The sequence below is a fragment of the Asparagus officinalis genome, chromosome 3 (genome assembly GCF_001876935.1).
Source record: "Asparagus officinalis chromosome 3, Aspof.V1, whole genome shotgun sequence".
Taxonomy (NCBI): Eukaryota; Viridiplantae; Streptophyta; class Magnoliopsida; order Asparagales; family Asparagaceae; genus Asparagus; species Asparagus officinalis.
Window position 1 is genome coordinate 52138809 of NC_033796.1, and position 72089 is coordinate 52210897.

Consider the following 72089-nt stretch of genomic DNA (forward strand, 5'->3'; position numbering starts at 1 on the left):
TATCTCTTGACCCATATTATATGTTGCTTTCTGTGAAACTTTGTAGTCTGATCTCAGTTGTCTCTTCGAGTTGAAATATTGCATGTGCGTACTTTCCGCATTCCGCACAATTTCTGGAGGTTCTCTCTGATATGTTGGTTTAAATTTTAACTTAATTGCAGTTATATGACCTAAATTTTTTTGGTTTCAAAACTTACATTTAAACAACCTCAGGTTTGCATAATCAAGTGCAAGTTTTAAAAAACTTTAGGGTATAAAAACTTGAAAGAGTATACTTACGAGTGCTATAAAAAAAGCGCAAGCTTTATGGTATGCGAGTGCTGCCACGAACAAATGTGGGTAGACAAATGCACAGGGAAACTATAGGGTACTTAAGCATGTGGGTAGACAAATGCACAGGGAAACTATAGGGTACTTATGCGCAATTAAGCTGTACAATTTTGGTGTAGCTATTGATCCACAGCAGATCACTTGGATCTTTCTTCTATCATAGAAGACATCAGATCAGACTCTGTCAACGTCGTACGGTTCAAAATACGCATTGAAGTAACCGCGTGGAACTACGAGGGAAATGTACATAAACGGAAGTAATAGATGTACTTCTATCCTCCTTTTGAGGAGCAGAGAGAATCTGCCCAAGGACACTGAACACCATTTGATTAAACAAATATCATGGTTCCATAAACATTTTCCCCTCAAATATAAAATAAATAATAAAACCCCATAGTATTGGCTCTCACATTTCCTCACCACAAACACAATTAAAGATGACAAGCAAACTCCAGACTTGAAAGAGCAAAGAATATGCAACCATCCAAACCGGCAATCAATCTCAGTATAGCGAAAAAACCAACACAAACGTTTTCAACAAAATATTTAGTAGAGCATCTAATCCACGATATTCAAATGTTGCAAAAACAAATATTGTCAGAAATGGCATTTCGTCTCTGCTCAATCACAAACTTGATAAGAGCCAAAACTAGCAGACGATATCCGAGCAAAAATTTAACTCTCTGTCTGCTCCCTCAGCCTCCTGATGGTGCTTCTAACCGTGACTGCACTAGCAGTGCTGAGAAGTAAAACCCAATAAACGTTAAAGATGTACGCATCAAGTAAAAATATATGATAGTTGAAGTTCAAAAATATGGATCAAAATAAGGGATACCTTGAGTAAGCAGTGTTAGGATAACAAGTACATTAATGTGCTAAAGAAATGTAAAAATGAACATCAGTACTGAGAGATGCAGCACGCTGATGTAAGAAAGCAACAATTTATACCTATGTGGCAAATTTTCATGAAATCTAACTTTCAGAGGGTAGTGAAGTGAATGCCAAAGAAAATGATTGAGAAAATTTCTACTGGTGAAATAATCTTGAAATAAATTGACAATAAAAAACCATTAATCTATTCATGGTTAGAGAACGCAATCTTACTTCATTGTGTAGGCACCACCAGCTTTCACTTTGCCACAGTCCTTGCAGCCCCAAATACCAACAGCTTTCCTTTTTACTGCAAACTGCATTATGACGTGCCATCTTTAGCATGAACAATGAAAACACTTGACATGAGAACATGTTCTTTGATTTACCTTTCCGCAAAACTCACAGAAGTACCTTGCATGTTGGCTGACCTCCATTTTCTTGATCTGCTTCCTTAAACTTGCACCATATCGGGTTCCTGCATTCTCACTCTATTTAGAACTCAAAGAGGTTGCGAGAACCAAGAACAAAATGCTTCTTTTGACTGAATAAGAACAATGAAGTTAAATGATAACTTACCATACTTCCCGACAATTCCTGCCTTCTTCGTGCGCTTAGTCTGAGCTCACAATAAAATATATGAAATTAAGAGGCTGAATTTCTTAATAACTCAACAAAACATCACAAAAAAAGTACCTTTGCAGTACAGCTAATAGAAGAAATAGAAATCAAAGCAATGAAAGTGCACTTAGACATCCTAGTGGATCTAAACTCTAAGACATCTATTATGTAATTATTTGGCTCTTCAAAAGTGCAAAACACGGTAAGTGGAAAAATAAATGGAACTAAGTGGTGACAAAAAGTTTCAAGGAAAGCAATAGAAAAAACACTTCTTATGATGTAAACTAGGCTCAAGATGCTAACAGTTACTATTGCCACTCTCGGAGACAGAATAGTCGTCAGTTAGCAAGCCCCGTGCGAAGGAAAACAACTTCTGATGCAGCGATGGCTAAGTCGCAAAACTCATGGAAATAATAGTACATGGTGGACTTTAATAAATTACAAAACTTTGGAACCACTATCACTTTAACATGATGATGACCAGTAATCAAGAATATTTAAAAAAGAAGGTTCTTATGTAGCTAACGTAGGTAGAGGCATAGACTCCTGGTTTACAAGAACAATTGTAGTCCCAAAAAGTACATCATGATCAAGATATACTACATTTGTAGCTCGAGATAAGGATTCAGAAACGTCTTTCCCAGATAATTCGCTAACAAAAATAAAGAAAAAAAATCATCAAATAAAAGGTTAAAATTTGAAATACCTTGCATGTGAAGGAAGTATATTAGTAATGTTACTACAGGGACGAAAATGAGCACAAGAGGATCACCAACGAAAAAGAAAACAATATAATTAGGAATGCCGCAGTTCTGTTGAAAAAGAATGTCCCGTAGTACCACGAGGTCTGTTTTAATTCATTGGGTGCTGCTATAGACTACACTTATATTGCAGGTAATGCTTAACATGCATCGGTTACATGGATGGAGCGAGTGTAGCATAAGCACTAGATAGATCTCCAACATGACAAGTTCCGTACTGCATTGAACTTTGCAGCAGTTAAAACTGGGACCAACATACTTCAGATTAATAACAGTAGCAGACAATGTGAAGTTCACATGTTATTAAGGCACAAACTCCCGCCCAAACCCTGCTTCGAGTACTAAAAAACCCTCAAGATATCATCCCTCTATACCTAGGCACACAATGCATATTGATTGTAAATTTGAAATTGCTGCTGTTACCTCAGATGCAGGATAAGAAGATGATTTATCTACAGTCTCTTTGGGTTCACATAGCTTTTCTGAATCCTTATCTCAAGCCATTCCTCTATCCAACCGTTTCTTAAGAACTATCCTATGAAATCCTTAGAAGCCTGCATTTGCTTTTCTGCCAGCTTTCAAACGAAGAGGGTAAAATCTACTAAGCGACACTCAGATACCCGAGAGAGAGAGAGAGAGAGAGAGAGAGAGAGAGAGAGAGAGATCATCAATTCGTTAATAAAAGCATTAAACAAAAGCATCAAATGGGCCTATATAACCCCATCATGATCTCTAAATCCACATCTACGATTGCTCACAGAACCATACGATTTTTGCCACCCAGCTCTTAACTATCAAAGACTAGATGGAGAGATTTACAATTAAAAGTTAAGGCTTTCATCTCGTTTGTTACTGAATCTCTACACAGTAGAACAAAGAAGAGACGAGGGGATCAGATGAGTACCATTTTTCGCTGGGGTGAAGGGAGAGCGACTGAAACCCTAACCCTAGATGAAGCGAAGATCCACCCCTCCCCCTGCTGACGCCCTCAGAGGGCTACGAAAACCTTAACCCCAGCTTTTATACGGAGGCTTTTCAGCTGTTGCGTTATCTAGACCGTTTACATGCTTAGATAGAATTGGACGGTTTAGATTGTTTGCGTTGTTGGAATTTTTGAGGCTGGGACAAAGCCGGTTCCAGCCCAATTAGATCGAGCAGATCCTAATAGTAGCTAGTTGGCCGGCCCATATCAAATAGCTCAATATTTATTTGCCGAATAGATTCGATTTTGATGACTACTAGTTCTTGTGCACGTGCAGTGCAATGCACGTGGTTAAATATCAAAATTATTATTTTTTTCGTTTATTTTCTTACTATAAAATAAGTCAGATTCATTTTGAATTAAAATCTATAAACATGGTTTGTTACATTTTTTCATAAATTTTATTTAAATTTTTTATTAAATAGATGATTAATTTTGAAAATATCTTCGGGCCGGGAATAAATAACTAACAAGTTTGCAAGGGAAGATAGGGTAACATAGTACATTCTTAAGAATTATTAATCTTTATTTAGTTTATTTATAATGATAGGATCTCATTATTAACTAACTACAATGCTTAGTACATTATTTTTTTGTTGGATGCTTAAGGCAGGCGAAGAACCCATGTGAGTCCTTATCGCAATGAATGTTATATAATTTAAGTACAAAGGAGATGGAGAATGGTGTAGTTTGTGAGGGGAAACTCCAGCAGCTTAATTTGATATGTGGATATATAATAGATGGAGATGGAGAATGGTGGTTTTGAAAATAGTGGGTGTGTGTGGGTAATTAATATGGTTTTTTTTTGTGGTTTTCTTCGTTCATTTTTAAGATATCTGTAGTCTTGTGGATATATATATAGATATACTATATACTATAATAATAATATATATATATATATTTATATATATTATATATATATATATATTATATATGTGTGTGTGTGTGTGTGTGTGTGATGTGGATTGTGTGTGTGCTAAAAGCTTATGTCAAACTTAAGTGTGGATAGGAATGAGTCATCAGGTCCAACTTTTTATCATTGATATGCATAGGATCCGTGATAGATATAAGAATCTTTAAGATTGTGCATCTTTTGATAGCACAAATCTTGAGACAGATGAGGGCATAAAAAAGTTTGGTGGATAATGCCTCATATCCACTTAAGGATAGGAGTTATTACTTCCTCTCTCCTCTCTCTCTCTCTCTCTTCGCCTCTATATATAATATATATATATATATATATATATATACTATATATATATAATATATATATAATATATATATATATATATATATATATATTATAACTATTATATATATATATATATATATATATATATATAGCATTGCTACTCTCTTTTGGTTTTGTGGAAGTGTTTGGGTGTTAAAAAAATTAAATTATCTAATCCGGTTAAAGTAGGATTATATAAGTTAAGCCCATACATGAAATATATTTTAACTAACACCCATGTGTAAATATTACAATTAGTATCGAGATTTAATATATGTGTGAGATTCTCTTTGATTTTTATACAAACAGTATCTATTTAAATAATAATAGTATAATTAAACTTTGTGATCTAATAAAACATACAATATAATTAATTACTTTAAAATAATCTAATCTAATCTAATATAATAAGAAGAAAATAGATGAAAGTGTTGTAAAAATTTTTAATATTTCTTGATATGGAAAAAAATCAAATATACAATATAATTAATTGCTTTAAAATAATCTAATCTAATCTAATAAGAAGAAAATAACAAAGACAAATACATATAGAAGGAGATAAAAATGCTACGAAAATTGTTGCAGTTTCTTGGCATATAAACATTGGTATGTGATGTTGCATGTGAGAGAAAAACAATTGTAAATAGAGTTCTATTTAAATAATAATAGTATAATTAAACTTTAAAACTAATTATGTAGTGTCGTGAACTACTTGAATTTTAGTTGGTGAGAGATCGACACGTTGTGTCCTCATATCGCAACCGTTTATTTTAATTTTTCTTTTTTATAATTTTCAAAATGATTTTGTCTCTTTAATTTGTTTGGTAGATTTTGCAAATACTCCGTCCACATTATGTACATTTATAGGTCTGCGTTGTTTTAGGGTTCGACCTATGCAGCGGACATTATTTGACTCACTAATTTGTTTGGTTTTTGCATATACGCCATTCATCTTGTATATATTTATAAATTTGGCATTTAATAAATTCATTTAGGTTTACATTTCAATTTAAACTATATCATTATCTTCATACTATGTATATCCAATAAGAATTCATCAATTTATCAACTTACTCTTACTTAATGGATTAATTTGAATTTCAATGATCTTTTTGTCTACCAAAAGATTTTCCCGAACTCATGCTTTTAAAGAGAGTATGATATGATTGATTTGACCTAGTATTTGTTATGTGAAGAGTGAGAGAGGGGGGACCTGGGAAGGAGATTATACACGGAGTGAAATGAAAGAGATGGACGTTGGAGGGGTTTGTGATAATTTGTTGGATGTATCAAGAGGAGCCCACTTGTCAAAAGTGTTAATGCACGAAAAGAAGCTTTCCAAACTGCTGATTTTCTTCTTTATAAAATGTTTCCATTAGAAGAACATCAAAATTTCACTCCTTAGAATATCTAAGTTTTGTGGGGACCACTTAAGGTAGAATTAGAGAAGTGTGAACTATTTTCTATCTTGGTATGTGTATCTTTGACACTATAACCTATTAAAGTTCGAATAAAACGTTTTATGTATGCCTTTATATAAGTGCACATAAACACCAAGTTATTGTTAATAATTTGATTATATAATGATTAATTTATTAATTTAATTAGAGTTACATAATTAACTATTTCAATTTTTATTTAAAATCACTCTAGATGAGATATAAACGTTATATGTATCTAACAAGCACTAAAAAATGTTTAATTATAATCTTATACTATTAAAAATCTAATGTTTAATATAATTTTGGACTATTATAATCTAATTGGAGTTGCATTATTACATAAATATTAATTCCTATAGTATATTAAAACATCATACACTTGATAATCTAATACTATTATAATAATTGATTTATTTATTTAATAATCGTAAAAATAAATTATACGTCACCCCGCGCGCCTCTCCCGCCCTCCTGGCCCGCTCCCGGTGCCGAATGCAGGGAAACACGGCATTTTGGCCGGACGAGCTTCCTCGCGCCCTCCCCGACCCGTAACTTCCGATGCGGGAGGCGGGGGCCAGAACTCCGCGCAACGAGAAACCCGGCGTGCTTCTCATTCCCAGGCGTCCACGCTGACGGCGGGGATACAACAAAAAAGGAGCCGTCGATCGGAGCAAAACAATAATAAAAAAAAATTTTCACAAAGGAACTCGTTGCGCGCTGAGCAAAAAGGAGGGGTGCAACACGAGGACTTCCCAGGAGGTCACCCATCCTAGTACTCCTCTCGCCCAAGCACGCTTAACTGCGTAGTTCTGATGGGATCCGGTGCATTAGTGCTGGTATGATCGCCCCCGTCCACTCCCCTTCTCCTTCCCCCCTTATACGTCACCCCGCGCGCCTCTCCCGCCCTCCTGGCCCGCTCCCGGCGCCGAACGCAGGGAAACGCGGGCCCGGACCCCTCGCCGTCGCCCCGAACGCCGGGAAACACGGCATTTTGGCCGGACGAGCTTCCGCGCGCCCTCCCCGACCCGCAACTTCCGATGCGGGAGGCGGGGTCGCCCGACGATCACCCCCTCCCCGAAACCTTGTCCAGAACTCCGCGCAACGAGAAACCCGGCGTGCTTCTCATTCCCAGGCGTCCACGCTGACGGCGGGAATACAACAAAAAAGGAGCCGTCGATCGGAGCAAAACAATAAAAAAAAAATTCACAAAGGAACTCGTTGCGCGCTGAGCAAAAAGGAGGGGTGCAACACGAGGACTTCCCAGGAGGTCACCCATCCTAGTACTACTCTCGCCCAAGCACGCTTAACTGCGGAGTTCTGATGGGATCCGGTGCATTAGTGCTGGTATGATCGCACCCGTCCACTCCCCTTCTCCTTCCCCCCTTATACGTCACCCCGCGCGCCTCTCCCGCCCTCCTGGCCCGCTCCCGGCGCCGAACGCAGGGAAACGCGGGCCCGGACCCCTCGCCGTCGCCCCGAACGCCGGGAAACACGGCATTTTGGCCGGACGAGCTTCCGCGCGCCCTCCCCGACCCGCAACTTCCGATGCGGGAGGCGGGGTCGCCCGACGGTCACCCCCTCCCCGAAACCTTGTCCAGAACTCCGCGCAACGAGAAACCCGGCGTGCTTCTCATTCCCAGGCGTCCACGCTGACGGCGGGAATACAACAAAAAAGGAGCCGTCGATCGGAGCAAAACAATAAAAAAAAAAATTTTCACAAAGGAACTCGTTGCGCGCTGAGCAAAAAGGAGGGGTGCAACACGAGGACTTCCCAGGAGGTCACCCATCCTAGTACTACTCTCGCCCAAGCACGCTTAACTGCGGAGTTCTGATGGGATCCGGTGCATTAGTGCTGGTATGATCGCACCCGTCCACTCCCCTTCTCCTTCCCCCCTTATACGTCACCCCGCGCGCCTCTCCCGCCCTCCTGGCCCGCTCCCGGCGCCGAACGCAGGGAAACGCGGGCCCGGACCCCTCGCCGTCGCCCCGAACGCCGGGAAACACGGCATTTTGGCCGGACGAGCTTCCGCGCGCCCTCCCCGACCCGCAACTTCCGATGCGGGAGGCGGGGTCGCCCGACGGTCACCCCCTCCCCGAAACCTTGTCCAGAACTCCGCGCAACGAGAAACCCGGCGTGCTTCTCATTCCCAGGCGTCCACGCTGACGGCGGGAATACAACAAAAAAGGAGCCGTCGATCGGAGCAAAACAATAAAAAAAAAAATTTTCACAAAGGAACTCGTTGCGCGCTGAGCAAAAAGGAGGGGTGCAACACGAGGACTTCCCAGGAGGTCACCCATCCTAGTACTACTCTCGCCCAAGCACGCTTAACTGCGGAGTTCTGATGGGATCCGGTGCATTAGTGCTGGTATGATCGCACCCGTCCACTCCCCTTCTCCTTCCCCCCTTATACGTCACCCCGCGCGCCTCTCCCGCCCTCCTGGCCCGCTCCCGGCGCCGAACGCAGGGAAACGCGGGCCCGGACCCCTCGCCGTCGCCCCGAACGCCGGGAAACACGGCATTTTGGCCGGACGAGCTTCCGCGCGCCCTCCCCGACCCGCAACTTCCGATGCGGGAGGCGGGGTCGCCCGACGGTCACCCCCTCCCCGAAACCTTGTCCAGAACTCCGCGCAACGAGAAACCCGGCGTGCTTCTCATTCCCAGGCGTCCACGCTGACGGCGGGAATACAACAAAAAAGGAGCCGTCGATCGGAGCAAAACAATAAAAAAAAAAATTTTCACAAAGGAACTCGTTGCGCGCTGAGCAAAAAGGAGGGGTGCAACACGAGGACTTCCCAGGAGGTCACCCATCCTAGTACTACTCTCGCCCAAGCACGCTTAACTGCGGAGTTCTGATGGGATCCGGTGCATTAGTGCTGGTATGATCGCACCCGTCCACTCCCCTTCTCCTTCCCCCCTTATACGTCACCCCGCGCGCCTCTCCCGCCCTCCTGGCCCGCTCCCGGCGCCGAACGCAGGGAAACGCGGGCCCGGACCCCTCGCCGTCGCCCCGAACGCCGGGAAACACGGCATTTTGGCCGGACGAGCTTCCGCGCGCCCTCCCCGACCCGCAACTTCCGATGCGGGAGGCGGGGTCGCCCGACGGTCACCCCCTCCCCGAAACCTTGTCCAGAACTCCGCGCAACGAGAAACCCGGCGTGCTTCTCATTCCCAGGCGTCCACGCTGACGGCGGGAATACAACAAAAAAGGAGCCGTCGATCGGAGCAAAACAATAAAAAAAAAAATTTTCACAAAGGAACTCGTTGCGCGCTGAGCAAAAAGGAGGGGTGCAACACGAGGACTTCCCAGGAGGTCACCCATCCTAGTACTACTCTCGCCCAAGCACGCTTAACTGCGGAGTTCTGATGGGATCCGGTGCATTAGTGCTGGTATGATCGCACCCGTCCACTCCCCTTCTCCTTCCCCCCTTATACGTCACCCCGCGCGCCTCTCCCGCCCTCCTGGCCCGCTCCCGGCGCCGAACGCAGGGAAACGCGGGCCCGGACCCCTCGCCGTCGCCCCGAACGCCGGGAAACACGGCATTTTGGCCGGACGAGCTTCCGCGCGCCCTCCCCGACCCGCAACTTCCGATGCGGGAGGCGGGGTCGCCCGACGGTCACCCCCTCCCCGAAACCTTGTCCAGAACTCCGCGCAACGAGAAACCCGGCGTGCTTCTCATTCCCAGGCGTCCACGCTGACGGCGGGAATACAACAAAAAAGGAGCCGTCGATCGGAGCAAAACAATAAAAAAAAAAATTTTCACAAAGGAACTCGTTGCGCGCTGAGCAAAAAGGAGGGGTGCAACACGAGGACTTCCCAGGAGGTCACCCATCCTAGTACTACTCTCGCCCAAGCACGCTTAACTGCGGAGTTCTGATGGGATCCGGTGCATTAGTGCTGGTATGATCGCACCCGTCCACTCCCCTTCTCCTTCCCCCCTTATACGTCACCCCGCGCGCCTCTCCCGCCCTCCTGGCCCGCTCCCGGCGCCGAACGCAGGGAAACGCGGGCCCGGACCCCTCGCCGTCGCCCCGAACGCCGGGAAACACGGCATTTTGGCCGGACGAGCTTCCGCGCGCCCTCCCCGACCCGCAACTTCCGATGCGGGAGGCGGGGTCGCCCGACGGTCACCCCCTCCCCGAAACCTTGTCCAGAACTCCGCGCAACGAGAAACCCGGCGTGCTTCTCATTCCCAGGCGTCCACGCTGACGGCGGGAATACAACAAAAAAGGAGCCGTCGATCGGAGCAAAACAATAAAAAAAAAAATTTTCACAAAGGAACTCGTTGCGCGCTGAGCAAAAAGGAGGGGTGCAACACGAGGACTTCCCAGGAGGTCACCCATCCTAGTACTACTCTCGCCCAAGCACGCTTAACTGCGGAGTTCTGATGGGATCCGGTGCATTAGTGCTGGTATGATCGCACCCGTCCACTCCCCTTCTCCTTCCCCCCTTATACGTCACCCCGCGCGCCTCTCCCGCCCTCCTGGCCCGCTCCCGGCGCCGAACGCAGGGAAACGCGGGCCCGGACCCCTCGCCGTCGCCCCGAACGCCGGGAAACACGGCATTTTGGCCGGACGAGCTTCCGCGCGCCCTCCCCGACCCGCAACTTCCGATGCGGGAGGCGGGGTCGCCCGACGGTCACCCCCTCCCCGAAACCTTGTCCAGAACTCCGCGCAACGAGAAACCCGGCGTGCTTCTCATTCCCAGGCGTCCACGCTGACGGCGGGAATACAACAAAAAAGGAGCCGTCGATCGGAGCAAAACAATAAAAAAAAAAATTTTCACAAAGGAACTCGTTGCGCGCTGAGCAAAAAGGAGGGGTGCAACACGAGGACTTCCCAGGAGGTCACCCATCCTAGTACTACTCTCGCCCAAGCACGCTTAACTGCGGAGTTCTGATGGGATCCGGTGCATTAGTGCTGGTATGATCGCACCCGTCCACTCCCCTTCTCCTTCCCCCCTTATACGTCACCCCGCGCGCCTCTCCCGCCCTCCTGGCCCGCTCCCGGCGCCGAACGCAGGGAAACGCGGGCCCGGACCCCTCGCCGTCGCCCCGAACGCCGGGAAACACGGCATTTTGGCCGGACGAGCTTCCGCGCGCCCTCCCCGACCCGCAACTTCCGATGCGGGAGGCGGGGTCGCCCGACGGTCACCCCCTCCCCGAAACCTTGTCCAGAACTCCGCGCAACGAGAAACCCGGCGTGCTTCTCATTCCCAGGCGTCCACGCTGACGGCGGGAATACAACAAAAAAGGAGCCGTCGATCGGAGCAAAACAATAAAAAAAAAAATTTTCACAAAGGAACTCGTTGCGCGCTGAGCAAAAAGGAGGGGTGCAACACGAGGACTTCCCAGGAGGTCACCCATCCTAGTACTACTCTCGCCCAAGCACGCTTAACTGCGGAGTTCTGATGGGATCCGGTGCATTAGTGCTGGTATGATCGCACCCGTCCACTCCCCTTCTCCTTCCCCCCTTATACGTCACCCCGCGCGCCTCTCCCGCCCTCCTGGCCCGCTCCCGGCGCCGAACGCAGGGAAACGCGGGCCCGGACCCCTCGCCGTCGCCCCGAACGCCGGGAAACACGGCATTTTGGCCGGACGAGCTTCCGCGCGCCCTCCCCGACCCGCAACTTCCGATGCGGGAGGCGGGGTCGCCCGACGGTCACCCCCTCCCCGAAACCTTGTCCAGAACTCCGCGCAACGAGAAACCCGGCGTGCTTCTCATTCCCAGGCGTCCACGCTGACGGCGGGAATACAACAAAAAAGGAGCCGTCGATCGGAGCAAAACAATAAAAAAAAAAATTTTCACAAAGGAACTCGTTGCGCGCTGAGCAAAAAGGAGGGGTGCAACACGAGGACTTCCCAGGAGGTCACCCATCCTAGTACTACTCTCGCCCAAGCACGCTTAACTGCGGAGTTCTGATGGGATCCGGTGCATTAGTGCTGGTATGATCGCACCCGTCCACTCCCCTTCTCCTTCCCCCCTTATACGTCACCCCGCGCGCCTCTCCCGCCCTCCTGGCCCGCTCCCGGCGCCGAACGCAGGGAAACGCGGGCCCGGACCCCTCGCCGTCGCCCCGAACGCCGGGAAACACGGCATTTTGGCCGGACGAGCTTCCGCGCGCCCTCCCCGACCCGCAACTTCCGATGCGGGAGGCGGGGTCGCCCGACGGTCACCCCCTCCCCGAAACCTTGTCCAGAACTCCGCGCAACGAGAAACCCGGCGTGCTTCTCATTCCCAGGCGTCCACGCTGACGGCGGGAATACAACAAAAAAGGAGCCGTCGATCGGAGCAAAACAATAAAAAAAAAAATTTTCACAAAGGAACTCGTTGCGCGCTGAGCAAAAAGGAGGGGTGCAACACGAGGACTTCCCAGGAGGTCACCCATCCTAGTACTACTCTCGCCCAAGCACGCTTAACTGCGGAGTTCTGATGGGATCCGGTGCATTAGTGCTGGTATGATCGCACCCGTCCACTCCCCTTCTCCTTCCCCCCTTATACGTCACCCCGCGCGCCTCTCCCGCCCTCCTGGCCCGCTCCCGGCGCCGAACGCAGGGAAACGCGGGCCCGGACCCCTCGCCGTCGCCCCGAACGCCGGGAAACACGGCATTTTGGCCGGACGAGCTTCCGCGCGCCCTCCCCGACCCGCAACTTCCGATGCGGGAGGCGGGGTCGCCCGACGGTCACCCCCTCCCCGAAACCTTGTCCAGAACTCCGCGCAACGAGAAACCCGGCGTGCTTCTCATTCCCAGGCGTCCACGCTGACGGCGGGAATACAACAAAAAAGGAGCCGTCGATCGGAGCAAAACAATAAAAAAAAAAATTTTCACAAAGGAACTCGTTGCGCGCTGAGCAAAAAGGAGGGGTGCAACACGAGGACTTCCCAGGAGGGCCAAGTTCAAACCACCAAATGGTGGCTCGGCCGAAGTCAAACCACCAAATGGTGGCTCGGCCAAGTTCAAACCACCAAATGGTGGCTCGGCCAAGTTCAAACCACCAAATGGTGGCTCGGCCAAGTTCAAACCACCAAATGGTGGCTCGGCCAAGTTCAAACCACCAAATGGTGGCTCGGCCAAGTTCAAACCACCATTTGGTGGCTCGGCCAAGGCCGAGCCACTTCGGTGAATCGACCAGAATTAGTTTTTTCGGTTCTTTTATGGATTCTTTCGGGATTTAAGGTTCCAACTGCTCTGATATTGTTGTTAGACAGTTGCTAACTGAAGATAGAGGGAATCTCTCGTTTTGATCCAAGGAAACCACCAACCAAGCCTATAAATAGGGGCTCGGGTGTTCATTTTTAAAGGATCTGGAAATCAAGAGGATAGCAGATCTTAGCGGAGTTCTTCAACAAAGCAATAGTTCGAGAGATCTGAGACTCATTCTACCCTCCTCCGGATTTAAGCTTAGTCTTAAATCCCGAGAAGAGCCGTGATTTTGCTTAGTCAAAATCGCCGCTACTGCAATCACTTCCTTCGTGAAGCGAAAGCACTAATTATCCAAACTTCTGCTCACCGGATCTGATCCGTAGGCGATCCACGGATAAACCCCGGCACCGGCAACGATCCCGCACAAGCAATAGGCGATAAACTTCTATTGTGTGTAGTTTGAGAGAAAATTGTAACTTTTGATTTAAAGTCTTATAAAAAGGCTATATTTGTTGTTTGAGTTTATTGTAAGTGTTTGAAGCTGTAATGGACTCATCAATGAAATCAGTTTTCCATCCAAACACGCTGTCGACCACAGTGGGAGCCGACAGTCTTTCTGCAAAGGCTGATGTGTCGCAACCTCGGATTCTCATCCCGGTTGAAGAAGAGGTCGAGTTCGAGTTCGACCAGCAGAAGTATGAGGAGTACTTGTCCTCCCCCTCCAGATCTACCTCTCCTCGCAAGTCCAGGAAGGTTTGCTAGTCTTCGGATTTGAAGAACCAAGAAGATCTCCCCGCCACTGCTTTAATCGTGGCTTGCAACGCCTCGCCGACACCCGACGAGGCCGACGCCGCAGATCTGAACTCCTTGTGCGAGGAGTTGACTATTGATGATGTGCCCGTTCTATCAAAGAGGGCACGACAGAGACGGCGACAACGCCTTGCGCGCCAAATGGCCAAGGCCTTAGAACTGATTGATGGAATTCGCTATGAAGCGGATCTGAAGTTCAGGAGGCGCCAAACGTCGCAACAACGTGTGGCTAACTCCTCCAACTCAACCACGAATGAATGAATCCACGTCAAAAGGACGCGCTCAACTCTTAAAGAAAGGATCCAGAAACGCCGCGCGTTACTCGCGCATGCGCGAACTTTGATGCAAGAAGCGCAGAAGTTGGAACAAGAAGAAGTGATAAAGAAGCCACCAAGATCACGCCGAGTCTAGAGGCCAAAGTCCAAACCGACGTCAAGAACAACCCAAACGGTGCCCGAAGGCATCGAAAAATTCTTGAATATATCCATGTGGGTTTCCAAACGGTGCCCGAAGGCATAATACATCCATGTGGGTTTCCAAAAAAAAAAAGAAGAAGAAAAAGTGCTTGGTAATTTAAGCATGCTTTGACCAAGCGAAACACAGATATGAAGCGGCCACGCCCACGAAGGAGAATGACGGCTCTATACCGGTGAAGTCGCCCTAAATTAATTTTAAGTGTGTTTTGATAAGGCGAAACACAGATATGAAGCGGCCACGCCCACGAAGGAGAATGACGGCTCTATACCGGTAAAATCACCCTAAATTAATTTTAAGTGTGTTTTGATCAAGCGAAACACGGATATGAAGCGGCCACGCCCACGAAGGAGAATGACGGCTCTATACCGGTAAAATCACCGCAAATTAATTTTAAGTGTGTTTTGATCAAGCGAAACACGGATATGAGGCGGCCACGCCCACGAAGGAGAATGACGGCTCTATACCGGTGAAATCGCCCTAAATTAATTTTAAGTGTGTTTTGATCAAGCGAAACACAGATATGAAGCGGCCACGCCCACGAAGGAGGATGACGGCTCTTCCCAATAGCCTCACCAAGGAGAACAAAGCGGGGATGCAAGATGCAATGTTAATGTTAAAGTCGTAAATAAGAGAAATGATAACATTATACCAGTGCAACTGAAAGGTTCGGGCTCGGGTGACTGGGTAGCAGAACGACCCCTCACGGTACGTGACTTCCTTGTCGCCATAGCTAACCTGCAACGAGAACCAACAATTCAATCATTCAGAGGATTTGGGAAGTATAATGTTAAAAAGGGAAGTTGTGAATCTTCGATTGAAGTTCAACAACGTAGAATTTTCTAGTTGAAGGTCCGATTAAACCTATACGACATCCCCCATTCATGTTAAAACGAAAGGAAAATCAAACGTAAAAGTTTGGTTTTAAGGCCTACATGAGTTCAATCGTACACAAGAGTTCGACCACATACAAGTTTGGACTCAAGGCATACACGAGTTCAGTTACATATGAATTCGACGATACAAGAGCTTGGCTACATACAAGTTCGAGTTCAATCATATACAAGAATTCAGACTAACATCAACTTGGATTCGGCTATATACAGGTTCAAAGTTGTCAACCAAATTTCAGTCTCATATTTGCACAAAAGCACCCCCCAAAATTTCAGCCCATATTTGCACAAAAGCCCTCCAAATTTCAGTCCCATATTTGCATTATACACCCTCAAATTTTAGCCCTATTTTTACACATACACCTTCAAATTTTAGCTTCATATTTACACAAAACACCCTCAAATTTCAGCCCATTTTTATACAAAACCCCCTCAAAGTTCAGTTCATCTTTTTGCACATAAGTCCCATCAAAATTCAGTCCCAAATTTTCATATAAACCCCCAAAAATTTCAGCACATTCTTGCATAAATACCCCTCAAATTTCGGCCATATATGCATGAAAATAAAAAAATATTTTGCAATCAAAGATGAGAGAACCCATCTTTCAATTTTCGGCCAACTTTCAAGAACCAAAAATCAAGATTTGATTTTTTTCCCCAAATCAAAAAATTAGGGTTTTGAAATTTGGAGGATTCAAAAGAAGGAGAACAAATTTAAAGCCATGAAGGAGAAAGATTCTTACCCAAGCTGAAGAATCGTTGATGATGAAGCCCAAAATCCTCCAAACCCAACTTGCCTTGCTTGAGGACTAAGAGGGAAAGTTGAAGCTTTAAAGAGTTTAGAAGGTTTGAAGAAGAAGAGGATGGAGTTCTTGAAGAAGGAGAACTCAAAGCAACCAAGAGGGGGGACGGGTTGCTGGTAGAACCGAAAAAAAATATAAGGTGGGAGGCGGAATTTCTTGCTGGAACCGAAGAAAGGAAAGGAAAGAAGAAGAGAAGGGAAATTGACTTTAGGGAGGCGGAATTTCTTGCTGGAACCGAAGAAAGGAAAGGAAAGAAGAAGAGAAGGGAAATTGACTTTATATTGGAGATTTCTTGTTGTTTTTGTTGGACCGAACCCACATGAACCGAACCGGCTGAAATTGACTTTATATTGGAGATTTCTTGTTGTTTTTGTTGGACCGAACCCACATGAACCGAACCGGCTAGAACCGGACCGGTCTGAACCGAACCCAAACCTAATTTGTTGATTCATACGCGTGTGGGGCGCGAAATGTTGGCTCGCGCGTGTGGAGTGGTCCGGGGATAATTCATATGCATTTTGAACCTCTTTTCGGATCGGTAAAATGGGCCTTACTCTTGTCCCAATATTACGCGTTGATCGGTGTTGACCTATGGGCTACGCGTTGATCCGTGTTGACCTTAGGGTTTCGAATCGATCAGCGTTGACTCTCATCGCAACGCGTTGACCGGCGTTGACCTAGGACTACGCGTTGATCCGGCGTTGACCTTAGGGTTTTGAATTAACGTGAGGAGAACCAGTTTATACTCGTGTACTCCTGGGAGTTTCGGGAATTAGTTTAACCTCGTGTACCCGTTGGAGGTTGCTGGGTTATCCTTTAAGAATATTACGCGTAATATTTTCCAGGAACTTCCCGTCAACAGTGAGAAATAGCTTAGACTCGTATTTCTGTTGGAGTATGAATACAGGCGTCGAATATATCGAAAAATATCCGAAAAGAGGTTCAAAATGCATATGAATTATCCCCGGACCCCTCCACAAGCGCGAGCCCACATTTCGTGGCCCACACGCGTATGAATCAACAAATTAGGTTTGGGTTCGGTTCAGACCGGTCCGGTTCAAGCCGGTTCGGTTCATGTGGGTTCGGTCCAACAAAAACAACAAGAAATCTCCAATATAAAGTCAATTTCCCTTCTCTTCTTCTTTCCTTTCCTTTCTTCGGTTCCAGCAAGAAATTCCGCCTCCCCCCTTATATTTTTTTTTCGGTTCTACCAGCAACCCGTCCCCCCTCTTGGTTGCTTTGAGTTCTCCTTCTTCAAGAACTCCATCCTCTTCTTCTTCAAACCTTCTAAACTCTTTAAAGCTTCAACTTTCCCTCTTAGTCCTCAAGCAAGGCAAGTTGGGTTTGGAGGATTTTGGGCTTCATCATCAACGATTCTTCAAGCTTGGGTAAGAATCTTTCTCCTTCATGGCTTTAAATTGGTTCTCCTTCTTTTGAATCCTCCAAATTTCAAAACCCTAATTTTTTGATTTGGGGAAAAATCAAATCTTGATTTTTGGTTCTTGAAAGTTGGCCGAAAATTGAAAGATGGGTTCTCTCATCTTTGATTGCAAAATATTTTTTTATTTTTATGCATATATATGGCCGAAATTTGAGGAGTATTTATGCAAGAATGGGCCTTACTCTTGTCCCAATATGACCTGCACTTTAAAAACAACAGAAGTCGGTGAAAGGACAGGCCATTTGTGACCTCCTGGCAGCTAACCCAACTACAGATACTGCCGAGTTATATGACGATCTTCCAGATGAAACCCACGAAGTCAATGCAACTTCGCACCAACAAGTGTGGCGTTTGTACTTCGACGGTGCTTCTCGAGCAGCTAATGTAGCAAGTGCTCCTGGATGTTCTAAGATTTCTTCTGGAGTTGGGGTCGTCTTAGTTTCCCCAGGAAAACATGTAATGCCTCGAGCCTACTCGTTGACCGAGCCATGCTCAAATAATATTGCCGAATATAAGGCGCTACTCATAGGACTCAATTTCGCTAAAGAACTGGGGGTCGAGTATCTCGAAGCGTTCGGCGATTCTCAACTAATAGTTAAGCAGGTTCAAGGGGAGTATGAGGTCCGAAGTCAGGATTTAATACCATATCATAAGATGGCTGTAGAGATGACAAAATCGTTCGAAGGATTCTTCATCGAACACATTCCGCGATTACAGAACGCTTACGCAGATGCATTAGCAGCATTAGCCGTATCTCTGGCACAGCCTCCTGAAACAGAACAGTTTGTTACGGTAAGAACTCACCAACTCTTAGTGCCAATCTACGATGAAGATGACAATGAAGAGGATGTTCAAGAGGTATATTCAACCCAAGTCGAGTTTGAACCCCGAGATTGGCGTTTCCCTATCATCGATTACGTCTTGCATGGAATCTTACCAGAAGATGTGAAAGAGAGGGATTCAATCCGACGAAGAGAAGCGATATTCTACTATAACGCGGAGAGTCGAACGTTGTACCGCAGGGGGTACGATGGTTTACTATTACGCTGCTTATCGACTAAAGAAGCTGAGGAAGTCCTCAAGGAAGCACACGAAGGGGTTTGTGGCGCACACCAACCCGGCCCCAAACTTTATGACCGCATCAGAAGAATGAGATATTTCTGACCTTCTATAATGAGTGACGCAGTCGTGTATGCTCGAAAGTGTCATGCGTGTCTGATACACGCGAATTATATGCACCAACCTCCGGAGCATCTGCATCCTTCGGTTACATCATGGCCGTTTGAGACCTGGGGAATGGATATTGTTGGTCCTATAAATCCCCCGTCAGTCAAAGATGACCGATTCATCCTGGCAATTACTGACTACTTCTCCAAATGGGCTGAAGCTATTCCACTCAGAGAAGTTAAGACCAGTAACGTCATCGCATTCATCAAACACCATATTATCTACCGGCATGGTGTCCCAAGACGAATCATACATGACAACGGTTCTCAATTTGTCAGCAACGTCTTCACCAGGTTTTGCGAGAAGTTCAATATTCAAGACGTCTCGTCAACGGTTTATAATCCCACAGTAAATGGATTGGCTGAAGCCTTCAATAAGACAATCATAAAGCTTTTGTCAAATCTCGTGAAAACTAATAAACGAGATTGGGATGACAAGCTTGGCGCGGCTCTATGGGCCTATCGTACTACGGTACGTACACCGACGGGAGCGACCCCGTATTCGTTGGTATACGGATGTGAAGCCGTCCTTCCATTAGAAATACAAATTCTATCTCTTCGAATTGCTCTCGCAACCCAGATGACGACCAAAGAACAACATCAGAAACGTCTCGAAGAACTCAAGATGCTCGACGAAAAGCGCTTAGAAGCTCAACAGCATATTGAGTTTTACCAAGCCAAAATTTCCCGAGCTTTCGACAAGAAGGTTCGACAACGGAGTTTTAAAGAGGGAGATTTGGTCATAACTGAGAGACGACCTATGATCCTTGACTCCAAGAAGAAAGGAAAATTTGAACCCAAATGGGAAGGACCATTTGTAGTAGAGACAGTCTACTCGAGTGGTGCATATCGCCTGATTACTAAGGATGGCGATCGGCTTATGATGCCGATAAACGGCAAGTTCCTAAAAAAATACTACCCTTAGTATCTTCAGGATAACCAATGTATCGGGAAGTTCCCGGAAGAATACTACTTGTGGTATTCTTAGGGATAACCCAATCACTGTAAAGGTGATAAATAAGAGATCCACGTACGAATTCTGAGCGTCAGGATGTTTCCTTTTATTGTTGTCAAGTTTTCTAACTCTCATGAGTTATTTTTGTTGAGACGAGATTCAATCCTTTTAACAGATTAATCTTTCCTCGCAAAATCCTCCATTGATCAAATTAATTGACGGTGGGTCCACCAAAATTTCTATCCGCCAGTCATTGGCAGTTCTCAGACTCAACATGTTAGGTCCTAATCACTTAGTATTGAAGTCCTCCGTTGAGTGATAGTACGAGTTGGCATTCCCATTGCTACCTGTATTCCACTCTCTTTGCTTTCAGGTCAAACCTATAAAAGTTAGGGCCAAAGCCAAATTTCTCTCTCGATTCCTTCCATGAACGAGAGGTCCACTTTCAATTCGAACAATCAAACCTATAAAAGTTAGGATTGTTCCCAATCTCACTTAGTCAAACCTACAGATAGTTAGGACTAAGACCGAGTCATCCCTTTTCGATAAACGAAAGTTTGTTAGACCCTAGAGGGGGGGTGATTAGGGTCTTATGCTAATCTAATCCGATTATATGCCAATTAAAATTAATTAATGAGTTATTCTAGCAAGTATGAAATATAAAAAGATATGTAAACTAGGATAAGCAATATGAATAAAAGAATATATCCTATCAATGAGATATTACAAGTATATGAGCAAGGATATATAAACTAACACAAGGGTAAAGCAAACTAAACTAGATAGTGGGCAATATGATCAACAAGCAATATATGAGGGTGATATAAGATATGAACATAAAAATAAGTACGCCAATGCAATCACAAACAAACGATATGTTTACGAGGTTCGGTCCCCACGACCTACGTCCCCGCTCCTCACCTCGAGGAGATCTCCACTATCACAACCGGGTTTTCTACGTTCACCCGAACAACGTTTACACCTCACAATACAATCACTATGTAATCACACCTCACACACTAAGTGTTGGTCCTAGCCCGTGTCCTCCTCCTCAAGTGCTCGGTTACAACCTCTCCCTAGGCACGTCAACCGACGCCACTCCTCTTGGATTTGACCCCGTCTCTCACCACACACTTCTCTCGGTGTACAAGTGTATTACAAGTGAATCCTCACAATTAAGCACAATATAAATCAATGATTGTTCTCTCTAACAAGGTGAGAACTCAATTAAGCACAACTCTAAGTCACTAATTCCACAACCCAAAATATACTATGAATGTAAATACTATAAGCTCAATAGGTTGTGTGTGAACAAAGAGATAAAACAATATAAACTCAATATGAAATCTAGCTTATGAAATTAAGAACAAACTTATAAAATGCTAGAATTGAGTTTAAGGAAACTTCTCTATAGATGACAAGAGAGTGGGAGAAGAGTGAATGCTCAAACACCAAAGGATGATCTCCACTTGCTCTTGTGAAATTGAATTCACAAACTCAAACCCTCAATTAAAAGCTCTTTAAACCAAACTTAAATAAGCACTAAACAAGTTTAAATATTTGTTAAACTATTTTAAAACATTCTCTTTTGTGTGTTAAAACTGAGGTATAAGGGGGTATTTATAGCCTCCCAATACCTCAAACAAAAGCCCAAACCAAAAGACCAAAAACCCCTCCAACGGATACAAAAAACTAGCTGTTATGTGCATTCTGGACCCTGGTCGGTCGACCGACCATTTTTTCGGTCGACCGCTCGCACTGTACAAACCTGAAAAAGCTCCAGAGACATTTCCGGTCGACCGGTCCGGTCGACCGGAGTACTGTAGCAGTGCGCAGCTATTTTGTAAAATCAATTTAAAATAGTAAATGAACTCCAAAAATTATGAAATTTTGTGGGAATGTTCTAGACATGTAGAATAACATGTCAGAGAAAGAATTTCTGAAAAATCATTTCCCAGTTGAGAGAAATAAATGTTTGAACACAAAAATACAGTTTCTGAAAATCTGCTGTGATACAAGATTTTGTAAAATCAATTAGGCATAGTAAATCAACTCCAAAAATAGTAAAAACTGGAGGAAAGTTTATAAACATGTAGATAAACATGTCAGAGAAAGAATATTTCAAATATCACTTCCCATTTGTAAAAACTCATCAGTTTTGTAAAACATGCACGAACATGTGCACGAACGAAAACGTGAATTTGTAAATTCCTTTAAACATAACAAATCAATTTCAAACTTGATAAAACTGTGAGAAATGTTTGCAAGTAATATTTTGAGCATGTTACAAAAAGAATTTTCCAATTTGCATTTCCCAATTGTGAAATCTCATTATTTTACAAAAGTGTTCAAAACATAAAAACTCAAAATCATGCATGTATATATATAACTATATATATACATAGAAACCAAATACGTGTGTGTATATGATATTGAGCTTAAGGTACTTAACACACATAATATAAAACCTAAACTAGATTACCCAAGCTTGATCTTGATCTTCATTGTAGCTCAACTTGTGAACTTTGAATAGCAAGGCTTCAACCCACAATTCCGCCAACCTCCATTTGATATCGTCGTTATGGCGCAATCCATCCATCCTCCAACAACGTTGTTTGTCTACAATACATAGGAATGCACAAACACTAGACAAACAACATTAGTAGTAAATTGTTTGTTAAACATCATCAAAACAAGAAGGCCAACAAAGTTTGCCTTTGTTCCTTTTTCCACCAAACCTATAAAAGTTAGGGTCGAAATTGGACTTTCTCCTCAATAAACGAGGGATTCTTTTTGGATCAAACGACCAATCCTATAAAAGTTAGGGTCGTTTGAATCTTTCCGATTCTCGGAGTGGAGATCCCACTCTTAGTTTCATCTTTTCGGATTCTAGGGTTGGAGATCACACATTGAGTTTCCTTTCTAACTGGAGATAGAATATAAAATTCTTCCTCTTCAGTGCAGGGAGATAGAATATAAAATTCTTCCTCTTCCATTTTCTAGTCCGTCTTTACTCTGAGAAAAGACACAATTCCTAACTTCCAATCCGTACACTTTGTGCACGGGGAATTTTATCTTAACTCCTAAATAGAGATAAGCCTACGCTTAACACGCGTTGCCGGTTTAGTCTTTCACCGATTGAAAAAGACACCAGAGTCTAAACCTGAGGAATTTTATCCCGAAGCCTAAGAAGGGATAAGTCGTCGTCTAATACGCAATGCTGGGTACTTTTTCCCTATAAGAAATGGTTAAGCCTATGTATTCAAAGTCATAGCATCAAGTCTAAGAGAAGTAATTCTCTTAGCACAACGTTACATGCGGAACGGACTAAAACAATCTGTATGCTAGCCCGATTCAAACAGTAATCGGTAAAGGCTCATCAAACCCGTTGATAGCTGGGGGTTTGCCAAAAATCCTGCGAGTATTATGATTGGTTATTCTAGACGGAGTAAGATATCATAATAAAAAAAAGTATAATGAATAAAAAAATGTCTTCTATTCATAAAAATCAAGTTTGCAGGTACAATAGTTACAATCGATCTACGTGAAGTTTGTGACTACGGATTTGCTGTTCAAGTTTCGTCGGTTCTTCTGTATAATTTTGCTCAAGCTCACGCTGCAATTCAACCTTGAAAGACTCCTCGGTGAGGGATAATGTCTTCGCGGCCTCTTCTTTGATCTCGGTTAACCTCTGTCTCGAGAGCTCTAATATCCCGGATATCACAACCCGGGAACGCTCCAAGTCATCTTTCGCCATCCCCAAGATTCTCAGGGCCTCCTCTTCTGCCTTGAGCTCCTCTTTGAGTCGCTCTACCTTAGCTTCACCCGACGTAATAGAGGATTCGAGTTGACACAAAGATGTTTGTTTCTCAGCTAGAACGGCCTCCATTTGATCCACGCGACTTTGTTGTTTTTGAATCTCAAGTCCAACAGAGACTCGAGTGTCACGCCAGACTTGTAGAGGAGATTCCATCTGGTTGGCTATGTACGTTGAAGTACCGGCGATCTTCAACTCTTGTAACTTTTGGAATTCGCGCTCTAGCCGGTCCAAATCGTCAGCAATAGCTTGTGCCAAGGGTGGCGATCCGATCTTCTCTATTAAGGCTAATCTGTGATCAAAGATTGGCCTGAATTGACGGAAAGAGGTCCCACTATGGAGGAGTTTGTCGATCACCTTGCCCCCGCGCGATGCAATACAGTATGAAATCACCCCAAGTTAATTTAGGCGTGTTTTGACCAAGCAAAACACGGCTATAAAACGGCCACACCCACGAAGGAGAATGGCAGCTCTTCCCGATTGCCTCACCAAGGAGAACAAAATGGGGATATCATGCATAACACATCCATGTGGGTTTCCAAGCAAAAAAAATTAAAGAAGAAGAAAAGGTGCTTGTTAATTTAGGCATGCTTTGACCAAGCGAAACACGGATATGAAGCGGCCACGCCCACGAAGGAGAGTGACGGCTCTATACCGGTGAAGCGAAACACGGATATGAAGCGGCCACGCCCACGAAGGAGAGTGACGGCTCTATACCGGTGAAATCGCTCTAAATTAATTTAAGCGTGTTTTGACCAAGCGAAACACAGATATAAAGCGATCACGCCCACGAAGGAGAGTGACGGCTCTATACTAGTAAAATCTCCCTAAATTAATTTAAGCATGTTTTGACCAAGCAAAACACGGATATGAAGCGGCCACGCCCACGAAGGAGAGTGACAGCTCTATAACGGTGAAATCGCCCTAAATTAATTTAAGCGTGTTTTGACCAAGCGAAACACGGCTATGAAGCGGCCACGCCCACGAAGGAGAGTAACGGCTCTATACCGGTGAAATCGCCTCAAATTAGTGTAGGCATGCTTCGACCAAGCGAAACACGGCTATGAAACGGCCACACCCACGAAGGAGAGTGGCGGCTCTATACCGGTGAAATCGCCTCAAATTAGTGTAGGCATGCTTCGACCAAGCGAAACATGACTATGAAGCGGCCACACTCACGAATGAGGGTGATGGCTCTTCCCAATTGCCTCACCATGGAGAACAAAGCGGGGATACAAGATGCAATGTTAATGTTAAAGTCGTAAATAAGAGAAATGATAACGTTATACCAGTGCAACTGAAAGGTTCGGGCTCGGGTGACTAGGTAACAGAACGACCCCTCGCGGTACGTGACTTCCTCATCGCCATAGCTAACCTGCAACGAGAACCAACAATTCAATCATTCAGAGGATTTGGGAAGTATAATGTTAAAAAGGGAAATTGTGAATCTTCGATTGAAGTTCTACAACGTAGAATTTTCTAGTTGAAGGTCCAATTAAACCTATACGACATCCCCCATTCATGTTAAAACGAGAGGAAAATCAAATGTAAAAGTTTGGTTTTAAGGCCTACACGAGTTCAATCGTACACAAGAGTTCGACTACATACAAGTTTGGACTCAAGGCATACACGAGTTCAGTTACATATGAATTCGACAATACAAGAAAATTGGCTATATACAAGTTCGAGTTCAATCATATACAAGAATTCAGATTAACATCAACTTGGATTCGGCTATGTACAGGTTCAAAGTTGTCAACCAACACTCAAGCCCCAAATTTGCACATACACCCCCCAAAATTTTAGCCTCAAATTTGCACAAAAGCCCTCCAAATTTCAGCCTCAAATTTGCACATAAACCCCTCAAATTTCAGCCCTATTTTTATACATAACCCCCTCAAAGTTCAGCCCATTTTTACACAAAACCCCCCTCAAAGTTCAGTCCATCTTTTTGCACATAAGCCCCCTCAAAATTCAGTCCATCTTTTCCCACAAAAACCCCCAAAAATTCAATCCCAATTTTGCACATAAAACCCCAAAATTTCAGCCCCAAGTTCGGCCAAAAACCCCTCAAATTTCATCAAATTTTGCACACAATCTACCCCTCAAATTTTCGGCCATATATATGCATGAAATTGAAAAAATATTGAGATAAAAAATGAGGGAATCCATCTCTCAAATTTCGGCCACCTCTCAACAAAAAAAAATCAAGATTTGATATTTCCCCCAAATTAACAAACTAGGGTTTTGGATTTTGAAGAATTCAAAAGAGGGGAAATCAAATTGAAGTTATGAGGGAAATTAACAAACTAGGGTTTTGGATTTTGAAGAATTCAAAAGAGGGGAAATCAAATTGAAGTTATGAGGGAAAGAAGATCTTACCAAAGCTTGAAGAATCTGAGGGGAAATCAAATTGAAGTTATGAGGGAAAGAAGATCTTACCAAAGCTTGAAGAATCTTTGAAGAGGAAACTTTGCTGTCAATGAAGATCAAAATCCTCCTTGCCTTGCTTGAAAACCTTGGAGAGGAAGAAGGCTTTGAAGAAGAAAGGGTTGAAGGCCTTGAAGAGGATGGGTTTAAAAGCTTTAGAACTCTTGATGAGGGAGAGTTCTTGGGGAAGGAGAGCTCAAAACCGAAGTTGAAGGGGGGAGGTTTTTTGTTTTGGAACCGAAACAAAGAAGAAAAAAAGGAGAGGAGGATGAGATCGGTCTTTGAGGGGGGAGATTTTTAAGTGCCTGAACCGGTCTGAACCGGATTGGCCTGAACCAAACCTGATCGAATCAGCCCAAATTACAAGTATCTTTTGATGGTTCACATGCGTATGAGGCGCGAAATGATGGCTCGAACATGTAGAAAGACTTGGGGATAATTTATATACACTTTGATCCCCTTTTCAGATATTTTTACGATGTATTCAACACTCGTATTTATACTCCAATGAGAATACGAGTCTAAACTATTTCTCACCATTGACGGGAAGTTCCTGGAAAATATTATGTATAATATTCTCAAGGATAACCCGTCAACTTCCAACGGGTACACGAGGCTAAACTAATTCCCGAAACTCCCGGGAGTACACGAGTATAAACTGGTTCTCCTCACGTTAACGCGAAACCCTAAGGTCAACGCCGGATCAACGTGTAACCCTAGGTCAACGCCGGTCAACGCGCTGCGATGAGAGTTATCGCCGATCGATTCAAAACCCTAAGGTCAACGCGGATCAACGCGTAGCCCTAAGTCAACGTTGTTCAACGTGTTGAGACACAGATAATTAATCCAAAAGTCAACTCAGCGAGACGAGCCAAAATTAACTTACCAAATTCTGATTCGAGACTTCGGCAATGGTCAGACAATAAACGCAGCACCGGAAGCATTTTAACTGTTCGATAAAACACTGAACAGACTGAAATGTGATGTGCATCTGATCAGTTTATATAATGAAGGGTAGTTGTTCAAATAATTGAATTCACATGCAATTGTAGGGACATGTGTTGTAGGGCATGCAATATCAGAGACATGTGTCATAGGGCATGCATCTGCAGAGAGTTGTCAATTCATATTTTGTATTATTATGCAGGTGTAGTCATTTCATCTTTTGTATTTTTTGCAGTGAAAAGTCAATTCAACATTTGTTTGTTTTTGCAGTGAGTAGTAATTGTATCTTTTGTAGATAAAACACTGAACAGACTGAAATGTGAAGAAGTCAAGAACCGAAATTGGTTATAGGTCCTTTAATACCAACTGAAGGTGTAGGCCTATCACGTCCAAAGTATTACAGACTCTTCTATAAAGGAATGATGCTGAAACACTTTGGAGGGGGTATCTGTAGGTGTCCAAAAATGCCTATAAGCTCTCGTATACAGCTCGAGATGAACAGGAGGCGATAAACGTCAACATTCAAAACGAGAAGATTCACCAAGTGGCCCGCGTGCTCACCGGCCACCATCAAGTGGCCCGTACACTTACCAGCCACTAAATCGGCGAACCAAGTGGTCAGCGTGCTCACCGGCCACCACCAAGTTCCAAACAGGTTCTTCCTCAACATATTATAAGCTTCATCATCTTCATCGTCACGATCTGGTTTGTTTTTTAAGAATAACCATATCTCCATATTCTTGGAATGAGCCAGGGCATTCATAGCTGAAGCAGTACTTGATCTTTTCTCTTCAAATTTTTCATGAGCACTGACTAGTGTAGGCATCTAAAAATGCCTATAAGTTCCCGTATGCGACTCGAGATGAAAAGGAGGCGATAAACATCGTCATCCAAATTGAGAAGATTCAACCAAGTGGCCCGTACACTCAACAGTCACCGGAATGATGAACCAGATATCTCATGTGCTCGCAGGCTATTTCCAATGGGCCCGCGCACTCATTAGCCAGTTTCAAGTAACCCGCGCATTCGTTAGCCATCGAAACGACAAGCCAAGTAACCCAAATATTAGCTCAGCCACCATCAAAACGATTTGCGCGTTCACGAAACGCGCAAAGCAAATCGAGGAAGCGTACCGTTTGGCGAAACAATGAGATACATACAAACGACGGAACGAACCGGACTCTAGAAAACCACGAAAGCCTCTGGCGACCGGGACGCGTCGAAACAGTCCGGTCAGACCAGTGGCTCGGCCACAGGCCAAACCACCATTTGGTGGCTCGGCCAAGGCTGAGCCACTTCGGTGAATCGGCCAGAATTAGTTTTTTCGGTTCTTTTATGGATTCTTTCGGGATTTAAGGTTCCAACTGCTCTGATATTGTTGTTAGACAGTTGCTAACTGAAGATAGAGGGAATCCCTCGTTTTGATCCAAGGAAACCACCAACCAAGCCTATAAATAGGGGCTCAGGTGTTCATTTTTGAAGGATCTGGAAATCAAGAGGACGAAGTGCTGTCAAATTAGAGATTGGAGCACGAATTTCAGAGAGTTAGCAGATCTTGGCGGAGTTCTTCAACAAAGTAAGAGTTCGAGAGATCTGAGACTCATTCCACCCTCCTCCGGATTTAAGCTTAGTCTTAAATCCCGAGAAGAGCCGTGATTTTGCTTAGTCAAAATCGCCGCTACTGCAATCACTTCCTTCGTGAAGCGAAAGCACTAATTATCCAAACTTCTGCTCACCGGATCTGATCCGTAGGTGGTCCACGGATAAACCCCGGCACCGGCAACGATCCCGCATAAGCAATAGGCGATAAACTTCTATTGTGTGTAGTTTGAGAGAAAATTGTAACTTTTGATTTAAAGTCTTATTGTGTGTAGTTTGAGAGAAAATTGTAACTTTTGATTTAAAGTCTTATAAAAAGGCTATATTTGTTGTTTGAGTTTATTGTAAGTGTTTGAAGCTGTAATGGACTCATCAATGAAATCAGTTTTCCACCCAAACAAAGGAAAAGCTCTGATAAAAGAACATTTGGGTCCGGTGAACAAAAGCTAAGAAGTTCCTCAGCCAGGGGATCGTACACGTCCTCTCATTGGGCCATATGGTGCTCAAAGGTGTCATGCCGCTTCCAACAAACTAGGACACCTCAATGTTCATTCAACATGCATAAAAGGGGCAAGGAGGCCTCCCCTTATGGGAGAATTCCTACCACCTCTCGCCGGAGGGTTCGTGTTGAAACCCAGGAGCCCGTTAAGATTCCACACTTGCAAGGGGTAGTTCTAAACATGCGACTCCTGAGAATACCAACAAGGCTTTACATCCCTAGAAGAAGACGTGTCCATCAAATGACAACGTTATACCTAGGAGGTCACACCAACAAATGATAGGGTGCTTCGGTCGTCATGATAATGAGTTGTACTATCACACTAGGGGTGTGAACAAAACCCGAAAAAGGAATATTCGAGAAACGAGCTCTTATTGTTCATGAGAGAGGCTCATCAGGGTAATATTATCAGAATATAGCTGCTCCAGGACCACTCCACAAAGGGTCTTAGTATTTCAAAGATTTTCTAACGAAACGTCAAAACTCAAACCAAGACGTTAAAGATGATGAATTCCCATAAGTCACCATCAACATGGCTGATAAAGGAAATTCAAAACAACATTTGAATGATTCTAGTCCTGACTTTAGCCTAAGAGGAAGAGTTAACCCAAGAATTTCTCGGACAATGTCTCGACTCCAATTGAGAGCCATTCAACACAAAGATTATAGAAGGATGCATGAAGGAACGTCTTCAGAGGATGAACTTTCAGACTCTTGCTCCACAATCGCTTTTGATGACACAATGCTAAGTATGGGGCAAGCAAGAGAAGCGTTCACCATCACTTCTGATGTTATGGCCCAAATGCTTCAGGAAGCTCTGACTAAACAAAGAGAAGGGATCAGAGCTAAAATGAGGAGAGAGATGGAGCTAGCCATGCAACAAATGAGAGAGTTGCATGCTCAAATACTTCAGCCACCTGAGTCAAGTCAACATGCTGAATCCAGTCATCGTAATACCACACCTGTTCAAATCAATGTAGATGGCAGCGACTCAGATGTGGATGAGACCATCATTGCAGACACTCCCCCTAACAACAATAATGCTGGGGGGTGGTCCAGTTGAGCCTCCTCAACAACGCCCGAAGAAAGAAGAGGGTGATAACAAGAAGATAATGAAAGAGTTGGAGAATAATGTCAATGCCTTAAATATCTTCTCAAGAGGTGAAGAAGACCGGCATACTGTGTTCATACCTAAAGGAGTGGGAGTTAATTCCGTACCTATCAAAGTTTAATTTGATTAACTTCATGACGTTTGATGGAAGAGGTTCACCAACCCAACACCTGATCTACTTTAAATCTCCTTTGGGTATGATCTTTGAAAATGAACCTTTGTTGATTCGGTCATTCGTTGGCACACTTCACATGGCTGCCTTTAATTGGTATCGACATCTTAAGCCAGGGAGCATTAACTGCTAGGATGACATGGAGAATCTATTCCTCAGCAACTTCTTCAATGATGACACTGAAGTGTCAATCAAAACTCTTCTAGATGAGAAGCAGAAAGGCGGAGAGTCAGTCGATAAGTTCGTCAAACACTTCTGGGACAAGGCCATGAACTACTGAGATCCAGTTACAGAGGATTTTATCTTGTAGACATGCCACAACAATCTCTCCCACGATGTCTTGGAAGCCATGGGGGTTGTACCATCCAAAACTTAGAAGGAGCTGAAATTACACAGAGAAAACGCTATCTCAAAAGAAAGAATATTGAGAGAGGCCTATCGACAATTAATTCTTCCAATTCTAATTTTACTCTTCATGGTAAGGGAAAGGCACCTGTGACTGCTGTTGATGCTCATCAAACATCATAACGGCAACCTCAGAGGCAACAAAAGACTTATGGGGTATACTCCTTTAAAGAGGATGAAGTGCCGACTATCTTTAAGTACCTCCTGGACAACAACAATATTAAGCTACCACCTATAACAAATCAAGAGGAAGTTAACAAGACTTCGGATCCAAAGTTGTAATGACCATGAATTTTCAATATTGGATTAAACAAATTTTCCTAGTATTTAAATATTAAATTTATTTTTCTAAAGAGTATATATATTCTTCTCAGTTTTCTAGAATTTTTTATGATTTAAGAATCCAGATTATATTTATTTTAATGATTTTACTATAATAAATTAAGCTGTTACAGTAAAAAACATTTTAAACTAATACTTGATTATTTATTACTGTTATTATTATTGTTAATGATTACCTTATATTGATTTTTTAGCCTATTCCAATCCCTTGTATTTTTCCTATATTTTCTTGTATTTTCTCCTTAATTTTATTGTATTTTCCTTAAACCCTAATTCTCTCCTATATAAAATCTTATTCTTCTCTCTCCTCTCATTCCCTCTCTCCCTTCGTTCATCGATCCGCCGCCGAGCTCTCATCTCTCTCGTTCTTGCGCCATCTCGTCCATCCTTCTCCGTTCCACACCGCCGGCCGCGCGACGCGCGTTTCTGCTAATACTCCTCCGTCGCCCCGCCGCCTCTCTCTATATATCTCTCTCGCCCTCTCTTCCCGTCACACAACCGATCCTGCTCACCCCATACAGGGCCTCCCCATACACCACCATTCTCTTATGCCACCACCTCCGAATCGCCAACCCCTCGGCCTAGCCCTCGCTTACCCACGGAACAGGCCTTCAGCCAGCCGCGCCGTCAACTAGCCCCCGAGCTCCCTCTTTCCTCCAAAAACAACCCTCACTGTCCACCTCTCACCAAGCACCAACCACTCCATCCTTCGACTCGTAGCCTCCGCCGATATTGAGGCAGATCCGGCCAGCCAGGTACGCGTACACGGTCGCTTGTCGCTGCCGCCTCACCTGCGGACTCATACGTCAGTGTCGATTCGTTCGACAAAACCCCAAGGCAAGATCCCCAACCTCAATTGTATTTATTTTAATTTTTAGATTATAGTAAAAATTGTTAGGCGCAAGATCCATGTTCTCGTTATTTATTTTCGTATAATTTTAGATCTATCGTAAAGTAATTATGTGCAAGATCCCAATTCTCGTTTAGTTTCGTGTCAATTATTATGTTTGTCGTAAATTAATTTTGATTTAGTTTCGTTTTAATTATTATTTTATCATAAATTAATTACGTGTAAGATCCCCGTCCCGTTATTTTATTTCATATAATTTTAGATTTGTTAATTATGTGTAAGATTCCGATTCTATATTAGTTTATGGCAATTCTTATATTTGTCATGTGAATTTGCATTTTTAACTGTTATTTATTAGAATTTTAGATCTGTTAATAATTATCTACGTGAGTTTGATGAATAATATTAAATAAATTGTAATTATGTGATAATTAGTATTTTTAGAATAATTATAATAAATTAAAGAATTTATTTTGATAGCAGAATTATTTTATAATAATTATAATATTTTTTAGAATTTATTTTGTGGAAGGAAATCATTTTAGAATGATAAATATTTTTAAAAGAATTTATTTTGGGAAAATATGCTATTTTTAATTAATAATAATTTATCTTGTAAAAAGATTATTTTTGAATTTATAAATTTATTATTTTAAAAGATTATTTTTAGAATAATTATGGTGGGAGACAACTTGAAAGGAATTTATTTTGTAAAAGAATTATTTATTTTAAATTAATTTAGTTTATGAATGTGTGATGGATGGTTGTTGACCGTGGCATTTTATGTGTAAAACATTCGCCGATTCCATGATTCTTAGATTTAATGATATGATATATCATGATTTTATTGCATAGAATTTAGCTGCATTTATTATCTTCTTGTGATTGAGAACCATTAGTAGTTCATGACTTAGTGACCTTGCGCATCATGAACAAGACTTAGTGATATGTGTGTGTGTGTTGACTAAATTAGGAGGTGAACCAGAACTCTATTATAGGTTGTGTTTGTTGACTTAGAAAAATAAGAGATGTTAGGGTTGAAAAGTCTTAGTTCGCATGATCGGATGTGGTTGTTGATTTATCTTCCAGACTCGCACCGGTAACATGTTTCATCCTAGGGTTGGTTTGTTGGACCAAGTGGCCTGTTTCGTCACTTTGGTCAGTGACCTGTTTCATCACCTGAGATTTGCCTGAGTTCAAACCAAGCCGAGATCGGATTGTGTGTAATCCTCTCACCGACTGTTTCCTGGGATTGGATGCACGTAGGGGATTATGAATAGTTACTTTTCTGATAATGCGAACTTTGACCTATTTGAGAAGTGGACCAGTGAGCTATTATAGGATGGTTAGTAGCATGACCACATACGTGGATGATTTGATTGATTATTATAATCTAGTAGTGATTTGCATCTAGTAGTGATTGATTATTATAACTTTGACTATTTCTCTTCTCTCTTGTGGGATCTTGTCGTGTACCATGCACGCTGACGTACACCTGTTTTCTCTGGTGTACTTCAGATTAATAGGATGGACAGGTCTAGTATGGAGATGCCTTGCAGTTGAAGTGTATTCCAGATGGAAGAGAAGAGCAAGCTGGAGCTTAGTCTTTTTTTTCCGTAGTTGCTGACGGATATTAGATTATTCATATAGTACTTTCTCTTTTAGTATTTGAGGGATTTATTTTCCGTAGTTGCTGACGGATATTAGATTATTCATATAGTACTTTCTCTTTTAGTATTTGAGGGATTTAGATATTTTTGCAGTACTTCCGTTTATGATTATTCATATAGTACTTTCTCTTTTAGTATTTGAGGGATTTAGATATTTTTGCAGTACTTCCGTTTATGCTATTGGACTATGTATTTTTCATATTTTGTTGGACTATTTTGTAATAAGGGCATGTTTGACCCAAACTTTGTGTTTCAGATGATATTTCATTGTGATATGACTTTTCTATTCTGAGTTGTTTATTATATTCTTGCTAATTGTGATCGGGGACCTGCGACTTCGCATTTTATATTACTTGACGCTTAGCGTAATAGGTTGAGAAGAAATGTTTTTATTTATTCTCCCAAATCTAATACGTCGTGGGCTTGTTCACGTTCCGATTCCCCTGTATTTTGGGAAACGAGGCATGACAGGTTTTTTTGGTAGCCCATGCAGGTCACAGTCTTGAGTTTCTACCAGTGAGAATATAATGGACAATTTAGACGCATATCATATTTCATCCGTAAGACTATAGTTAGCCCTTATCCTATCTTCTCGATGAATTATGTCTTATTCCCTACCTTATCACTTTTTGACTCTGGAGCTTCCACTGTTTCTTGTCTCGTCACTTCCTGACTACACTCTCTTTCTATAACTTCTCTTTCATTGTACCGGTCATCATTTTATGTGTTATTATTTTTTCAACTCTATTTTCTTTGATTTAACTTATATATCGTTTGATTATATTTATTTTTGTATTATTTATTATATTATTTTATGTATCACACAGTGTTATATTATATGTTTTCATTAAAAATATATAAGTAACAAAGTCTAATGAAAATCATTAATTATATATTTTTAATTGTTCAAATCATGTTCATTAAGTGCTTCGCATTGCTCTAAACATCATATATACATCACATGCGACATTTGATATTTATATTATTTTTTTGTGTTTAAATATATTTTTACATATCTAAATTGTGTATGTGTGCGCTTTTTCTGTCATATCATCTATTATTTACTTATGTTTTAGATTATTGTATATTGTTCGTATTTTCAGTGATAGACATTAATAAGTTCATAATTTTAATATTCTACATATGCATTCTTATTCTTTATTATTTTTCCTTTTCAACTCACAGTATTTTCAATACATATTTATCTTATCAGTCAGTTTTGTCTTTTAGATTGTTTTAGTAGGTTCACATTGGTTTTGTTATTCCTAAGAGTAATGTATTTTTATTTTTATATTCAAGCAATTATTCAAAATGTTAGGTTTGGAATTTGAGTTACTAATTATATAGTTGTTTTGTTACATTAGTTATTATTCTTTATAACTAATATAAGAGATAATTCAAAATAGTGTTGTGGGTATGTATGGTATTCACTCGTGGGTCATTAATAGTGCATTTGTGTTTTTGTTGTTGTTGCTGTTAGACCCTAGAGGGGGGGTGATTAGGGTTTTATGCTAATCTAATCCGATTTTATGCTAATTAAAAACTATTAACAAGTTATCCTAGCAAGTATGAAATACAACATGATATGTGAGCTAGGATAAGTTGTTAATAGTTTTTAATTTACATATAATCGGATTAGATTAGCATAAGATCCTAATCACCCCCTCTCTAGGGTCTAACAATTGGTATCAGAGCTTGGTGCTTTTTGATTTAAGATTAATCGCCTTGAGTTAAAGATCCAAGTTATCTTTTTGTGCTAATCTTGTTCAGATTTTATTTGTCTTGCTTGCACATATATATATTTATCATGGACATGAATTGTGCACCTTTGTTAGGCTATATATATTTATCATGGACATGAATTGTGCACCTTTGTTAGGCTATGAATCAAATGTTGCTCCTAAATTTATTAATTTTAGGCTATGAATCAAATGTTGCTCCTAAATTTATTAATTTTCCCTATGCACAATGGGCTTCTAGATTTAAAGTATTTGTGCAATCTAAAAATATTTATTTATGGGGAATTTTTGATAATGCTTATATTGTACCCGCTATGGAGAAATCCAAGTGGAGTAAAAATGACAAAAGATTATTTACCATGAACAAGATTGTGTTAGAATATATGCTTAATGCACTTGATTCTTCTATTTCTAACAAGCTTGCTCATTTTGATAGTGCTTACAAATTGTGGATATTCATAGAAGCACATCATGGTAACTTGGAGGAGATCCAAAGGATTCCGGCGGATTCTTCCTCAAGCAATATTGGAGCTTCATCATGCACACGACCACTAGGCGATAGCCCTAGTGAGGTTTGCGAGTTCGAATCCACAAATGATTTATCTAGTTATAAACTTGCTTGTGTTAGTGAAAAATTAATGCATGCCTATAATAAATTGTATAAAGATTTTATTGATTTATAAAGCAAGCATGAGGATTTGAAATCCGATCATGAGTTGTTAGCATCTAAGTTTGAAACTATTTCTAATAAAAATGTGATTCTTAAAGAAAACAATGAAAAATTAAAATTGGATTATGTCTCTTTAACTTCAAATGTTGCTAGTTTAACTCATGAAAAAGATAATGCTATGTTAGAAGTAGAGAACATAAAAAATAATATTGTTTCTTTTATAAATGATTATTTATGTTCTACTTCTAAAGTTAATGTTAATATGCCTAATGATGAGTTGAACAATGTTAAATACCGCATTTCCTCTTTAGATTCAACTCTAACTACATGCATTAACAATCATAAGAAGCTTATGGATATGTGTACTAAGTCAAAGCTAAAATCATCTACTCATTATGCACACATATATAGCAAAGTTTACAAGTGCTCCATTTGTGGTCATAAAGGCCATTTATCTAAATTTTGCTATGATGCACATAAACCTACAAAGATTAATATTAATGCTCCTTGTGCATCTCATAAGGCTTCTTCATCACACACACATTTACGTGCACCTAAAGTTCATCATAAGCATGCTAATGTGTATTCATGTGATTATTGTGGTCGTTTTGGTCATTTGGCCAAATATTATTTTGATTTGAAAAATAAATCTCATTTGCCAAATATTTCTAGTAGACCATATATTTTTAAATATGATGTTTGTGGTAGGTTTGGATATCTTGCTAAATTTTGTAATGATATGCAAAAATATTCTAAATTGCAATATGTTCCAAATAGACCATTGTTTAAGAATGTTTCTCATTTGCGATATAATTTAAAAGAAAAATGTTTATTTGCAAATGATTCCCATGCACGCCCACTTGGTCAACACAAATCATTTAAACCTCTTCATTGCACCTATTGCAAATCGGAAAGGTCATGTGTATAATTTTTGTTTTGACCGTGCTAGTGCACCATATGTGCCCAAACGGGTTCATAACCCTAGGACTTTGAGCTTAAATGATAGGGGTCATGTCCCTAACCAATCCGGCACCAAGAATACTTGGGTGCCAAAATAATTTTTCTTAAACCAAGAATTTTAGTGTTTTTATTTTTCTTTTCTTGGTTTTGAAAATTATGCTTTGAAATTTTTCTATATTTGGGTGCCATAATTTTTCTTAAACCAAGAATTTTAGTGTTTTTATTTTTCTTTTTTCTTTTCTTGGTTTTGAAAATTATGTTTTAAGATCTTTTGGTTATGAAAACAATTTTTCTTTTATCAAATCTTTTATTTTCATGATTATTAGTTTTGATTTTTATGTGAGGTTTGTATTTATATAACCCTCCAGGTTTATTGGGTGTTTATTCCCAAATCATGTTTACCGGATGCTTAAATGTTTATATGGGTTGTTACTAGCTCAAGAGCTAGATATAGTTGCCTCTCTTGATTTTTAAAAATCAATGATGATTTGGCTTGATACTTTTAAAGATGATTTTTTCCATAGTTCATGATTCTAATCTGTTTTGTAATCTTATTTTTGAACTATAAAAATTTTGTTTTGATTTGTTCTTTTGAATTCATTATATAGTACAAATAGATTATTCAAATTTCATATATACTTTATAATGTATTCTATGAGTGCTTTAATCAAGTTCTACAAAGAAAGTTCTATTTATTGATCAAACATTATTTTTGAATATAAACTTTGATTTATGATTTCTTTTGGTTGATTCGTTTTCATTTGAAAACTTTTTGCATGATTCTCATGTTCCTCTTCTTTTGTTGTCATAAATATATTCTTTCATATGGCTTTTATATTTTTTGTGTTAATGAGACACTATTTTCATTTTGACATATTTATATATGTTCTCATTATCTTTTTGTATGTGAGTTGTATTTAGCATGTTTCTTGCTTGCTCACATATGTATGCCTTAGCATTCATTGCATATATTCATTAAGTCATTTTGATAGGGGGAGTCTTCCCTTTTCTATTATTGTTTTTATACTCACCCATGCATATTGATAGGGGGAGCTTTCGCTCTCTTCATTCTTTTGTTTCCCCCTTTTTGATGTTGTCAAAGGGGGAGAAATATTGTGAGTATATTCTTTCTTGTTTATATGCATGATATATTATACTTTGTATATTCATTTCCTTTCATGCATATATCCTTTTTGTAAATTATTTGTCATCATCAAAAAGGGGGAGATTGTTAGCCTTCTTGTTTTGATGATGTTTAACAAATAATTTACTTCTAATGTTATTTTTCTAGTGTTTGTGTTTTCGTATTTATTCTAGGCAAACAACGAGTTAGAGGTCGGATGGAATTACGCCATAACGATCATATCAAATGGAGGTTGGCGGAATAGTGGAGTGAAGCCTTGCTATTAAGTTAAAGATCCAATTTCAAGCTTCATCCGCAAGTTTACCAAATTGAGCTACAATGAAGATCAAGATCAAGCTTGGGTAATTTAATTTAGGTGTTATATTATGTGTGTTAAGTACGTTAAGCTCAATATCATATACACACACATTTTATTGGTTTCTTTGTATATATATGTAGTCATATATATATATACAACACAAGTTTTGGCTTTCATGTTTATAAATATAAAATTACATATTTCATATTCATTTTTGTGATTTGGTTTAACTACTTAGATATGAAACAAATATATTTTCATATACATACTCATATGTTTCATTTTCTAGTGTATTTGTGAAAATATTATTTTCTTGGTTTATAGACTTAACAATAATCATATACATCTTTTATTAAGTCTATAAAATTATTTTGTAATGTTTCAAAACATGGTTAAGCTAAAATGTCAAAACTCATGTGCTCTCATTTTTATGTTTTGGACTATTTTGTAAAATGATGATATTTTTTTTTGGAAAGTCCTTTTTTAAAAACCAGTTTTTATAGCATGTGTATTATCATGTCTACAATCATTTCCCAAAGTTTTATATTTTTTGGAATTTATTTGATATTTTTAAACAGGGTTTTAAAATCAAAAAATCAACTTTCAAACTGTTCTAAGATGTTTTCCCTTGCCAAATAAGGTGCCAAACAGCTTAAAGAGAAATGGACTCGATATAAACGGCCGAGATTATTCACCAAAAGGACGCCTCTGTTTGTTTCACCAAATGGTGAATACATTGCAATAGCCTGCAGTAATCTAATCACTATTTTGCAGAAGGGCGATAACTATATGCATCCGACTGGCATCTTTACAAGTGAGTCTCTGAATAAATCACATCCACTTGAATTTTTATGACTAATGAAAATCCTCATGTAAGTAATCTTGAATTTATTATTATTTTTGCTCAAGTAGCTGTGATTTATGATTCATGATTTAACTTGATGTTGATTTTGTTTTTGTGAATAATTTCAGAATGATGGTTGTAGATTTCGGGAGTGGTTTGACAACCCCGTGTATAGTGTGGAAACTCAATTATTTCCACTTATGAGAGAAGAACAAGAATTTAAGTTGAAGAAACGAGAACATGAAGCTTGTTATTGCTTGGATGAGGTTGTGAAAATGAGGAGAAGAAATGAATTTGATGGGTGAGCTTACAGAAGAAAAGATGAAGTAGATGTTAAATTTTATAATGAGACTGATTGTACTCTTTATTCTTGGGTAGTTTCTCAAGAATTGCTTGTAACGTGTCATGTTTCATTGTTCAGTTGGTTATACTATGTGTACTTTTTATACTTATGTAGTTTCTTCATAATTGCTTGTAACGTATCATGTTTCATTATTCAGTTGATTATACTATGTGCTCTTGTGGTTTGGTTGTGCTTAGATCAAAAATTAATGAAATATATTTTGTCTATTTAGTATCAATTTTGGTTATTGTGATTGTCTGTGAAATGTATTTTGGCTGTCATGTGAATATGTACAAGTTCATTCAAATAGAAATTGATGTGCATAACAAACTGAAGATTATATATAAATTATGTGTATCAAAACATAAATATTATGGTACATAATATGTACATAATCCTATGGTTATTGTGTACATAATATATACAAATTATGTACATAATATTCAAGTTAGGATACACTATTAAATCTCATAACATATCAACTCTCCTCATAACATGTTAACTTTTCAGTTGAACATGTTAACTTTCTTCGTAACATGTTACCTTTCACCATAATATGTTAACTTTCTTCATAACATGTTAACATTCACTATTACATGTTAACTTTCACCATAATAAATAAACTTTCTTTGTAACATGTTAACTCTCAGCTGAACATATTAACTTTCATCATATTATGATGAAAGTTAACATATTCAACTGATAGTTAGCGTGGAGAGCTGAAATATAGCATGTTCATAATAAAGTTAACATATGCAGATGAAAGTTAACACATACAGTTGACAGTTAACATGTTCACTTTAAAGTCTATAGAATTTGAAAGTCAACGTGTATAGTTGAAATAAAACATGTTCATCTGAGTAAGCACATCGTGAAAAAGATAAAGGGCTTTAAGCCATATTTTTAGTACAGACAATAACTTTTAAATTTAGTCTCTCTAATCATTACACATCACTCCTGCTTTGGTATCAATTTATGAAGAGGAAAAGCAAGGAAAAAAACCATTTAAGTTCTTCAAAATATGGATTAATCATAGCAATTTCCTTCTCTTGTCTCTCCATTTGAGATTTGTTTCAGACCTTCAAGAAAAGTCCTCAAAGATGTTATAGATGAATAAATTAACATGTATATCTGACAAGTTAACATATACATCTGACAAGTTAACATAGTATGATAAACGTTAACATGTTCAGTTAAAAATTAACATGTTCTGAAGAAAGTTGACATATTATGGTGAAAGTTAACATATAATAGTGAATATTAACATATCATAATAAAAGTTAACATATAATAGTGAATGTTAACATATTATGATGAAAGTTAACATAAAGCAGCAAAAGTTAACATTCAGTATGAAAAGTTAACATACTAGAAGGAAAGTTAACACGTTCAGTTAAAAGTCAACATATAACTATTATTTGGTACACAATCTGTATATATTATGTACATAATATGTATATATTATGTACACAATAACCTCAAGGTTATGTACATATTATGTACCATAATATTCATGTTTTGATACACATAATTTATGTATAATCTTCAGTTATTATGCATATCAAGTTCTATTTAAATGAACTTGTACATATTCACATGACAGTCACAATACATTTTACATACAATCAACATAAGTTATACCAAAATTGATCACCAAATAGACAATACATTTCATTAAAATTTGATCTAAGTACAACCAAACTATAAGAACACATAGTATAATCAACTGAACAATGAAACATGACACGTTACAAGTAATTCTGGAGAAACTACACAAGAATAAAGAGTACAAACAGTTCTATTATAAAAATTAACATCTTCTTCTTTCTGAATCAGACTACGCCAATTTCTCAAGTAAGACTGATGCTGATGCGTCAGCCAATTCCTTAACCGACAAAGCCTCCTCATTATTCACCATAACAAGAGAGCACCAAACCCACACAAATCTTATCAATTCCAATTTCAGCATCGCCCATTCCCCCAATCACCCTCCCCATCTCCTTAAACGATACTAATCGTCCATATCATTGAATCACCACTCTATACTCAAATCCCGATGGCTTAAACCACAAGTGACCCATTTCATCAAGCACCTTCTTTGCATCCTCAACCATACCCACCAAGCTCAATCCTCTGATCATACACTCAAACACACTTTTCCCAACAAAACTCGTATTTTAATCCAACCACAATATTCCAAAATAAATTCTTTCAATCCTCTACCTGACGCAACAACAACAAGGTCACAAGTAGAGGGCTGCCCTGAGTAGGAGACGATGGTGGAGCGTTTGCCGGTGATTGAGAGGTGGGTGGCGAAGGAGCGGGTGACATAGGAGAGGGGCTGATCAAAATAGAGGACAGTGGTGGAGGACCACCACTAGGAGAGGGAGGGGGAGGGGTGAGATTGAGAGGAGGAGGGAGAGGGGGAGGAGATTGAAAGGAGGGGGAGGGGTGAGATTGAGAGGAGGGGAGGAAATTGAGAGGAGATTGAGAGGAGGAGGGGGAGGGGGAGAAAATTGAGAGGAGATTGAGAGGAGGGGAGGAAATTGAGAGGAGATTGAGAGGAGGAGGGGGAGGGGGAGGAGATTGAGAGGAGGAGGAGAGGAGATTGAGAGGAGGAGGGGGAGGAGATTGAGATTGAGAGGAGGAGGGGGAGGAGAAAACCACAGAGAAGAAGAAGAAGAAGATAAGGAAGGGGTATTTTCAGAATGTTTTGGGATGTATTCATTGGAGAGTGTTAAAAGGGGGCTGAACATGTTTTTTAGGATTTTAAGGGTTAAAGAGTAAAGGAAAAAGTTGGTGGGGCTGAGCCACATCTACATCTGTATCTTTTTTTAGGGCCTTGAAATATTTTTTTCCTTTTTTTTCCATTTCCCCGCTATTTTTTCATTTCCCTCCTCTTTTTGTTCCGCTTTGGCCCTCTCCATCCAAAAACCCCTAAATCTCTCTCTCGTCTCGACGCCCATCCCCCTCACCAAAACCTTCGGATCTCGCTCAACCCAGACGGATCCCTCTCCCGCCGCGCCGAGATCCCCCTCATCCCCCCTCCACCTCCACCGTCGGCGCCGCCCTCTCCAGTTGAGCTTTATGGATTCCAAAACCCTAATTTGAAGAGATAGTCCTTACCTCTAACGAAAATTTGTTTTTCTTTTCTTTTTTCGTTAGATTTAAGCCGGTGGAAGATCTGAAGACGACGCTTAAGGGATCGCCGACGAGCATCAAGGACGAGAGGTGTAAGGTTTGGGGTTCTTTTTGATCTGGTTTCAGAAATTAGGAAAAAAAAGAGGACGGGACCGCGAGGACGGTGTCCGTATGCCCCAACAGCATAGTCTCCTCCTTCAACGTCGAGTTCTCCGCCGTCGCCGTCGCCGCTGCCGAAGCCGCCGCGTTCGCCGACGATGGGGAAGCGGAAAGGGCATCTTCGAGGGCCAGCGATGAGGACGAGAATGGGAACTCGAGGAAGAAGCTGAGGTTGTCAAAGGAGCAGTCTGCGTTCTTGGAGAGCTTTAAAGAGCATAATACTCTCAACCCGGTAAGCTTACCGCCGTTTAGAAAAGAAACTTTTGTTTTTATCATTTTTTATTTGTAGAATTTGAGTCGTTAATAGGATTGGGTATTTTGTGTTGCAGAAGCAGAAGGTTGCTCTTGCTAAGCAGCTTAATCTGAGGCCAAGGCAAGTGGAAGTTTGGCTTCAAAATAGAAGAGCAAGGTATAAATTACTTTTTATTTAGTTTTTTTTTTCTCTTTTGAGTGCATTTTAATATTTTATGATGATTATTAGTGTTAAGTCACAGAAGTTTCTTTGCTTGCCTGTCTTTTTTCCTCTCACCACGCAAGCTAGTCTGTTTGATTTTTTCCTATTAATATTTGTTTTTTAAGTATTTAAATAATGATGTTTTGAAAGTGTAAAGAAATCTAGATAGATTTGGTTCCAATAGGTTAATCACAGCGGTATGCATTATAACCTATTTTATTGTTCTATCTCAGTAAAAGCATAAGCTTTTGACTCCTTTAGATAGATGGCTTCTTTTCTTTCTTGCAGCTACTTCTTATGAAGAGAGGAGGACGGGTCATATATGGAGGCGCGCTTGGTACAAACTCACAAATTATGATGAACTACTTTCAGGTTGTGTTCCTTTATGCATTTTATGTACCACTGATCTGACTATGACTTTTAGGTTAGTAGAAAGAGTATCCATGCAATGCTGCCCATGCTATTTTTTCCTTCATCAAATAATAGAGCTCAATACAAAATGTTAGGATGCAAACATTTCTATAAACTGAATGCTGTTGACTTCTCATTGTGTTTCATTTTGTAAACCAACTGCACAGAACTTAGGACCGTTTGACTTTAGAGCTCATTCAAATCAGTCCATATGTCCTTGAATCATCTGTTTGTTGTGTGTGCTTTTTTTTGGGGAGGGTGTATAAATAGAAATAATCCATTTTTTATTTTATGCCGTCTAGCTCATGGCTATTGAAAATACATTCATTTTACAACCTTTTGATGTACATGTAACAACCCATAACAATACATAACTTTTCTAATATTGCGGACTGAGTTATTTATTCAATTTCAGGCTATGAGAAAATCCTTCTGTCACTTAGTTTTATTTGATGAGAAAATTAATATGCAATTATATTTCTAATCCAGGGGATGCATGGGATCCCTCCCATTACTGATGGATATAATCCAGCAACTTGGATGCTGGAAATCAACACACCAGCTTGTGAAAAGAGGCTTGATACGGACTTTGCTACCGTGTACAAAAACTCAGATCAATTCAGGTGATTCTAATATTTGGTTTGATTACTTGAGATCAATTCGTAATAATTCTCATTCATGAACTTAAAGAAAGCTTGTAGCTGTAATTCACAGATTGTTACTCTTTGTCAGGGAAGTTGAAGCTCTTATTCATCAACTAAGTAGACCTGTTAATGGTACACAGCCACTGAGATTCTCTTCTAAGTTTTCACAAGATACTCTATCTCAATTTAGAATATGTTATTGGAAGCAAAATCTTGTATACCGGAGAAGTCCAAAGTACAATGTTGTCCGATTGTTCTTTACTACTATCTCTGCTTTAATACTTGGCTCAGTGTTCTGGAATGTTGGTTCGAGAAGGTAATTTGTAATTTTTTTTTCTCATGCATCTAATTGTTCTTTACTTCTAAATGGGTAAGTAACGTGTCAATGATACATGTTTGTATAATATTTTAAGAATATAGGTGAAACTGATATTACTGTTCTAAAGAGGATTATATTAATTAGGTTGTAATTGAGAAGTTGCATATGATTGAACTGGATATATTTTTTACTTATAGGATCAAATGATAAATATGCGAGCAGATACCACTCAACCTGATGTAACTCGAACAATGAAAGATGAGTAAATTTGTGCAAAAGTTCTTAAAGTCAAATCAGGCTAGATTATAAGGGTTGTGGTTTTGGCCCTAAACCACCACCATTAATGTTCTCTCGTTCTTCGATGAGTGAAATGTCTGAAAAGACTAAAGAGTTGCAAGAACAGCTTCAAAAGACCCAACAACTTGTAGGAACTCAACAACAAACGATTGATGCGCAAAATGAGGTAATCCAAAGATTGGAGGAGCAAGCCAAAATGTTTGAGGAGTTTATGACTAATTTCTCCAGGCAACATCCATCAGCTTAGTATTCTTAGTGAACTTAAACTTGAAGAAATGTTTCTTTGATCGTGTTGCATTTGTTATTGCTTTAGACTAGCATTGTTACTTATGGTAGAAACTTGTTTGCTTTATTTATTTTAATTGTTTTGATGTACTGTGGTGACAATTGATGACAATTATTTATATTTTGAGCGTTTTTCTCGTAATAGCATTATTATTGATGAAATAAAATTTTCTAATTATAAGTAATTTTCATCGCTATAGACCATATAACTTATATCGACAAATGTAAATTTCCTCGTAATTGAATTTCTTTGGAGAGGAATATGGGGTACAACTTACAATGACAAATTTAAATTTCCTCGTCTTTGAGTCCCTTTACTAAGGAATTGTTTCCACGAGAAAAAGATATATATAATGAAGAAAATCAATTTCCTAGTTAAATATTTACCTTTGGTGAGGAACAGTTTCATCACTGAAAGATACCTACAACGACGAAAATAGTTTTTTTAGAATTTTTATTATATATAAATTAAATATTATTCATATATCATTGGTGAGGAAACTGTAGTTTAGCGATAAAAAATTATATGAGATTAGGTGAGGAAAAATATCGAGGCTAAAGAGTAACAACGAGAAAAGAATATATTCATCGCAAAAAGGATTTCGGAAGAAATTATAATATTCCTCGCATAAACTTTTCTTGACCACCCTACCACGAGGAAATGGTGACCAAAGTTTTTTACTCGCCAACACACTACGGCGAGGGAATCTCGACTTTCAACAACAAACTTGTTCCTCGCGGATTAGCTTTTCTGTTGTATGAAATTTCATAATTACTTTTCCATATTTTTCTTATTGTTCCTACTTCCTCACAAGAACTTGTTAGTGCATTCTTTTAGTCCTGGAAGGTACGGTATAAGGTTTTGCTGTTGACAAGCTTTGTTGGTCACTTGGTAGTTAGCTAGAACTACATTTTGACAAATTTAAGGTCTTGCAACAAACGAGCAACCCTACAGAAGGCTTTATAAATTCTCTTTTAAAAATAGAATCATAGGTCATTCTAAAGATATTAATAATTGATTTTATATATGCATCTGGAATTTTCATTTAGATAAATAACCATTATCCTCTTTACAGCAGCAATAAGGTTCACAAAGTAACATTAAATTTCTATAGTTAATAATTTAGTGGAGTCTTATTGATTCTTCTTAGCCTTTAAACTTTTTTCTCTTTTAGAATCCAAATTACATTTATAATGTTTCATGATATATGAATTGCAGGAAACATTTCATCCTATTGAGGTTACTCGTGGTTTGTAGATCATTCCCAAATGGAGAACTCATGTGGTATGGCTTAGTTGATCTATCTTTTTTCTATTTTTAAAGAGAATGAGATCCATGGAAGGATATGGTTATGTATTACATTTATTAAGAATATAATATATAATTAAAGTCCTCACGCTATACGCATGAAGTAAAATTTATTCAGAATTTATCGACGTAAACATTCAGAAAGAGTCAGGTAGGCAATGTCTATATAGGATGCTCTTTAAGTCTGCAAGTTTCTTATTTCTTCTTTGAGAAAGTAGGAATGTAACTGCATGGCATATCAATATCCTGCTGTCTTTAATTTATGCAGGATTTACAAGCAGTAAATATAATACTTGATCCAGGATTGGCTTTTGGAACGGGATATCCTACGACTAAGTTATGTCTGTTGCTGTTACATAGCTTGATTCGAGGAGGAGAAAGTTTATTTGATTATGGTACATGATCTGGAGTTCTGGGAATTGCAGCAGTGAAGGTTTTATATTATATATCTTATAGATCCTGGTAACACATGTTTTCAGATCTCACTACTAAACGATTTCCATTATAACATGTACATTTACACAATTTCAGGGAATGCATTGAAAGGTTTCAATGTCACTGTCCTCTAAGCTAAATCAAAATTAACTCAAAGATCATATGGTTTAAAGTGTTTACTACTGCTGCCTGCTACAGTAAACAAGATATTAATTTGTAGAGGTTTACATGTTCCGTTTTTCTATTTCTAAGTCTCTATTGTTTGTGGAAGGATGAAAGTTGCAAGGTGATGGATGGTGAATGGTAGAATATTTTGGATTGAATCAGTTGGAAGGAGACAAACTCTCCAAATCCATCTCAATCGTCGCCGGAGCCACCTCGGCAATCTCCGCGCCGTTGGCCGCAGACAGCTCCACCTCCCCTCTTCCCGCCTTCCTCTCAATGAATTTCCTCTCCAAATCCATCTCAATCGTCGCCGGAGCCACCTCAGCAATCTCCGCGCAATTGGCCGTAGCCAGCTCCACTTCCCCTCTTCCCGCCTTCCTCTCAATCTCATTACTCTCCAAATCCATCTCAATCATCGCCGGAGCCACCTCGACAATCTCTGAGCCGTTGGCCGCAGACAGCTCCACCTCCCCTCTTCCTGCCTTTCTCTCAATCTCATTCCTCTCCAAACCCATCTCAATCATCGCCGGAGCCACCTCGGCAATCTCCGCGCCATTGGCCGCAGCCAGCTCCACCTCCCCTCTTCCCGCCTTCCTCCCAATCTCATTCCTCTCCAAATCCATCTCAATCACCTTATCTCATCCAATTTCGAGAATCTAGGACTAGGGTTTCGGGAATTTAGGGTTCAAATCCGGGGGAGGAAATTCGTCGAGACGAAGGTGTTGAAGAGTGACTTCGAGAGAGGCGACTCATGCACGGGTTTTATAACTTCGCTGGTGTATGCTGCTCCTGCAGAGCACTTTAAATTTTACTACAATTAAACGTTGTGTTGCCACGTAGACGGTACGGTATAAAATGTAGGCGACGAATGTCGGCGAAACAGAGGCGCGTGTAAAATGGCTACCGTTACCTCTCATGACGTCGATTGGTATCCAACCGAACGCGGCTGCAGACAGTGGCGTAGCCAGGAATTTTTCTTGCCCTGGGCGAAAAAAAAACAAAGCAAAAAAAAAGGTTGAAACTCTAGATTTGGAAAGCTTAAAAAACAAAAGCATGCATTCATATGACAATTATATTGTTTTCTATAGCACATGTCCACAAACTGAGTACAAAGCGATGACGGACCTGCCCAAGGAGTAACTCAGCAAGGACAGCCTGCTGACCATATGTCAATAGAAGTAGCGTACTCTGTCACCCCAAATATAAGTTCCGGAGCACGATAATAGCGTGAACAAATGCAAGATATGTTTGCTTCACCCTTAACCTGATGATACAGTTACATTCTTTAGTAAGGAAAGAACTAAAGGTGAACGCTCGAAAACAAGCCACATTTAACTTAAAATAACTGCATCCAAGCAATAATCTAGAAAAAGAAAATAGACCAAACTGATGCCAAGAAAGAACATGAATACTTCCAAGAAATACAACGAAACATCGCAAGAACATTCATGTGGTAAGCCTAGTAGTGAATCCTAATTCAGCAATCAATCAACATTGAGGTCTACAATATCATTCAACAAATCTTTCGCAAATTTTTAATTACCATTCATCAATTATCATCCAAATTGCACGCATTAGAGGTACAATAGCAAAATCACACAACCTTGTCAACTATCTAGTACTAGAGCTACAAATAAAGGTCAAAGCTCATGAGTCATTACATACCAGAATTTTGGCGCTTCCAAAACCACAAAGCTTAACTTGGTGAGTGAGAGGATCAACCTAATGCCAATTAACAGGGGAAGGTTGAAAACAAAAGAATACACTGCTTGATAGATGATAACAAAAATTGAAGCTCCAAAATCATACCAGAACATTCTGTGGCTTCACATCTCTATGGCAAACACCTGGAACACTATGAATATAAGCTAGCCCCCTGAAAATCTGCAAAATTACCCAATAGAGTAAGCCTTTCCAACATAATATACAAGCAATGCAACAAAATAAAAGCGAAAAAAAGGTACCTGATAGGTATAGAACTTCACAAATATCAATGGCATCCTCTGGTTCATACTACTATAATGCTTAAGAACTCGGTATAAAGATTCAGGCACAAACTCCATGACCAGGTTGAGAGACTTTCAAGGGCAATACAACAGCCAAAACTAGCCAAAACCGAAGGGAACTTTCAAGGGCAATACAAAAGGGAGAGACTTCGAAAGCAAGCATCAAAGAGCTTTTAAGCTCAGGCTCAGAGGAATAACACAAAACCAATCAAACAAGGAAGCTATGGCTGAAGATACCAAACCGAAACAAGAACGGATTTTTTTCCTAAAACAGGTCACTTTATACAAGACCAAAGCGAAAATACCGAAATTCCCCTCAATAACTAAACCCTAAAAAGGCGAATTTGCCATGGATCTGCAGATCTACAGGTAAAATTGTGTATCCAGCTGCAGAAACCCTAGAAATTAGGTGGAGAACAGAATCGAGGGAACCATAGAGAAGGTGAAGGGCAACATGGTAATCTTACCTTTTCTTCAGCCATTTTCGGCCGGCGGCGGCGAGTCTCTAGGGGATCGCGATGGTCAGCATCAGGTTGCTCTTGCTCGGCGAAGAGAGGGCTCTGAGGGTATTGAAAAAAATTTCATTTTCTTGCCCCAGGGCAAGCTCTTAATAGCTACGCCCCTGGCTGCAGAGCGTAAGAATGGAGAGTGAGAATACTGGGCGGTGACTATACCGCAACACACGCCCAAGCTGACGCTCAAATAAAGAGATTTGGAAATACGTGGGGGCCCACTCATGCATGGAGAGAGGAGTTTGGACAGTAGGGCGACTCATGCACGTAGTTTATAACCTCTTCGCGTTGGTGTATGCTGCTCCTGCAGAGCACTTTGGGCTTTGATTAGAATAGGGAAACATATGTAATTTGTCCTATGATTTTTATGCTTATTTGTCTTTTATTGATGACTTGCGAGGGAGGGAGAGAACTAAAATTGGTATCGACTCTGTACAAGTGATGACTTTCGTATGATTTTGAACCAAACATCAATATCAATTGGATAACAATGATAAGAAATTGAATGTTGAACAACCTTAGGTGCCCTTTCATTTAATTCTTCAACATCTTTTTCTCTTCCCTTCATCTTTCAGTTTTTAATTTACTATTTTTTTATTTTTGTTTGTTTTATTTATAAACTACACTATTTATAGATGGGAAAGGAAGATATGCTTGGGTATAAACAGTGCCATCAATCAATGCATCCTTTACTACCTATTCTCTTTTAAATTTTGGCATATTATTCTATGAAATGTTACATCTTGCGTTGTGATCTTTCAGATATCCTAAGTTCTCACATCAATTATATATGGACCATACTAAGCTCCGCCACTGTATATGGTTATGGGTGGGTATTGTGCATGTCAATTATTATGAAAACAAATAACATGCATGTAATTTTAGAACTAATATCTGTTGATTTCTTCTTTCTACTGTCGTGATTTCTTCTTTCTATTGTCGTAACACAAGATCCGGTAGGACGAATTCTACATGAGGATTCATATTTGACAGGCAGGGGCGGCCCTGGGGTAAGCCCACCAAGCCCCGGGGCTGGGGCAACCCAGGGCCGGGGGCAACCAATCCTCGGATACACATGAAGATATAGGGAGAGGAGTCGAAGGAGATGACGGTGATGATGACGACAGGCTTAGTGGAGATGATTCGGATAATGCTCCTTCAGTTGGGAGTGATCTATACAAAGATGAGGAGGACAAGGAAGAGCTGGAGAAGATGTCTGAGCTAGATAGAGAGATGATTTTAGCGGAGAGGAGTACTAAGATTGATGACTATATGTTGATCCGAAGGACTAAATTATTAACCCGTTAAATAAGTTTTATTTTAGCCCTTATGATCAGTTTTAGTGTTTGGGAATAACAATGATTTTGACTATTTTCTTTATAATTAGAAGGGTTAACTCTTATTCCATCTAAATAGGAGTATTAGTAAACCCCTCATTTTGAGGGGTTAATTCATTTTAACCCCTCTAGAGGGGTTAACTTAATCCTTCTATATTTTTTATGTTTGGCAAATTATGGAGGGTTAACTCACTTTAACCCTTATATATATTTGTTGTGTTTGGCAGGTTAAGAAGGGGTTAAGTCTCCGTAACCCCTCACTTAACCCTTTGCCAAACGATACCTTCCCTTCTTTCGTGGTGGTATATTGCAGTAGTTACTTTGCATGTGAAGTTATTTGTAATCTTTTGAATTGTTTTTTTAATTCATTTCTGTGTATTTAAGTATATATCAGTTATAAGTTTCAAACAATATCATATATCATCTGTCAATTAAATTAATGAAAACAAGCAATAGTCCCAGCTTGCACCGCCGCCGTCTTGAACCCTGTCCTTCTGCACTTGACCTCCCTAACTCCGGCCACCGCCGGAGTACTTACCATCATACAGCGGCAAAATATTAATGGACTTGTTAATATATATTTTGCAAATCTTGGATCATCGTCTGTACCCGGATCCGCCAACCATGTTAGTTAGTGCGTCTGATGTTCTCATGACATGGGAATACAAGAGGAGGCCCGATCTATTATCGGACTTGTTGAATGGATTCTGCAAGTCTTGGATCATCCGCATGTAAGTTTGTTACCTGGAATCTTGGAGTGGTGTTAACCACTCATGAAGTGGTCCAACGTTCATTAATTTTTGTTGTAACTACACATTTAAATGGGTGATTAATCTGATCCTATTTTTGTGGTAACTACCCCTAAGTTTTGACGTGCTTGATGGGAGCACATCTATAAATATAATTAAAACGGTTTTGGGTCCCTAAGCTCAATTTACTCTCTCTTGATATTTTCTATACACCATCATAAGAATGACTGATGAGAGCGTAGAAGAACACCAAAAACATAGAGCGTTAAAGGCGTCCCTAAGCAAAAGCGTCAATGGCCGGGATATACTGATCTCTTCCGCATTCAGTTTATTCATTTTGATAGCATATATTATTTGTAAATATGCTTAACATTTGGTATTAGAGCAATGATTTTTTCTCTGCATTGACATTGTTTGACTACTTGGTATTTGTTTTCCCGTATATTCCATGGATGCAAAATTTTGTCAAATTATTTTATATAATTATTGACATCATGTGGGGATACAAATAATCGGGAAATAATTTTCTATAGCAATTTTGTGTTTTTTAAGAATACCCTTTGTTAGGTCTCATATTTATGAGCCTACTATCTGTTGGATTTTTTATTCAAAAATGCTTTCCAAAATGAGTTTTCAAACTATATATATATTAACTACAAGTACTTTTCATAAATGCTTAGTAGCCTAGTGGAAAGTTTATGTTTTAGTATTTCAAAAGCTCCATTGTTCAAGGCTTTCCAACTGCAAGTCGAGAAGTGTTTTATTTGAATTAATCTCTCATAAGTTCTAGTGGGTCGTGGGTCGTGGGCCGTGGGCCGGGGATCGGGGCTAATCGGGCTGAGGCGCTAAGTGGCGCTTTGTTAGGCGCACTTTGCACTTCACACACTTTGCACGTAGTTTGACAATGTTCACTCGTTCGACAAGGTTCATCTGTCATACGAGGTTCGCCTGTTTGACGATGTTCGTTCGTTCGACGAGGTTCGTCTATCATACGAGGTTCGTTTGTCATACGAGATTCGCCTGTTTGACGAGGTTCGTCTGTTTGACGAGGTTCGCTCGATCGACGAGGTTCGTATGTCATACGAGGTTCGCCTGTTTGACTATGATCGTTCGTTCGACGAGGTTCATCTGTCATACGAGGTTCGCCTGTTTGATGATGTTCGTCTGTCATACGAGGTTCGCCTGTTTGATGACATTCGTTTGTCAAACGAGATTCGTCTGATTTGCTAAGTCGTGACTCTCATGTTTCGTAGCAACGCGTCCATTGATTGCCTCATATTCAGCAGTTACCGCATGCAGCAGTTACAACAGCATTAAGGACAATTTAATGCATTGATGTTACAATCTTAATTGTCATTAAGAATTGTAACAGTCATATTAATTGCTAATAACTCTTGAGCTGGCCTTAGAGGCTTATAAATAGCGCCCTTGGGCAGCTCTTGGTTGTGGTTGGAAACTCTCTCGCGAGTGTGGAATACGAACGTCAGTATGGAATACGAACGTCGGAATACCCACGCGAGTTTGGAATACGAACGTCAGATTGACTTGTGCTGCTGCTGTAGAAACTGTGCCCGCAAGAACCCTGAAACCGAAAGGTTTTGAACTGAAAGGTTCTGAGATCGAGGAGATTTTTTACCTTGATCGAAAGGTCTTACAGATCGAGGAGATCTTAACAGTACTGGGTTGGTACACATCAGAGTACTGTACTGCTATTCCTGAAAGCAGTTTGGCCTTGGGATCCTTACACCGGAGGCCAAATATTGCTTTAAGCATAGCGTTTCACAAACGCACAACAGTTAATTGAAAATTTTAAAATAACAGCACATCATCCTTCGTTGTTTAATTTCAAATTTAACCATAATTTCCAGCAATCTTAAAGCAATATTTTAGATCTACTAATGGATCCTGCGAGGACTCTTGGAGTGGACTGTCTCAAGTTAGAAAACTTTGATGGATCTAATTTTAACGCATGACGTCGAAAAGTGATTTTTGGGATGCAACTCCTAAAAATCTACTATGTGGTTTCTGAGAAAAAACCTGACTTTGAAGAAGACTCAGAGTCTGAAGCCTCTTGGGATAAAGATGATTATTTCTGTAGGAGTTATCTCCTTAATTATCTGGCTGATCATCTGACAGATGCTTACACCAATAAGCCCTCTGTAAAGGAAATCTGGAATGCTCTTGAGGAACAATACAAGGATGGAGAGAAGCTTTCCAAGTCTTACCTCATTGACAAGTTTCTGGACTTCAAATTTGAAGATGACACTGAGGTTTTGCCTCAAGTTAGAGAGCTCAAAAAGCTTGTTATGAAGCTGAAAGATGAAAAGATCAGTCTTTGTCAAACCTTTATTTCTGGTGCAATTGTCAACAAGCTTCCTCTATCTTGGATGTCGTTCTCCACGGACATTCGATGAAGGAAAAGACAGGTAACTTTATCTGATTTAAAGAGGTTCATTCAGATCGAGGATGAGATTCAGACTCGCACTAAGAATGAGCTCCTAGCTAAGCAGAAGGCGTCTGCTAACATGGTGGCTAACAGTTCTTCTAAGAAAAAGAAGTCTTTTAACAAAAAGAAGAATCATAATCCGAAGAACCTGAATGTTCAGAAGAAAGATTTTAAGAAGAGCAAAAAATGCTTTAACTGTGGAGGGCAAGGGCATTTTACTAAGGATTGCAAAGCTATCTAGCATGGAGAAGTTAGGATTACTTCCAAAATATAGGGGTTACAAACTTGAGAAGTGTGAAGTTTGCGCACAAGCAAAGCTGATAAGGAAACCATTTCCTAGTGTCACAAGGAGCACCAACCTATTGGATCTGATTCACTCAGATACTTGTGATTTCAAGAGATTTGTCACTCGAGGCGGCATGAAGTACTTCATCACTTTCATTGACGACCACTCTCGATTCTGCCATGTCTGCCTGCTAAAATCTAAAGATGAAGCCTTCAGCAAGTTCGTCGAGTTTCGGACTCGAGTGGAGAAGTAGCTTGGACTTCAGGTGAAAAGACTCAGGAGTGACAGAAGAGGAGAGTACCGATCTAAGGAGTCGGAGGTATATTTCAATGAGCATGGAATCATTGCTGAAACCACTGCTCTGTATTCTTTGCAATCTAATGGAATTGTAGAAAGGAAGAATCGTATATTGACCGAGATGGTGAATTCGATGCTAATCACATCTGGTCTACCTACATGCTATTGGGGAGAGGCTTTGCTGATGGCAAACTTGATTCTGAATAGAGTACCCTATTCCAAAACTAATAGTACTCTGTAGGTATCGAAAATTACCTATAGGTCTCCACGAACAGCTCAGCGCTAAGAAAAGGCGATGAACGTCACTATCCGGTTCACAGAAGCTTGATTGACGTCGACGAACGCTTAAAGTGAATCGACGAACTACGTGAAATAACAGAATTTCAGAATAATGAGAATATGAACTGATCGGGAGCCCCGCATCACTTACAAAAGGGGAAGCACCGTATGTGTCCCGGTTTAATCCACAACGATTTAATCATCGGAGCTTATAAATCTTCTTGTCGGCTTTCCAACGTACTTTGAATCACTCAAATCCAAGTTCGGACGAAGAAATTACGACGGAAACGCACAATTGTGCGAAAAGAGCGTCTCAGCCTGAGTTGAGACACCCCGAGGTGTCTCGGCTTGAATTGAGACACCCAAGGGTGTCTCGGCCCAAGCCGAGATACCCAAGGGATCCGATCGAAGTTGATGCCGGAGCCGGAGCTTCGGTTCTCAAATGAGGGAGCCTTTGGCAAAGGTCCAGGTTCAACCTTTGGGAGATTAGCCAGCAGAATATGCAACGGCCAATCCCCCTTCTTCATGCTGCTGAAGATGGGTTTTAACAGGCAAGGGATGGCATGGGCTCTCCCTTGATTCATGGGATTTGACCACTAATAGAGGTGAGGGAGATAGCTTGACTGCTCCTTGAATTATGGGATGTGACCACACGTTGTTCGGAGACGTCCTGCTGTTCATTCGTACCGTCAATGGTCATTCGAAGAGCTGTGCTCTGCATCACGCTACATAGGAGTGGGAAAGCCCCTCCTCGTATGCGTGACAACGGCTGTCAGATGCTTGCGTGGATCTGACCAACCACCGAGCGTTGGCGGCTCTCGTCCCTTCACCTGGACAACTGAGGTGAGCCGCATTTATGAGGGTGCAGGCTGTTTCGGCGCCTGTCCGCTCATTCGTACTGTGGACGGCCATCTGACGGGCCTGGAGTATTGTGCCCTCTCCCTTGATTTGTGGGATTTGACCACTGATGTAACTGTTCCCATACTCCAAGTGGGCAGTTGACAGTGAGCTGGCGAGTCTGCAGCTTGGGTCTGCAGGCGAGCTTAGGACTGCAGGCAGACTTGGGTCTACAGGCGAGCTTGCAGGCGAGCTGAGTCTGCAGGCGGATTTGAGACTGCAGGCGAATTTCGAGCTGCAGGCGAGCAGGCAGACTTGAGTCTGCAGGCGGATTTGGAACTGCAGGCAGATTAGAGCTGCAGGCGAGCAGGCAGACTTGGGTCTGCAGGCGGATTTGGGGCTGCAGGCGAATTTGAGCTGCAGGCGAGCTCCTGAGCATGGATTGAAGAATAGGCCGTAACTTTCAAACCGTAAGTCGGAATTGGACGAATTACATATGAAAATCGCCTATCTCGACGAGGGCTTTGGTTCGCTTCCTCCGTTTTGCCAAATTCCTTACGGTTTGGGAGATATCTGCGTTTTCCCCTTTTTCTGCTATTTCGGGCGAGGTTTTAGCAGTTTTGTTCTGAACTTCTCTGATAAGGATTAAAGGCAATTTTTATTGCCTACACTGAGACACCCAGGGGTGTCTCCAGGCCTAAAATTCGGCCATTGTGCTATTTCAACCACCCGAACTCCCCCAAGCCTATAAATACAAGCCTCGGGCCTTCATTTTTTGAGATATAGAATTTTGAAGAATTAGCGAAGCCCTGTCGAATTGAAGATTGATCGAGTTCTTCAACGCAAGAGAGAAAGATTCACCAGATCTGCATCACCTGCGTCCGTTCCTTAGGATTATCCCGTTACGATAATCTTAAGAAGAGTAATTATCTCGCCGTTGCCGAGATAAGCGCTTCTGCTTCTAGATTCTTTCGCGAATCAACGAAGTTCTGGATCTGATCTGATTGTCAGGTAGTCCACGGATATCGACGTCCCCGTCACCGGCTAAAGACCCACACAAGCAAGAAACGACAAACGGATCTTGCGTTATTTTCGAGAAAGTTGTAATATTTCATTTTCTTTTGTTAAAATTCGAATTCTTTGTAAACGATTAATATTATAATGAATTCAGCAATGAAGGCAACTTTTAGCAAAAACAAACTGGCAACCATAGTGGGAGCCAACAGCCTCGCTGCCGAGGTTGTCGTGACGCAACCGACATTCAAGATCCGAGTGAATGAAGAGATCGAATATGAGTTCGATCAACAAAAGTTTGAAGAGTACCTCTCTTCCTCCTCCCCCAGATCCGCCTCTCCAAGCAGGCGCAGGAAGGTCTCCTCTTCCAGAAACACTCGTGGGGTTTCAGGCTTGAAGACCAAGGATCCCCTCACCGTCGCTGCACCCATGCCACGCGACGTCCCTGCGACATCCAAAGAGGTCGAAGCTGTAGATCCAGACTCCTCCTCCGCCATGAAGATAACTGATGAAGGCACTCCAATTTTGTCAAAGAGGACACGCCAAAGACGGCGTCAACGCCTTGCGCGACAATTGGTCAAAGATTCAGAGTCGATGGACGGGATCCGCTATAATGAGGATCTGAAATCAAGGCAGCGCCGAGAACAGCAACGGCGAACCACCAACCCCTCCTCTAAGGCGGAGACGAACGAATGGGTCCGCGTCAAGAAGACTCGCTCTACTCTCGAGGAGCGAATCAAGAAACGTCACGCATTGCTCGCGCATGCCCGAGTCCTTTTGCAGAAAGCGGAAGAAATGCAAAAAGAAGAGACAGTTAAGAAACCGCCCAGACACAAACAGGTGTGGGTACCAAAGGCAAAATCAGCACTTAAGTCAAAAGTGGACGAAGTTACCGTCCGATCTTATTTAGATCCAGATCCCGTTTCCCCAGTCCCCGCACCTCTGACGGAGCCGGGTAATAGTATGGATCTTATAAAATCCAGAGTTCCTTTGAAAGGTCGCCTCGGTCCTTTACCGGAAGATCGAGGTAAAGCACCCGTGAAGGAGCGATTGGGACCATTGAAAGGTCCCCAAATAACAATCCAGACTGGGGGTCGTACCAATCCCCCCAAGAAAGATAATAAAGGGAAAGTCCCTGTTACCGACCGCATTGGATTGTGGGTTGAAGTTCAAGAGCCCGTTAGGTTTTCACGCTCACAAAAGCGTAAACCTGAACGTGTGACTCTTAGAGATGCCAAAAAGGTGTCATATCCCCAGAAGGAAACACATTTGTCCGACGATGATGTTATACCTGGGAGGTCGTGCCAACACCCTATGGGTTGCTCCAGTCATCAAACTGATGAGTTGTACTACAGGGCTGGGGGTACGAATAAATCCCGAAAAAGAAACGTTCGAGACACGGATTCTCATTGTCTGTGTGCCAACATAATCAAGGTAGCGTTATCAGAATGCTGTTGTTCTAAAGCCCCACGAAGAGTTTCTGTGTTTGAGAGAATCTCCACCAGAACGTCTGAGGCCAGACCAAGACACTTTCGTAGAAGGAAACCTGCTCTTCAAGAGGATGAATTTCCAGAAGTGTCCGTCAATATGACCGGGAGAGGGAAGTCAACGCGACACTTTAGTCCGGATCAGTTTGCTACAGTATCTCAGTGTATAACTCGATTGCGATCGGGGACCAATAGATGAAAGGATTACCAGAGAATGCAGAAGGGACTCCCTTCAGATGATGAAATTTCGGATGTTTGCTCGGATGCTTGCTCGGATGCTTGCTCAGCGATGGCTTCCGATGACACCGCATCAAGTGCAGGACAACCCTACGAATCACTCATGACTAGCGCCGAACAGATGGCTAAAATACTTGAGGATGCTCTGACCAAGCAGAAGGAAAATTTCAAGTTTGAAATGAAAATGGCTATGCAGCAGATGAAAGAAATGCATGACCAACAGATCACAGTGCTGACAACTCATCAAGGAGAATCCAGCCGTCGCAATAACCCTAACCAAGGTGATAATGAACGGGAAGTAAATGAAAACGTTAACATGACCACCCCTCCCGTCGATAACAATACCGGGAACGGTCCTTCAGACGATAGCAATACGAAGGAAGACCATGTTACTTCTCCCCGAAATCGCCCGAAGGAAGATACAGGCGAAGATAAGAAGATGAGGGATTTAGAGAGCAAAATCAATGCATTGATGAGTGCTCAAGAAGTAAAAAGGTCCAGAATACCATGTCCATACCCAAGGGAGTGGGAATCAATTCCATACCTGGCAAAGTTTAATTTGATCAATTTTACGCCATTTGAAGGAATGGGTTCCCCGAACCAGCACTTAATATATTTTAAGTCTCATTTAGGAATAATCTCCGGGAATGAACTCTAATGGTGCGGTCATTTGTTGGCACTCTTCGCGGAGCAGCCTTCGATTGGTATCGCTGTCTCAAGCTGGGGAGTATCAGCAGTTGGGATGACATGGAGGACATGTTTCTAACGAACTTCTTCAACGACGATACAAAAATTTCAATTGGTACACTATTTGACGAGAAATAGAAAAATGGTGAGTCGGTCGAAAACTTCGTTAAGAGACTCCGGAACAAAGCAATGAACTGCAGAGATCCGGTCAGTGAAGACTTCATCCTTGAGACTTATCACAATAATCTTTCATTGGACATCCTCGAAGCTATGGGAATAGCACCACCAAAGATCTGGAAAGACTTAAAAGTACGAGGAGAACGAGCCGAACGATTCCTTAAAAGGAAGAAAACTAAAAGGGGTCAAGCGGAAAATAATACTCCACAACAGAACTTTGTTCCTAAAGGTAAAGGAAAGGCACAAGCGAATGCGGTGGACACGAACCAAACATTCGAAGTACAAGCACAACCGCAACAGCAACAGAAAGCGCCTCAACAATCAAGGTGACAACAACAGCTTCAGAAACAGAAGGCTTCAGAACCAAAATTCCCGAAGGTCTACTCGTTCAAAGAGGATGAAGTTCCTGGTATTTTCAAATACCTCATAGAGAACAACAAGATCAAGTTGCCTCCGGTCCAGGATCAGGAAGATGCTAAACAAGTTAATGATTCAAAATACTACGCATTTCATAGAGCGGTGCACCATCCTACCAAGGCATGCTACACCCTTAAGGATAAGATCCAAGCTCTAATCGATGTCGGGGTCATCACTATGAAACAACCTAAGGAGAAGAAAGTGGGTGCGAATGCAGTATCGATTAGCTTTGGTTCTGTTCCCTTGAACCGGTTCCAACATGAACCGGTAATAAACACAGCAGTGAAAACTGTGAACGATGATCCTCACAAACAATGCCAGAAAGGACTTGTGCTGCATACAGCCCCGAATGGTGAGATTCTTTGGGCTCACCCCGATCTAATTGGAGATGAACAATGGACTGGATCCTCTTCTAAGAAAAAGTCAAAAGGAAAAGGTAAGTCTTGTTATGGAGCTTCTGCTATTCCAGGAGAAGACGACGATAGAATTCCAGCCTTTCCGCTTTCTGAAGATGAACAGGAGGCCTTTGTAACCCGGAGCGGGAACGAATATCACTTCAAGTATCCGAATGCTTCTGAGCAATTGGCTAAGCAGGGGGTAACCAAAACCGTTCCTTCCAAAACATTAACGGAAATGGGAATTGTCATAACTCCCCCAACACCTGTAGGTGCAGAGAAGGTCCAACAAAAGCAAAAGGGGAAAGAACTGTTATGCCAAGAAGGTCAAAACCCGAAGCAGTCTCGATTCAATCATCCGATTGGGAGAGACAAACCGGGGAATTCAAACTCTTCGCCCTATTTTGATATTATGGCATAGTTGGCTAATATACCAGCTAGAATAACCTTGTATGAGCTGTTGCGTTTGTCAAAGGACACAAGGGAAGCCTTGCAAGAAGCCTTAGCTGATTCTGAAGCTTTCTTGACCCGAATCAAGCCATCCCTTAAAGAACCAGAGCCGTCAGTCCAACACTGCAATCTCACGGCACATCATTTTCCCTGCATTTCCTTCACCAAAGAAGACATGAAGACGAAGAATTCAAAGCATGACCGGCCCTTATACTTCACCGGGCATATTGGCTCCAGTGTTGTCAACCGGATCCAAGTCGATCCGGGTTCCGCTGTCAATATCATGCCACTCCGATTGATATATAATCTCGGAATACCGGCTAGTAAGCTTCTTAACAGGCACTACAATCTATGGATTTAACACTAGTGGGTCCAGACCATTGGGAAAAATTCGAGTGAAGTGCCAGATCGAGGATTTAAAGTCAGAAGTTACATGCTACGTGATCGACGCAGAAACTTCCTATAATCTACTGCTGGGTCGACCCTGGATCCACGGTAACATTATAGTCCTATCAACTCTTCATCAGTGCCTCAAATATGTGGACATAATAATGAAATCAAGATGGTGGTCACGGATAAGTAACCGTTTAAGGGGTTGGAGAACTATTTTACAGATTCCCTTCTATACGGTACCGAATCCGATACTGAACCATCGGCCCAAGGAACGGACAGCGGAGATAAAGCTGATACCGAAGCTGGGCTTGATTACGTTGGTGGTTTTGTACTTAATGACATTGTACCCATTGTAATCAATCTTGATGATGAAGAATCATCGGAAAGTAGTTTTAACTGGCAACTTGCCGAAGATATTACAATAAATGATGACTTAGAGTACTCGTTGTGTCTTGATAGTATCACAGAGGGGATGTATGAGAACCCTGATTTGTATATGCCGCTTTAATCATTTTGTATGACGAAAAAACAGGTGCAGGATCCATTCGGAACTACACTTGTCATTCCTGTAAAGACAAGGGATGAAAAGGAGGTTATCTATGGTAAAGGAAGAGAATCTCCGATACCAGATCACTTCTTGAAAGAAGAAGACGATAATGATAAACCTGCCCCTCATCTATTTAGATATGACGCAAAAGCGCGTGATCTCATGGAGAAGTATGGATATGACTTCACGCTCGGAGAAGGTCTTTGCTTTGGTCGAGGTCCGAGGGTTCCGTCTCGAATGGCCTATGTACCAAAAGGAAAAGCCGATGACTATTATCGCCACAGAAGAGGTTTAGGCTATGTCTCCTCATCTGACGACGAGTATTGCTGGAAAGTCATTGATCAAATTGCTAACAAAGCTAAAAACGGATATTCTTCTGATTCTTTAGCATGGGATTCCGACGCTAGTCTTGGAGAAATGTTCAAAAAGCTAATGTCGAACATGACTATGGTTAACCCGATGACAATAGAGGAAGATGATCAAATACCAACTTGGGAAGATCCCTGGGTTCATCACCTAAATATGCAGTACGGTGATAGGTTTGAACAAAGAGAACCTCCTACCGAAGATCAAGTAGTCCAAGTGAATATGGGTAACGAGGATAATCCGAGGCCTATATTCATTAGCGACAGCCTCCCGTCGGGTGAGAAAGAAGAGTTAATCTCTCTTATCAGGGAGTACATCGATGTGTTCGCCTGGAATTACGAAGATATGCCAGGGCTCGATCCAAATGTGGCGGTGCATCGTCTTAATATTAAGCCGGATGTCAAACCTGTCAAGCAACAATAAAGACGGTTTTTTCCGCAAATAATGGAGGCAATCGAGTCCGAAGTTAAAAAGCTTGTTGATTCGGGCTTTGTCAGGGAAGAGCAACATCCCGAATGGCTTGCTAATATTGTGCCGGTCCTTAAGAAGAATGGAAAAATCAGGGTTTGCATCGACTTTAGAGACCTCAACGCTGCCTGCCCAAAAGACGATTTCCCCCTTCCCATCACGGATGTCATCATTGACAATACGTGCGGATTCGAGGGAATGTCTTTCATGGATGGGTTTTCTAGTTATAATCAAATAAAGATGCATCCGGATGATGAAAAGCATACCGCGTTTAGAACACCCTCGGCGTTTTATTGCTACACGGTTATGCCCTTCGGCTTAAAGAATGCAGGTGCCACGTATCAGAGAGCTATGTCAAAGATTTTTCAGGAGCATCTCCGGAAGACCGTCGAATGCTACGTGGACGATCTAGTCGTAAAAAGTCATGATAAGAATGATCACATCAAAGACTTGAAGACGATGTTCGATCTGATGCGGACCCATCAATTGAAAATGAATCGTACCAAATCTTTCCTCGGAATGTCCAGCGGAAAATTCCTTGGGTTCGTCGTTACCACCAAAGGTATTCACATCGACCCTGATAAAGTAAAGGCAATTAACGAATTGCAATCTCCGAGAAACCTTAAAGAGCTCAGAGGATTGCAAGGGCGGTTAGCTTATATCCGTCGGTTCATCCCGAACCTCTCAGGAAAATACCAACCATTCTCCAAACTCACAAAGAAGGGTGTATCATTCGTATGGGACGACGCTTGTCAAAAGGCATTCGAGAGCATTAAAGAATATCTCTCAAAACCTCATGTACTCGTTTCACCAAAGTCGGGCAAACCGTTCTTGATTTACGTCAAGGCGACGAGCCACTCATTAAGTGCACTGCTTGCACAAGACAACTACGTCAAGGCGACGAGCCACTCATTAAGTGCACTGCTTGCACAAGACAACGATAACGGTCATGAGCAGACGATATATTATTTAAGCCGAACCATGGTAGGTGCTGAATCTCGATATCCTATGATTGAGAGGGAATGCCTCGCCTTGGTGTTCACGATTCAGAAGATGCAGCATTACCTGGTTGGACAGACCATGTATGTTATCTCTAAAGTTAACCCAGTCCGAGTGTTCATGACACAGCCGGCTTTCATGAATTGGCGGTTAGCAAAATGGGCCTTGCTCCTATCCCAATATGACCTATATTTTAAACAACAGAAGTCGGTAAAAGGGCAGGCCATTTGTGATCTCCTGGCAGCCAACCCAACTACGGATACTGCCGAGATATATGACGATCTGCCAGATGAAACCCACGAAGTTAAAGCAACTTCACACCAACAGGTGTGGCGCTTGTACTTCGATGGCGCTTCTCGAGCTACTAATCTAGCGAGTGCTCCTGGACGTTCTAAGATTTCTTCTGGAGTTGGAGTTGTCTTAGTTTCCCCAGGAAAACATGTGATGCCTCAAGCTTATTCGTTGACCGAGCCGTGCTCAAATAACGTAGCCAAATATAATGCATTACTCATAGGACTCAGTTTCACCAAAGAACTGGGGGTTGAGTATCTCGAAGCCTTCGGTGATTCTTAACTAATAGTTAAGCAAGTTCAAGGAGAGTATGAGGTCCGAAGTCAGGATTTAATACCATATCATAAGATGGCAGTAGAAATGGCAGAATCATTCGAATGATTCTTCATCGAACACATTCCACGGTTGCAGAATGCCTACGCAGATGCGTTAGCAGCATTAGCCGTATCCCTGGCGTAGCCTCCTGAAACAGAACAATTTGTTATAGTAAGGACTCACCAACTCCTAGTGCCAATCTATGATGAAGATGGCGAAGAAGAAGATATTAAGGAAACATATTCAACTCAAGTTGAGTTTGAACCCCGAGATTGGCGTTTCCCTATCATCGATTATGTCTTGCATGGAATCCTACCAGAAGACGTGAAGGAAAGAGATTCAATCCGACGAAGAGCACCGAGATTCTACTATAATATGGAGAATCGAACGCTATACCACAGGGGGTACGATGGATTGCTACGACGTTGCTTATCGACTAAAGAAGCTGAAGAAGTCCTTAAAGAGGCACATGAAGGGGAGTGTGGTGCGCACCAACCCGGCCCTAAGCTTTATGACCGCATCAGAAGAATGAGATATTTTTGGCCTTTTATGATGAGTGATGCAGTCGTGTATGCTCGAAAGTGTCATGCGTGTCAGATACACGCGAATTATATGCACCAACCTCCGGAGCATCTGCATCCTTCGGTTACATCATGGCCGTTTGAGACCTGGGGAATGGATATTGTTGGTCCTATAAATCCCCCGTCAGTCAAAGGTGACCGATTCATCCTGGTAATTACTGACTACTTCTCCAAATGGGCTGAAGCGATTCGACTCAGAGAAGTAAAGAACATGACAACGGTCCTCAATTTGTCAGCAACGCCTTCATCAAGTTTTGCGAGAAATTCAAAATTCAGGACGTCTCGTCCACAGCTTACAATCCCACAGCGAATGGATTGGCTGAAGCCTTTAATAAGACTATCATAAAGTTTTTGTCAAAACTCGTGAAAACTAATAAACGAGATTGGGATGACAAGCTTGGCGCGACTCTATAGGCCTATCATACCACGGTGCGCACACCGACGGGAGCGACCCCATATTCTCTGGTATACGGATGTCAAGCCGTTCTTCCATTGGAGATTCAAATCCCGTCACTTCGAATCGCCCTCGCGACTCAAATGACGACCGAAGAGAAACATCAGAAACGCCTTGAGGAACTCGAAACGCTTGATGAAAAGCGCTTAGAAGCTCAACAACACATTGAATTTTACCAAGCCAGAATTTCTCGAGCTTTCGACAAGAAGGTTCAACAACGGAGTTTCAAAGAAGGAGATTTGGTTTTAACTGAGAGACGGCCTATGATCCTTAACTCCAAGAAGAAAGGAAAATTTGAACCCAAATGGGAAGGACCATTCATAGTAGAGACAGTCTACGCGAGTGGCACATATCGCCTGGTTACTAAGGATGGCAACCGGCTTATGATGCCGATAAACAGCAAGTTCCTAAAAAAAATACTACCCTTAGTATCTTCAGGATAACCAATGTATCAGGAAGTTCCCATAAGAATGCCACGTGTGGTATTCTTAGGGATAACCCAATCACTGTAAAAGTGATAAATAAGAGATTCACGTTCGAACTCTGAATGTCAGAATGTTTCCTTTTATTGTTGTCAAGTTTTCTAACTCTCATGAGTTATTTTTGTGGGACGAGATTCGATCCTTTGACAGATTAATCCTTCCTCATAAAACCATCCATTGATCAAATCAATTGACGGTGAGTTTACCAAAATTTCTATCCGCCAGTCATTTGGCAATTCTCAGACTCAACATGTTAAGTCTTAATTACTTAACATTGAAGTCCTCCATTGAGTGATAGTACGAGTCGGCATTCTCATTGCTTCTGGTATACCACTCTCTTTGCTTTCAGGTCTAACCTATAAAAGTTAGGGCCAAAGCCAAATTCTCCTCTCGATTCCTTTCATGAACGAGAGGTCCACTTCCAATTCGAGCAATCAAATCTATAAACGTTAGGATTGTCTCCAACCTCACTTAGTCAAACCTGCAGATAGTTAGGACTAAGATCAAGTCAACCCTTCGATAAACGAAAGATTTCTATCTTTTCCCTTTCAACCACACCTATAAAGTTAGGGTTAAAACCAGAATTTCCCCTCAATAAATGAGGAATTCTTCTCTTAGATCAAGCAACCAATCCTATAAAAGTTAGGGTCATTTGAATCTTTCTGATTCTCGGAATGGAGATCCCATTCCTAGTTTCATCTTTCCGGATTCTGGAGGTGGAGATCAGTTTCTTTTCCAACTGGAGATAGAATATAAAATTCTTCCTCTTCAACGCCGGAAGATAGAATATAAAATTCTTCCTCTTCCATTTTCCGTCTTTACCTTGAGAAAAGACAAAATTCCCAACTTCCAATCCACGCACCTCATGCCCAGGGAAATTTATCTCGACTCCTAAATATAGATAAGCCTACGCCTAACACACGTTGCTGGTTTAGTCTTTCACCGATTAAAAAAGACACCAGAGTATAATTCTGGGGACTTCTATCGTGAATCCTAAGCATGGATGAGTCAACGCCTAACACACGTTGTCGGGTGCCATGTTCCCGTAAAAATGACGAAGTCTATGTATTCAAAATCATAGCATCAAGTCTAAGAGAAGCAATTCTCTTAGCACAACGTTACATGTGAGACGGATTTTAATAATTCACATGCTAGCCCGATTCAAACGGTAATCGGTAAATGCACGCCAAACCCGTTGAAGGCTGGGGATTTGCTAAAAATCCTAAAGTCTATGTCTAACACACATCGCTGGTTTAGTCTTTCGCCGATTGAAAAAGATACCAGAGTCCAAACCTGGGGAATTTTATCCCGAAACCTAAGAAGGGATAAGTCATCGTCTAATACACGGTGCTGGGTACCTTTTTCCTATAAGAAATGGTGAAGTCTACGTATTCAAAATCATAGCATCAAGTCTAAGAGAAGTAATTCTCTTAGCACAACGTTACATGTGAGACGGACTAAAATAATCCGCATGCTAGCCTGATTCAAACGGTACTCGGTAAAGGCATATCAAACCCGTTGATTGCTGAGGGTTTGCCAAAAATCCTGTAAGCATTATGTCCGCTGGGTTCACAATCAATAAAGAAATATCATAATGAAATCAAATACTAGGTCTCTATTAATAGATCAAGTTAAAGCATACAATAAAGAGCTCATCATCATAATGAAATCAAATACTAGGTCTCTATTAATAGATCAAGTTAAAGCATACAATAAAGAGCTCATCACCCCGAAGGCAGTCAGTGATTAAGAACATGAAATTCTAACTTAGACAGCCTATCTGCATAACTCTGCTCAAGTTCTACCTGCAGATCAGCTCGGACATGTAGGCGTCAAAAAATGCTAATAGATATCCCAGACATAGAGAAAATCACTCAAAGGGACCTCATATTGCTTTAAGAAAGTCAAAGCAGGTATGAACTGTCTCGCCAGCGAGACAGGCTTTGCTGTCTCGCCAGCGAGACAGTGTTTGCTGTCTCGCCAGCTAGACAGTGTTTGCTGTCTCGCCAGCGAGACAGTGTTGAAATGGTCAAAACTTCATTTGTAACTGCCCTACACGTGTCCATTAACTGCCAAGGGACATGGGAAACATCATGGGCGAAAATCACGTGGATAACTGCCAAAATAACGGAGTTTGAAACGTGGGAAGGCAGTTAAAACAAAAACTGCCTGCGGTTACTGTTTCCGAGACAGTATTTACTGTCTCGCGGGTCGAGACAGCAAACACTGTCTCGCCCAGCGAGACAGCAAATACTGTCTCGCCCGCCGAGACAGCAAATGCTGTCTCGCGAGCACTGTTCATCCAGAGGGTTATAAATACCCCCCAAAGGCCATTTTCACGAGGGGCTTCCGGCAGAGATCCAAGGCTGATCATATCGAGCATTTGTTAGAGCATTCCAGAGCAGAGAGAACAGAGATCTAAGTTCTTGGAGCAACCCCTTGACATTCAGGCTTTGACTTGATTTCAAGAAGAACGACTATCTTACTTCGATAAGATATCGTTTCAATTTCTAACTTCGATAACGAAGGAAGAATCAGTAAACCCCTCTTCACGATTTGTGATTCGGTGGTCCACGAGCTAAAGCGCTCCCGGCACAGGCAAAGTCCCACGAAAACAAAGATCGATAGACGATTTTTGTGTTTGTTTCTCAAAATTTTTGTTGTGTAAAAGAGTCTTATAAAAAGGCTGTTTTCTTTGAGTTTTATTGTAATCGACCGAAGAGACAATGAATTCGACAACAAACCCAACTTTTGCTGAAAACAGGACAGATGCTTCAGAACTGCTCAAAATCTTCACGGCTTCATTCTTCAGCTTCATCAATCTCTCCTGCGTAGATCCTAGCCTCTCGAGTGTCTGTCCACGAGAGCTCTCTAATCTAGCCAGCTCTTCTGTAAAGATAGCAATAGACTCCTCGGCATACTTCAAGACCTTCTTCAACCTATCCACTTCCTCACGGTTGGAATCCAGAAGACTCTCGCTTGATTGTTGCTGAGAATTTCAGTCGCAACACCTCTGCTCACAATGGCTCTTATCTAGTTAAAGAGTCATCGAATCAAAGCCCGCCGGCATTGACGAAAAGAGCTCGTCAGAGAAACCGACGGGGTCCATTACTATGCGGACCTAGAGTCGAGGAAACAGAAAGCAGTTCAATTGTCTCAACGGCAAAATAATTGTATTTCTGCAAAACTTACGACGGAGGAGTGGACTCTCGTCAAAAGGGCCCGTTCAACCCTCAAGGAACGGATACAAAGGCGTAAAGCGAAGGCCGCCCGTGCTCATGCTCTCCGTCAACAAGCACAAGGAACCAAGAATGCTAATGCCCATGCTCTCTCACAACAAAGACGAGAAAAGAGAAAGGAAATGGTGACCAAAGAATCACCAAAACTTCGTCAAGTTTGGATTCCAAAGTCTGGACTTATGCAAAATCAGCATTCGGAGCCCGTTAAGACCCCATACCCGCAAATGGGTGGTTTCAGACGTGCGACTCCCAACATAACCTTGGATCGCTCAAAAACAAAAATAAATTGTCCTGAGAATGCCAACAAGGTTTTATACCCCCAGAAGAAGACGCATTCACCAAATGATATCGTCATACCTGGGAGATCATACCAACAGACGATACGATTTTTTGGCAATCATACAGATGAATCGTATTATCAAGTTGAAGTTGTGAATAATTTTCGAAAGAGAGTTATTCGAGAGATAAACTCTCGTTGTTCCTATGCGCGACTCGTTAAAACAGCATTATCAGAATGTGACTGTTTCAAACGAGAAGACATCCTACGAAAAGTCTCTGTATTATCGAAACCTAAGCCGAGACATTTCCGCAAAAGAAGAGCAGCTGTCCAAAATGATGAATTCCCTGAAGTCACCATCAACGTGGCTGATAGAAGAAAGTCTAAACAGCATTCAAGTGACTCAAATCCCGACTTTTCCCCGAAAGGAAAAGTCAATCCAAGAATTGCTCAAAGGATGTCTCGACTCCAATTAGGAGCTATCAGACGCAGAGACTACAAGAGAATGCAAGAAGGAATGTCCTCGGAGGATGAATTCTCGGACACTTATTCTGCAATCGCTTCTGATGATACAATGTCTAGCACAGGACAAATCAGAGAAGTATTCACAATCACTGCTGATCAGTTCACTCAAATACTTCAGGAAGCTCTAGCCAAACAACGTGAAGAAATTAGAGCTGAAGTGAAGACAGAAATGAAGTTGGCTATCCAACAAATGAGAGAACTGTTAACTCAACAGCCTCAACCTCCTGAGTCCAATCAGCGATTTGAATCCAGCCACCACACTCGGAATGTTGTAGATGACAGTGATCCAGAGGTGGATGAAGTCATTATGGCTGATACACCTCCCAATGGCAATAACGCTGGGGGTGGTTTAACGGATCCTCCCAATAACGATATTGGGGGTGGTTCAATAGCACCTCTCACTGGGGGTGGTCCAATTATCTTTACTCGACATCATTCAGAAAGAAATGAAGACGATGACGGGAAAATGCAAAAACTTGAAGACAAAATCAATGCTTTGATGACGGCTCAAGAAGTTAAGAAGACGGGTATTCCATGTCCTTATCCGAGGGAATGGGATTCAATACCATACCCGACCAAATTCAATCTGATTAACTTCACACCGTTTGAAGGGAAGAGTTCGCCGATTCAACACTTGATTTATTTCAAGTCTCATTTGGGCATAATCTCTGGAAACGAGGCCTTAATGATCCGGTCATTCGTTGGCACCCTTCGTGGGCCCGCCTTCGATTGGTACCGACGGCTCAAGCCAGGGAGCATCAATTGCTGGGATGACATGGAAAGTTTGTTCCTCAGCAACTTCTTCGATGATGACACCGAAGTGTCAATCGGAATCCTTTTGGATGAGAAGCAAAAAGACGGAGAGTCAGTCGACAATTTTGTCAAGCGTTTCCGTAACATGGCGATGAATTGCAGAGATCCTATTACAGAGGAGTTCATCCTGCAAACATGCCACAATAACCTCTCCATCGATGTCTTGGAAGCTTTGGGGGTTGAGCCGTCCACAACTTGGAAGGAGTTAAAATTTCGTGGCGAACAAGCTGAACACTTTCTTAAAAGAAAGGAAGCTGAGAAAGGCCAACAAATGACATCTGCAATCATTGGGAACGCAACTTTCGATCCGAAGTTTCAAAAAGAATATTCATTCGAAGAGGATGAAGCTCCAGCCATATTGGAATACCTCCTCGCTAATGACAAAATCGAGCTACCACCTATTAAAGATCAGGATGGAGCTAAGATGATTACGGATCCAAATTACTGTGCGTACCACAGAAGGATTCTTCATCCCACCGAAATTTGCTTTGGACTCAAAAACAAAATCCAAGCCTTAATTGACTCCGGCGTCATAACGGCCAAAGAAGTCGAGTAAAGACGACCATATTACTCCATCGGATACACGAGTATAAACTGTTTTCCCCAACTCCATTGGGTACACGAGTATAAACTGTTTCCCCTCACTCCGAAAAGTATACGAGTATAAACTGCTCCTCGATACTCCAAAAGGTATATGAGTCTAAACTATTTCCTTTCCTTAACGGGAAGTTCCTGGAGAATCCTATATTCTTAAGGATAACCCGAACATATGACTGAGGTTAACGTACTCCTCGTTATACCCAGTTTTACAAAGAAAGCTGGGGGTCGATAATTCATGTAATGGGAAGTTCCTGGAAGAATGTTAAATATAATATTCTTAGGGATAACCCGATTATTATGGACAGAATGATAAATACTAAGCTCCTATTATGATTTTCGAACACTCTTTTGCTGAGATGAGATTCGATCACTTCGTTAGATCAATCTTCCCTCACAAAACCCATTTGGAACATGAAATCGACCAAAATATCACAAAGTATGGCCGAAACAATGCATGCACAGTCACAGTTGAAGAAAATCAAAATTTTGGAGAAAGAGGATGAACAGACCTTTGAAATCCGGCTGGAATCTCCCCAAACGAAGCACCACCCAAGTCGGCAACAAAAAGGAGAAGAAATAGAAGAAAACTGGTCGAAAATCGCCCAAGAATCCGCCTGAAAATCGCCAAAAAATCGACGTGAAAAAGCCCTAAAACCCTAAGTCCCGACTTATATAGCAGCTGCCAAT

At 41.4% G+C, this 72089-nt stretch overlaps 3 protein-coding genes across 7 annotated transcripts; all 3 read right to left on the bottom strand.

Annotated features, from left to right (window-relative positions):
- On the bottom strand, positions 788–3621 carry LOC109834116 (60S ribosomal protein L37a-1). Its single transcript, XM_020402032.1, has 5 exons — positions 3487–3621; positions 1780–1819; positions 1590–1678; positions 1435–1517; positions 788–1069 (listed from the first exon to the last, which is right to left on the bottom strand). Exons 1-5 carry the CDS (start codon positions 3487–3489, stop codon positions 1006–1008), a joined length of 279 nt encoding a protein of 92 aa, XP_020257621.1. The 5' UTR covers positions 3490–3621; the 3' UTR covers positions 788–1005.
- LOC109835114 lies at positions 14297–28000 on the bottom strand. Its single transcript, XM_020403110.1, has 4 exons — positions 27806–28000; positions 26242–26508; positions 25089–25174; positions 14297–15402 (listed from the first exon to the last, which is right to left on the bottom strand). The coding sequence occupies exons 1-4, from the start codon at positions 27998–28000 to the stop codon at positions 15237–15239; spliced, it is 714 nt and encodes a 237-aa protein (XP_020258699.1). The 3' UTR covers positions 14297–15236.
- LOC109834117 (shaggy-related protein kinase GSK4-like) lies at positions 40654–50119 on the bottom strand. Of its 5 annotated transcripts, XR_002245452.1 has the most exons (7): positions 49913–50115; positions 49404–49832; positions 49249–49323; positions 49105–49161; positions 48565–48703; positions 45918–45952; positions 40654–40899 (listed from the first exon to the last, which is right to left on the bottom strand). XR_002245452.1 is itself a non-coding variant. In XM_020402035.1 (6 exons), the coding sequence occupies exons 2-5, from the start codon at positions 49500–49502 to the stop codon at positions 48581–48583; spliced, it is 354 nt and encodes a 117-aa protein (XP_020257624.1). In that variant the 5' UTR covers positions 49503–49832; positions 49913–50115; the 3' UTR covers positions 45832–45952; positions 48565–48580. The 5 variants fall into 5 exon arrangements, 4 of the variants coding, with proteins under 4 accessions (XP_020257624.1, XP_020257623.1, XP_020257622.1 ...); XM_020402035.1 differs by lacking the exon at positions 40654–40899 and having other exon boundaries at positions 45832–45952; XM_020402034.1 differs by lacking the exons at positions 40654–40899; positions 45918–45952 and adding an exon at positions 48328–48421.

Excerpts from the sequence above, each read along its gene's own strand:
- LOC109835114 (XM_020403110.1), bottom strand. The coding sequence starts at position 28,000 with ATGCCTACACTAGTCAGTGCTCATGAAAAATTTGAAGAGAAAAGATCA. Across the intron at positions 26,509-27,805 it reads TTGGAACTTGGTGGTGGCCG|ACCGATCTCATCCTCCTCTC; the intron begins GTGAGCACGCTG and ends CCCCCCTCAAAG. Across the intron at positions 15,403-25,088 it reads CGAACCTTTCAGTTGCACTG|GTTAGCTATGGCGACAAGGA; the intron begins GTATAACGTTAT and ends TTCTCGTTGCAG.
- LOC109834117 (XM_020402035.1), bottom strand. The coding sequence starts at position 49,502 with ATGGAGTTTGTGCCTGAATCTTTATACCGAGTTCTTAAGCATTATAGT. Across the intron at positions 49,324-49,403 it reads TGAAGTTCTATACCTATCAG|ATTTTCAGGGGGCTAGCTTA; the intron begins GTACCTTTTTTT and ends GTAATTTTGCAG. Across the intron at positions 49,162-49,248 it reads TGAAGCCACAGAATGTTCTG|GTTGATCCTCTCACTCACCA; the intron begins GTATGATTTTGG and ends AATTGGCATTAG.
- LOC109834116 (XM_020402032.1), bottom strand. Across the intron at positions 1,679-1,779 it reads AGGAATTGTCGGGAAGTATG|GAACCCGATATGGTGCAAGT; the intron begins GTAAGTTATCAT and ends GTGAGAATGCAG. Across the intron at positions 1,070-1,434 it reads GGTGGTGCCTACACAATGAA|CACTGCTAGTGCAGTCACGG; the intron begins GTAAGATTGCGT and ends TTTACTTCTCAG.